This window comes from Mercenaria mercenaria, chromosome 6 (assembly GCF_021730395.1).
Source record: "Mercenaria mercenaria strain notata chromosome 6, MADL_Memer_1, whole genome shotgun sequence".
Lineage (NCBI taxonomy): Eukaryota > Metazoa > Mollusca > Bivalvia > Venerida > Veneridae > Mercenaria > Mercenaria mercenaria.
In genome coordinates, this window is record NC_069366.1 from 32256275 (window position 1) to 32328363 (window position 72089).

General features: G+C 35.6%; 3 protein-coding genes across 4 annotated transcripts; 1 reads left to right on the forward strand and 2 right to left on the reverse strand.

The window, feature by feature from the left end:
* Nucleotides 1-857: 857 nt before the first annotated feature.
* Nucleotides 858-13016, reverse strand: LOC128557666 (uncharacterized). 2 transcript variants are annotated; one of them, XM_053545559.1, is made up of 4 exons: nt 11643-13016; nt 4690-6054; nt 4327-4534; nt 858-2370 (listed from the first exon to the last, which is right to left on the reverse strand). In XM_053545559.1, exons 2-4 carry the CDS (start codon nt 5674-5676, stop codon nt 2087-2089), a joined length of 1479 nt encoding a protein of 492 aa, XP_053401534.1. In that variant the 5' UTR covers nt 5677-6054; nt 11643-13016; the 3' UTR covers nt 858-2086. The 2 variants fall into 2 exon arrangements, with proteins under 2 accessions (XP_053401534.1, XP_053401533.1); XM_053545558.1 differs by having other exon boundaries at nt 858-2376.
* A 796-nt stretch (nt 13017-13812) lies between these two features.
* LOC128557667 (amidase-like) lies at nt 13813-26240 on the reverse strand. Its single transcript, XM_053545560.1, has 11 exons — nt 26217-26240; nt 22795-22905; nt 21076-21205; nt 20423-20595; nt 19097-19236; nt 18030-18230; nt 16885-16959; nt 16372-16528; nt 15916-15978; nt 15044-15177; nt 13813-13961 (listed from the first exon to the last, which is right to left on the reverse strand). The coding sequence occupies exons 1-11, from the start codon at nt 26236-26238 to the stop codon at nt 13896-13898; spliced, it is 1272 nt and encodes a 423-aa protein (XP_053401535.1). The 5' UTR covers nt 26239-26240; the 3' UTR covers nt 13813-13895.
* Nucleotides 26241-47166: 20926 nt separating this feature from the next.
* Nucleotides 47167-52618, forward strand: LOC123549232 (cyclic GMP-AMP synthase-like). The gene is made up of 4 exons (XM_045337149.2): nt 47167-48089; nt 49021-49228; nt 50045-50433; nt 51776-52618. Exons 1-4 carry the CDS (start codon nt 47319-47321, stop codon nt 52007-52009), a joined length of 1602 nt encoding a protein of 533 aa, XP_045193084.2. The 5' UTR covers nt 47167-47318; the 3' UTR covers nt 52010-52618.
* Nucleotides 52619-72089: the final 19471 nt, after the last annotated feature.

The following is a 72089-nucleotide window of genomic DNA, read 5'->3' on the forward strand; positions in this document are numbered from 1 at the left end:
AAAGCTTAGTTTCAGGATTTCTGCTTATTAAGTTATTCGATTATCCATATGTATAACTGGACTAAATTTGATGCGATACACTATCAATAAGTAAAAGGATATTGAAATTTTGTTTGGCTAATGATTTTAACTAAATACATTGAATTGAACCTGAAAGTATGAAGTTATCAACTGATTTTCAGAAATTTTGAGATTTTGTTCAAACTTTAACTTCTACGGCATATTTGTGTCCTCAGGCGGTATTGATTATACCAGATGGGCCTTTTTGTCGTAAGAAGTGAAGTTTTGAACGTCCGAAGATGTGATATCACGAAAGTCAAAACTTCAGTCTTTGTACATCTATTCTGTCCCCATACACGGCATCAAAGACTGAAATCTGGATGGAGGCACATGGCATGACAGTAATTTAACTTGAAAAATGAATTATAACGCGCGATCATTATTTGGTGGAACATTTTATTTTAACTTCCAAATAGAATCAATCCGTTTCTGCCGGACACTTAATAAGACAATTGCGTTTTAATTATAAACATAAAATGGTCCTAGTAAGACGGCATTTGTTTTGAAGTATTAGACAATTTTAGATCTATGATATCATGATGCGAGAGGTTTCCTGTTAGTCGTATGGGATAGCTCCATTCTTTACAAGCACGGATCCAGAACATGGCAGAGGGGCATTTGGGTCAATCCACCTTTAATTCTAAAATTAAAAAGAAAATCGGTCTTGAAACTCGGTGTGACCCCCCCCCCCCCCCCCCCCCAGTACCCCTGAATGGGTGAACCCCCTCTTAAAGTTGGTGTCCCTCTAGCCACAATTCTTTGATCTGCACATGCTTTACTTATGAAATAGTCTATTTAAACAAATACGTGTATATGCCCACATGTTATTTTGTGCCACAATTTTCGTCTCCACCTAACACTTCTTGACTGTTTCGCTAGACACATGGTGACTTGGCACGATTATACCGTGCTGTCTGAGAGTTTGGCATTATACAGAGTCAAACTGAGTGTCATGATGCCAAACGTATCGTATCACGAGAATATTTTACATTTTTTTCAAATCGCTTGTTAAATGTATTTATAAATTGTGTATATAGGCTCATGTTATCAACATATCTGTTAAAAGGTTAGATTTTCCACATGAACAGTCTACAAGTAAAACGCGTCTTTTAAGGAATTCGATGTACAAAGTACCAATTCAAAGAAAAAAAAACAAATTTAAGAAAATTATGAAATACTAGTCACCAGCCTTTTGTGTTTGCTTTATATCATATATTTAACTTCAAAGTATATCGAGAAATGCATTTGTTGTAGTTGATGTCTCATGTTTTTGTTTAAAACATATTTACTGAAATGTCTTTCAAGAACACCATCAGGAATAGAATACGTTGATATGATTATCATTTTTATTTCCACTCATGTATGATTTACAATCATGCATTGTATACTGACATCGTTTTATATAAAATGTTGTTTTTTTTTTGTAATCGCACTAATATCCATGCAATGATTATGTTAATTGAAATATTTTTATTTAATTTTTATTTCTAAAATATCTGGTAAAAGTCCTGCACTTTCGGACAATTGATATCGAAATGCACGAGAAACACGATCATAATTACAGATAAATTGAATGGGCGGTTTAAAAGAAGTAAGGTTCATTTTAAAGTTTGAAATCTCAAGGAATTTTAATCGAACTTCAACTTCATACGTTAACTTCGCAAGAGACGTTGAAGGGGAAGGCGAAGGTTGAAATCTCAAACTCTCTATTATCAAAATATGCAGGGCATACAAATAATATTAACCGCTAAGAGAACTGCAATGTCGCGAGTATATAAAATGAGGGAAAATATTAACTAGCATTAAAGATATAGTAATTTTATACATTATAAAGATAAATAATACAACCCGTGAACAAATACCATTTCCACTTTTAAAATATTTTTAAAACAAATAGATAAAATAACATATTACTGACTTTTAAAACATGTGAAGACAATCCTGGCAAGCCGTTTTTAGAACCAGATTTACAACTTTGCATGTACTTCTTTAACATTTTAAAGACAAATTTTCTGCAGCCGTTACCCTAATCAAGTCTGGAGAAAAGTTCTCGTTCAGCTTTGGAGTATGAAATTGCCCAGAATTCATTTTTCTTTGGTACTAGGTGTGTCCCAGTTTCCTTTACATCAATTATAAGCTTTTCACAGAAAGCTTTTTTGGTTTTCTTGCGCGGCCACTCCATTTTAGGTATATCACATGGAAGTGATATTGTTATGTCAATACTGATATTGTACTGAACACCGGAGTGCTTGTTTGGGATAATGGTCATGGTTAAAGCTGGTCCATGCGTCATCTTGCTGAGATGGACATCTGAAGCTTATAATGCAACAACATGAAAATGTTAATTATTATGCACATGAAGTAAAGCAGCCTGATCGGATATGAATTTTTTTCGGCGACGCCGTCTAAATTCGTTTTCGTTACATATGCCACGTGACTTCAGTTTGCAAATCAAACTACTTGATAACGCATTATAGATAATTTATCAAAATGGAAGATTTATGCAACACTCTGCCTGATTGGACGAGAGTGTCAATTTCTTTCACTTTGTTGATTGTGCTACGCTGAGTGAAATGTAGACAAAACTTTTATCCTAAACGACGCTGTTCACAGTTTTAAAGCTAACTTTGGCTCAGTATATTTAGCAAGAATATTGATATATCTCAAAATGATAAGTAAGTTTAATAAATATGATAAAAACCTGTTAAAATACCAACATATATCAAATTAAAGAAAGAGCTGAATACGGTCTGCGTATCACACGAATAAGGGTGTGATAAGAGTCTTTTATGTAGAGAAGTGCTTTTTAAAAGATTTTCCTTGTTACAGTTGTCGTCTGTATATGAAAAGGTTTCTTGCTTTTGTGACTTATTCAGATTGCATATTAAAATGAGTACTTGTTTGCTTTGATATATTTGTTATAAATTATTTAACTGATTTATTATATATGAATATTTTTCTTTAGTATGGTATGCAAATATTGAACTCAGTTGAAATCTGTTTTATTATATATATGCTATATAATGACTGAATCTCATTACACTGAAATGAAGGTACGCTGCATACAGTTTATCTAGGTGATATGACTACGGTCAAACTTTGCTTATTAAACAGAAATATTGAAATAATTACAATTGTATGTTTTGCTTGACCTTCACTTTTTTATAGGTGTGACGTCATTGTCCAAAGATTCATGAATAGCGAATATGCTATTTTTTAAAGCGGGATCAGTTGGCCTATTTTAGAAATAAATAAAAATAATAAATAAAAAAATCCTTTAATTGATCTTTTCTCATGTATTCTAATCAAACTTGATTTGCAGCATCTTTATTAGGCCCGCAGCCAACTTTGTTCAGCTGGGACATTTGACCCCTTTTAGGGGCTGCTAGAGCTAAAACTAGAAGTGCCTTTATACAGCGTCTCATGAACAGCTTGGTGGATCTTTGTCATACTTGGTCTGGAGCATCATTATAAGGTCCTCTTCCAAATTTATTTATATAGAAACTTGGGCCCTATTAGGGACCACTATAGCTAAAAGTAGATATGCCTTTCTTCGCATTAACCACTAAATGTAATGGATTTTTATCAAACTCGATGTGTAACAATATCGTAAGGTCTCCTGCTATTTTGTTACAAATGGGGATAGGGACCAATTTAGCTAAAATATAAACACGTTTAATGACCTCTTCTCATGAACCGCTTCATGAATCTTCATCAAACTACTGCTGTCATTATTCGTCTAAGGATAAACGAAACTAAATTGCAACCCTACGAAACCTTTGCGAAAAATTAAAAGAGAACCATTTAAATTGTTAAAGTGCGGTGTTTAGTTTTGCAATTTGAAAAAATGTTAGATGAAAGATGAATGTTAGATGAAAAATTCATAAACTTCTTTCCTTATTACAATTCGCCGACCATCATTTTTAAAGATATTTCTTGTTTAAAAGTACATTGCTGTATAAAATAATCTGAACTGTTTTAGTATTTTTTGCACATCCTGTTTCTTTTATCAACATGCATTTTATTGGTTTGAGCAACTAATGCATTATCATCAATGTCCTCTTTCCATTAATTTCGTTTTTCTATCAAAATAAATACAAAATGTTATGTTCTCATATCTATTTTCTCTTTCTGTCGAAAGTATGTCTGCGCATGTCGCTAATTAAAACATATTATACGTCATTGCTTGTAATCTGTATCCTTTAATCTATATCACCAATCATTCTATGTAATTACAAATTTAAACCACTCGATACAAATACGTACGATTCAAATCTACTTTGGTTATTGCAGTGCTTATTTTCTGGTGTAGGTCATATTTCATCTTCCGTGGAACTAGATCTTCCCCGTATCTAAGGCCTTCAGGAATAATACCTGCGTCAACAGACACTACAACATAACCATCTGGGGGCTTGACCCTTGTCTTTGTAATAGCCGGCTCACAATTTATGTTCATGTTTGTTGCATGTTTATTCTGCAATAAGTATATAATTTGGAGTTGTGTGTTTAAATTAATATTGAAATAATACATTATTCGGGAAACAAGTTTTCTTTTTCACGTCAAAAACATATTATATGAAGACAGAACACTGCGTTTTGAAATCATGACGTTACAGCAAGGTAGCTTACCTGGGAATAGGAGTAATTTATCTTTCTAACACTGCTGACCTTTACATCCTTTTGTCCTAATTTTAAACAAACGTTGATATCAAATTCGTCTGCCTCTCCAATTTTTGTGTTAACCGGAAAACTGCCAGCCTTCACATAGTTGGGACAATATATATCACCTCCCTGTTGCCGGTGCACATGAGCCATTATCTCGGTAAGTATGTAATTTACATGTTTGACAGATTTCGTCTTTTCAGTTTTGTCTATATTTACTTCTTTGACGTATACCTCTTCGACAGTCCTCCTCCTTTTCTTATGCAAAGGACCAGCCGTGTGTTGTTTCGTAAGCCCATCTTCTTTCTTAATATCGATTGATAAGTCATGTCTACGTTTCCTTGATTGGGGGTTATTTGGTACTGGCCGATGTGTGTCTCTTTGATGCTGGAACAGTGCATCATTTGTCGAAAAACATTTTGCGCACTTAGGACATTTGTATTTTCTGCTTGTAGCTTCCTCTTTCACATTTGTGCAGCGCAAAAGACAATTATTCTGCTTTCTTTGGTGCCTATCCTTCATGTGCTGACACAACGCACTTGTCATTGAGAAACGGCTTAAGCATATTTTACATTTGACATTTTTGCAGGATGGTTTGTGCAACCTTTCTGTAAAGTGCGCACTATGGCTGCTGGTGGATTTGGTTGTATCATGTGTGTCTTGTTTGTGTTGTAAAAGTGCAGTAACAGTGGTAAAGGATCTGGCACATGAGGAACAATACTTTTTCTCCGAACTGTTTGTTCTGGCATATATTGTGGTAGAATGACTGGGCCCTGTGTGTTTATCTTTTTGGTGTTGCAATACCGCATGTTGTTTCGAAAAGTGGCTGTCACAGAAGGTACACTGTACAATTTTATGCTTGTCTCTCTTGTGCTGAGACAGTTCCAATTTTGTCGAATATTTCCTTTCGCAAAAGGAACAACTAACTTTCCCTGCTTTCGTTTTCTTTTTCATCGTGTGAACTGCTTCAAACGGACAAACTATAGGTTGTTTCACCTGGTATTTATCTTTTGTCTTTTTGGTGATGATTTGTTGACAAAAAGTTTGGCGTAGAAAGAACTGAATTCGCCTATATATTGGTCAACAAAGTTGTAATTTTATTACAGCTTGGTGCTTAAATACCGCTGTTTTTATCTTTGTAAGTGTGAAAGTTCAGTTCATCTTGTTTTGAAAATGATTTGGCAAGAGATACAGAAATGTGTTCTTGTCTCATGTAATGTTTCAACACTTCTCGAAGTCTTACTATTTCCGTATGGTTTTAAGTCTTGTCCGTCTGTCTTTGGTTTCTTACTATTATTACTATGGATAAATTCTGAAGTATAACATCAAAACCTGAAAATGAAGAATTTAAAGGTTTATTACAGAAACTGGAATTATCTGATTTGAAATAATATGGGAAGTTAACATTTTCCGATGTTAACTTTTTGGAGAATTATTATAAAATATTTACAATTCTAACATGAAAATTCTATGTACGTTTCTGTTAAAACACGGAAGATTTGACGTACCATTTAGCGCCATACAGGTGCCGAGAATATATGATCTAAATGATATAGCGGAATGGTGTCACATTTAATTCACAAACACTGTATTGGAAATTAAGCGCAAAAAATAAATCATTAGACGTCTAGGTACTCCTAAGTTATTCCTTAAGATATATGCAATTCAAACTTTTAAGCACTTAATGTGTATTTTTGACTTAGTACTCTAATCTGGCTGAGTGAAATCACAAACATAACACCAGCTTTACAATTTCACATTCTATACAACAATCCTGTAGTGTTTAATGACTTGAATCCCCCTTTATGCATAAATTTGACTAAATCAAGGGACATAACTCTGGTCTGGCTGAGTAAAATCCTAGATCAAAAACTTTGAGATATTTGCGACAAAAACTTTTAAGCCGTTATAATGCATAGTTTTGACTATGTCAAGGGCCATAACTCTGTGTGACTGTGTGAAACTCTAATTAAAGCACCAGGTGCACCATATCACATGCTGACAAAGATTGAGTGAGGGTGCACGAAAACAATCGGCTGTGTCACACATACACGTTTCCAAAAAAATATGAGTCTTCAACCCGAAGTTAGTTGGCAAAGATTAATTATAGGGTAAAAGGATTCTACAAGAAAACCATTTGCTGTAAATCAGAAATAAACAATACGTACATGTACATAAACGTTGATGGTTTATTTTCGGTCTGAAGTAGTCAAATGACATTTTGCTGTGGTTACCTTTCATTCACATGTTGTCATTTCACAGTATTTATTTGATACCTATTCATTCTTATGTGGTTTGATGTTTTTTCTATGTGTTATACATGCACTTTACAATATATTGCTGTCTGACATTAGGCAGCGGTATCTTGTCATTTGACACTGGTTTACTGGCATTTGACAGTGATTACCTGTCATTCGGCAGTGGTATCTTGTCATTTGACACTGGTTAACTGGCATTCGACAGTGGTATCTTTTAATTCGGCAGTGATAATTTGTCATTCGACAGTGGTTACTTGTCATTTGGCACTGGTGCTTGTGAGTAGGGTACATATATGTAGATTGCGAGTAGGGTACACATGTGTACATGACGGAAATGGTGAACACATGTATACATGAAGAGTTAATTTCATGTATGCATAGGGTGCCTACGGTACACATGTTTATCTTGCCTCCTACAAGTTTCTTCAAAACCAGTTATGAATTCACAAAGGAATCAAATGAGCACCGCTGCCCACCATTGCAGTTGTCGTGTGATCGAAGTACGCTTCTTTTTGAAAATAAATATATGGTATAGAATCATTATTTTTGGAAATTTGTGTGAATTTAAACTTTCTTAGTTATGTTTTCATGAACTTTGTTTAAAATACTTACATTTAATTTATTAGCCAATTAAAATAATTTGATATAAAACAATGTTTATCTTAATATTGAAAATTAACTATGTGCTAAGAACTTCGCATGACGTCACCAGTTTCTTGCAGATGTTGCGACTCGACCTTGTTAGGTAAACAAATGGGGTCACGCCATAACTTAACGGACGCGACCATCAGAATATTAAAATATCGACAGAAAAGTCACATGTGCACGTCCAGTCTTGGTGCCCATATATGGGTCCCCCATAAAAAAGTTAAAAACTACTGTTTTTAATCCAAAAACGAAAAAAAAAGATATTTAATTTTTTTTGTTACTGTATACTGATACATTGAGTATATAGTAAAAAAAATATTTTATTTTTCGTTTTAGTTTTTAACTTTTTTTATGGGGGACCTGTATATGGGCATCAAGACTGGACGAGCACCGGTAGCCAGAACTTGTAGTTACATGGTGAGTAGAGTGCACATGATATGCATGAGGAATGCAGCGCTTTATATTCACGGTGCGTTACTTACAATATTGTACGCATGTATACATATGAGAAGTAGGGTACATGTATGTACATGGTGAGATAGGCGAACATTTATTATGTTTTGCACATATGTACATGGTGAATAGGGAAGCGTATATACATGATGAGCAGGGTATATAGATTTTATGTATCGCGAACGAGAAGAAGAAGAAGATTTTATGTATATGGTTAATAGAACGTACATGTATATATGGCAAGTGCGATACACATATGCACAGGGTAGGTAACATGTATGGTATGCACATGGTGAATGGAGTACATGTGTGTACATGGTGAGTATATTCATGTATATTCACGCACCCTACTCACCCTATAGATACGTTTATCCCCATCACCATATCCCTACTCACCTTATTCATACCTATACCCTACTCTTCATGTATATTTTATTGAATCTTGTCCAAACATTCATTTTGTGTAAGATGGTGACGTTATAGCCCCGAAAATGGCTGTCATATCGTTATATCGATGACAGACACATATATTTTTAAATGCCTATAAATCCGACTATCTTCCAAGAAAATGAAACATTCTAACATGGCTCGATTTGATTGCCAGTTAAACAAAGAAAAAGGTCAAACTATGTATGTTTCACTGGATCTGTCCATGTATTATCGGAGAAAAATTGTGTATCAATAAGGCAGTACACGTGTTGTTAACACACGATTCCTTTTTTTTTAAATGCTTTGTCAGGGCCGAGTATTTATTAATACATCGCTGTTTACATTCTTATGAATCGGGCGTTAGGAAAAAATTAGCCTCATTCATACCAGAATACGGATATGAAGGAAACTAGATCAATGTCCAGCCGGATTCGAAGAATTCGAGTTACTCATCGACAGATCCCGAAAAAGGAGATGACTCAACTGAGCCACCATTTCCCAAGAAACAACCATGTGAGTACAGCCTGTCCTTTAATTTTAATACGTAACTGTTTACATTCTTACGAATTGGGCGTTAAGGAAAAGTTCGTCAATAACAGTGAATGTATTGAATCGCAAGTAACTTATGCCATTGTTTATTTCAGAATTAATCATGCCAACGATTTTTTGAAGTATCAATCGGTATGTTTTCATTTAATATCTCGCGGATTCTTTTGTATTAATCTTGGAAGCATATCAACATTTAGTAAACGGTTTGTACTCGAAATAACTCGAATTTAAAATTATTATTCTTGAAATCCTGTTCCTTTAGGTAATATGCAAAATTATGGCGGCTAATGGCATGCTTGTCACAAAAAATCCTTGAAAAATCTTGAATAGATGCTTTTGGCTGTGTTGATGACTTGTGCTCCCTGGTACTCGGGCTAGCTAACGCCCTCGTGGTTCAATCCCTACGCATCTGAACTCTAAACCGTGATTAATCAGGTGACACACCACTCGAAGGCCTTAAGGGGACGCATATTGCTACATTCACAGTTCATACAGCAATGCGGAAGGGGTGCATATTCAAGAAATCGATGGTGGGAAAATAAAAAACATATTCCTAAACTGATATAATACTGATGGACACCTGTAATATTCAGTGTTTTGTGGATAAGGATGTGGTACTATGAATGTAACAGGAAAACAGAGGTCTTTGTGAAAGTACATTCAACACAAAATATTAAGCTTTTGTATAAGGAAAATACAGGTTTTTTACAATAACAGTATTCCAAATAATGTTGAAGGGATGAGATTTTCTTTCTAACACACCAGGTTTGCTTAAACATGTAAAAATTTAACGCCACGTCTGTTCATCTCGGGATGGACGCCATATTTCTCATTGATAAAAAATGTAAACAAAAAAATCAGAGTGGGATTAGCATTGCAAGGGCATAACATGACATTCTACACAATGAATACCTTAGAACAGATATCTAAGATGCTACACAGGTCAGGCGGGTTAAATGCATAATGTCGATCACTTGAAATTCATCTTGAAAAGGTGGTTAATTTTAGTTTGTTTACATGGTTTTTAATTTTCCCACGACTTCTCGGCGATTCACTGCAAATGTATTACTGCGCCGGACGAAAGGTAACTCTAATAAACAACGGGAGACAACTTAGGTGTCAGCACGTGTTCGATTTTTAAAAAAACATGTCGATGATTATAATTTCTTATCAAATAATGAATCCTATTCAGATATTCGTCTTTTATATTAGAAAATTATTAATTTCTGTGGACATTTGTCAAATAATATTACTTACAGTGGACTACTTTGCGCATCAAACTGGTTTCCGCTTCAGTTGTGAGGCACTTCCGTTATACTTTTTGACAACAATAACAAAACACAAAATGAATCAATAAAGTCACTTATAAACCGACTGCTACTTAAATCAGTGTAAGTAAAGTTGTTGTTACAACATTATACATGTTCGTTACGGTATGAGATAAAGTTTATCTTGAACTGCATAATCCATTAATTACGTTTAGATGATACTGCATTTACAACTTATTTGACCTCGTATTTTTTACGTGAATGACAGCATTCTCGTGCAACTCGTGCAAACAGAGTTATGAAAAGTATGGTGGAGAATTCAAGGACAAATTATAAATGACATTAAAGTGAGGATAACTGTATATTCGTCCAGTTTTGATCATTGACATTCCTGCTGTTTATTAGTAACTTTTGTGAACAAGATTAGAATGTTGCTTTTGCACATATACACATTGATTGGACCTCTCAACCAAATTTCATACCTTATTTTAGGGATTTTTAAGACAATACATTTTCAAAAGTTTGTTGAATGTGTTTTGATATTTAAGTGCATTGTAGCTCATGAATACCAAGTTAAAAATTAATAATGGCAACATTTCTAGGCCTTTATTGTAAGCCACTAGACTTCTGTAACGATAAATGTTTAATGTGTTAAGGGGAATATACTCTTTTAGTTTTGTAATGTGGCATTCCTTGACCACCGTATCTTTTCTTATGCACTACTTTGTAAACAAACTAAATAATGTGTTTTAGCTCACATATGCGAAATGAAAAGCAAGACAGTGAACTTATTTCACATTCTTTCTTTAAATTAGAATCTGTAGGACATTGATAAATGTTTAGACAAAGTGAAGCACTATTATTTTCGCACCAAAAAGTCTTAATTGTTGACTTTGAATGTACACAAGAAGTCTTACGTAATTCAACAATAACTTTCTTGTTTCAGTTTTTCTCATTTTTATTTTAGTGAGCAATCCTTTGTGTACTTATAACAGTTGAAACAGTATTCATTTCATTTACCAAAACCTTGTACTTTTTTGCAGGTAAATTTTATAATACCCCACCCACTTTTTTCTAATTTCAAAGTATGCGTCCCCTTAATTATTTGATAAATTACATTCTATTTTACATGTTATATTTTCCTTGTGGTGGAATAATTAATCCGAATAATATGGGCAACTAGGAAGGTCAAGAATTAGTACACGTCATAAACGACTTTTAGCATTATTCAAACTACTGCACGATCCTTCACGAGCCAAATTTAAACAAAGTTTAAACAAAGCAAAACAATTTACATGAAAATTAATTTACTTACGTAAGTGTAGTATATTAAATGGTCCATGCATAAAGAGAATAAATATATCCAGTACAATCGTAACGATATGATCGGACATATGTTTTGTTATTTTATCTCCTAAATCACTGTCTTATTTATAAATATGACTGCGCGCTTCGTTATGTATAAATCAGTTTTGTAATATGATATGTTTTCTGTTGTTATGGTAAGTGTAACAGTCTATGTGTACGTTAAACTTAGTTAAGTTACTTAAACCGAAAAAAAAGTACAAAAATCAAATTTTCATTTTGAAAAGCTCGAATAATCTGTGTGGGGAATCACGTGATTTAAAAAGACGGCGTGCACGGAAAAATGGCCGATACTTTCTCTCGTTTCAGCAGGAAAATCAATGTATATTTTATATTGATAAACATTTATGATACCCTATCATATGCTCCTTACCTTCTGATTTCTCTAGATACCCGTAATGTGCACGTCGTCATTCGAAATCACGTGCTTCCCTACACTGGTTACATCGTTTTGAAATTAAATGTTAACTGAGTTTGCCTCAATGACTCCAACATGTCAGTCAATTAAATATAAAAGCTTAAAACAAGTAAAAAAAGTTACAGAACCAGCAATATGAGACATGACCTTTAACCCCTTGGTGTGGCATTGGCCATGGAGATAAGAACAAGTGTCTTGTGGCAATATTTTGTGTCACTGAGGATATTTATAAGTTAAATGAATAATTAACTGCTAAATGCGTTCCAAAGTTACGGCCTGGACAAGATCTTTTATGACCACTGATTCCCAGAATAACCTTGACCTTTAGATGGGACCTGTAGTGTTTGTTGCACAACCCTCCATCTCATTCAGGTAAACATATACGCCAAATTAAAATAAGATTGCTCCATGCATGTTACAGTCACGGCTTAGACACACTCTAAAATAACATTTGATCTTTACGTGTGACCTTGACCTTTGGAATATGTATTAAAAAATAATACTTTCTTTCGTCTTTAATATATAGCCTTTCAACATCGATCGGTTTGCACCATTCTATCTGCAGCTCCCACAAATATTCATGTGTATATACCACCATATACCGATAAATGTAAAAATATCAGAACTTCGGAGTTTCAGAATCATTAAACGCAATATCAAATTCATTTACAACATATTTGATGTCCGAATAAATATCTATTGATGACGTCTCTGACTTCAATTCTGAAGTTGTAGCTTATCCAGCGCATATGCCGCTTGTAAAACTTTAAAATCCTCGAAACGTTTTCCAACAATCATCATTCCAACCGGAAGTCCGTTAGATTTTCCCGCGTTTACTGTAATGGCGGGGTGTCCTGTGCTGTCAAATGGTGCTGTATTCTTAAACATACCAAAAGCATTCTCTAAGCGTTCTGAAATCAAATAAAAAGAAATAAAATAGACTTATAGAGTTAACTTATTACCTAATGATACCACGGACATAAGAGGACTGCCTCCTTTTCTGCACTTCAATTAAGTTATATACCAGTTTCAAAACTTCACGAAAGGCATTTTTTATTTATTTTCTTTTTTTTTTTTTTCTTTTTTTTTTTTTTTTGTTTTTTTTTTTTTTTTCTTCCTCTACTCGTTACTTTTTTTGTGGGATGAGTGAGGGGGCAGTTATCGTCACATCGGCAAAATTATAGGTCATACATATGGCGACAATCCACCTTATCATGGTGAAGGACACCAGATACCCCTCCGAGATTTTTTTTCAGACTCAGGCATGCAACCGGGTAGGAAGACCATGTTTCAACAAGTCATCTGGATGGTTTCATCACATGAAAGAAGTATGTTGATCAAAATTTATAACAATCATTTATAGTCATCATTACTTTTTTAATCACAGTAGTTCGTACAACGAATTCTTAAAAAAATAAATTTAGGATCCTGCAAAATCCATATACATGTACTTTGTAAATGTTTCAAGATTAAACTAAACAACGCCAAGGTTTTTACTACATGTAGTTTGTATCACTTGGTGTGTAACTTTGTTCTATAAAATACCGAGAAATACTCAGACTAGAACCTAGTTAAAACACATTTAATAAAGTACACATTTAACCCATAGCTGTGGTAAATCAAGATATTCGGGAAGAAATAAATGTATTCTAGCAGTACTTTTAATGTGACACGTCAAAAATATTTAAGGCCAGACCTGTTATAGAAGATTTGCTTGAAGGCAGTAAAGGTGACGTAAAAGGCAGCGTCGGCATCACTATGACGTCATAAGTTGACAGAGCGTCGTCATAAGCTTGCGTTAGTTTCATATTCAAGTTTTTGTGCTCGTCCATAAAACCTGTTGCCATAGTTCTTTGAAAATATGAAAGTAACAAACAAACAAAACTCAACCACATAGCACCACACAATGTGTAGGCCTATCTCAGATTTACTACACAAGCAGATCTAGTCTACACTCTTTCCACAGAAACTTTAGAATAGGCCATATATTCTATTATCTCAAAGAAATCAATATAATAGATATCTAGTAGCTCATTTTATAGACATCGAACAATAAAGTTTTAATTATATGAAAACTAAATGAAAGAATTCCGATTGGTCAGGATATCCTCCCACTGTACAAAATATAGTATGGTATTGCACAGGTTTTACTTTACTTTGGTAGATTCTCTAATAAGATTATGGCAGAATAGTCAGCTACTTAAATTCGTTTGACTTTGACCTTTACTTCAAACATGTGCGTATAATAACAATATTGCATGTTTACAAACATAGCCGGTCAAACCGACTACTGAAAATTCATTATTTATTCTAACATTGCTCGAATTGATTTCCAGTTAAACAAAGAAGGCAATCAAGCTCTGTATATTCTGCGATAAACAACGGTTGACGCGCGGACCGGTAAGAGAGCATTATGAGGTCAATTATGACGTCAAAATGCCGCATTACGCCCGATACATTATTCCTCGGGTAAATGAAGTCCAGCATATTTTTTAGTAAATTTGTCAATGAGCATGTCAGAATGAAAACTATCAATGCCTTTTTGTGATTTATCGTCTAATTCGCCACGGTTCATTGTTCAGATGCTTCAGTATTTAACTACTCGGGCTAACGCCCTCGTGGTTAATTCTTACGCATCTGAACTCTGAACCGTGGTAAATTAGACGATAAACCACTCGAAGGCCTTTTAAAATTATTTGTTAATTCTTCATATGACAAAATCGTTAAGGCCTTTCCAAATATTGTACAATATGAAGTCATCCTATATTGAAAGTCTGTTCTGGGCTACTACCTCATTAGATATCTATTTTCCGGTGCCTATCTGTATTGTATGCCTAAAACATGTACATGCCCGAAGAGAATATAAGAAACAAACAAAAACATGTAGACTGAAATTTTAAAAAAGGAACTAAAGTAGAATATACTAAGCCTACCTTTTCGATGTATTCTGCAAAAAGAACAGCCGACTTCACAGGTTCTGACAAATGTCTCGCGTCCATTTTATATCCTTGTGACAATTTTGTCATCATAGATTCCGCATAGTACCCTTTGTAATGATGACCGACGCCTGTCAATACATTGTACAGTTTCATATTTACATGTTTTGTGACAAAATCAGAAATATGTTAATCTACATGTTTAGAAAGTTCCATTAAAATCTGCATACTGGAATGTATTCTATACGCGAAATATCATGTAGTTGTTTGTTTCCTTTGCCTTCCTGTAATGAAAACTTACTAAAGGTCCACATTCATTTTTAAATTGGTTAAGCAGTTAAAATCAAGTCAAAGTACTATCAGCTGTACAGCGTTCTTGTTTCATGATATCTATAGATCTATAAAATAAAGCCACGCTTACTGTTACTTATCATATGTACCGTTTTTCAGTTGCAGTTAAATTAATTTCTACAATGTGCAAAAAAAATCAAATAATGTAAACATTTCAATTAATAAAATTTTGAGTAAGCAAACACCGGTTCGAACTGTGTTGATAATTTCCCAAAATCTGCACACCTATTTGAATATATACGTTGTCGAGGAAAGAGAGAGTATATCGTACCCAGTCTTCAACACAACCTGTAACGATTATTATTTGGTATCTTGCTGACTTCCCGTATTTACTTTATTTGGATGCCGTTTTTTGTTGGTGTTGTTGTTTTTGTTATTTTTTTGACACAATGCGACGATCACTAAACCGATATGGAATTTATCAAGTCAGCATGTGACGTATCTTGACCAATAAAAATGCTGGATACTTGGTAAAGACGGGAAAATGTTTCGGATACAAAATTAGCAGGCAGATGTACCGTTTCCTGTAAACATACACCTATAAGCTCCATTCGTCATTATCGGTTGCCAAATTGCTATACCTTAAAATGCAAATTTGAACATTCATATTATAGCGTTTTGGTCTTTTATGCAAAGTTCTGGCTAAGTCAAGAGCCATAACTCTATAACTCTAACCTAACTTAGAGAAATCCCAAACAATTCACGTGGTGTCCACATTTACATGCTGAATTACAATCCTGTAATGTTTGATGACTGTAGGTCAAATTTTTGAGACTGCAAGATTCAAATGCCGGGAGGACGGACTGGCATCGGAACATACTGACGAAGGTAAATGTGTCTCCAAGTTGGTTTTGGGAGCACAAGAAACAGAACTCTACAAAAGATAAGAAAATTCTTACGAAATGAATTAATTTTCAACGGTTATAAAATAAACTGCAAGATAACCCTGATTTGACAAAACACACATATCTTACCATGAGTATGCAAGGGTATGGAGACATCCTCGACAACTGCGCCCGCCTTCCCGAGGGTTTCTGCTGCGCCTCGGACAACAGCCTGTACGTCATCGTCACATCCGGTGAATCCCTCGGATAATAAGCCTATTTTCCAACCTTCTATGTTTCCATCCAGCTGGAAGTGTGATGAAAAAATGTAAAGTTTTCTGAAGTTCCTATATATAGTACGCAAAAATACTCAGTTATCCATATCTCTTAAAGCTATCGTTTATGGGTTTTCTAGAAATTTGGCGTCTGATAATAACATGTATATTAAATGGAAATTAAATAGAACTGAAATATACTTATTTGATTAATTTTTGTGTAATGCTGAAACTTTAACTGTAATACCAAAATCAACATTTTAAACACAAAATACACATTATAACACAGTTCAGAGAGACAGAGTTTTACCAAAAATGCCTGACCGAGTCTTTAGTCTGCTAGATGAGATTCTTTTCGCGGGTTTATGATGTTTTCTAATATACGTACATAGTCTGTGTATTCGGGCACCTGTAAGTCACGCGGCTGTCGCGGGTCTAGCCCATCGTCGTAACCGGCCATTACCTGAAAAGAGACACTATTTTAGACAATATTGCAAAAAAGATCAGTTAAAATGGACACACTGATTTTTGCCATGGACGTCAGAGACCCTGTAGGCATTAAGTATTTGAGTTATCCATACGCACGTATGTCTTGTTTATTCAATTTCCCTACAGTTTTAATCTGAATCATAAACGGAATTGGTAATCATCATCATCATCATCATCATCATCAGTCTCAAGAGGATATGCGCATATAGTTGTGAGTTTCATGTTTGATTTCATTTCTGAAATATGTCCTTTCTAGGACTTACAATATCACAACCAAATCTGCTCAGCTCATCCTACGGTTTATATACCATCAGTATCAAGCGGACATGCGCATAGTATTGGGAGATATATGTCCGATTATTAGTTTTTATACTTAATAATGTTATTTTGTTAAGCATTTCCGGGGACATATGGCTGTACAATATTGACATAACTCTTGTTTATATATAAAATTACTGTTTATCTATGAAATTGAATATCTTAACCTTCACACTACGGAATTTGCACTGTCGGTATATATACGGACATGACTAGGGCGAAAATTTGATCTTGCTGATTAATTTTGAATCATAATATAAACGCAGTTTAAAACTTCTAAAGAAGTTTCCAAAAGACAGAAATCATGCGACGTAGAAATAATACATGACTGAATTTTCTATACAACAGAAACCTGTCCCCATTAAAAGTGCGCAGTCATACATATATAACACTTACCTCCAGTAAAAGTACATAGTTGTATACACTTGGTGTCTATGTGACGAACACTTACTTCCAGTAAAAGTGCATAGTCGTATACGCTTGGTGTCTATGTGACGAACACTTACCCCCAGTAAAAGTGCACAGTCGCATACGCTTGGTATCTATGTAACGAACACTTACATCCAGTAAAAGTGCATAGTCGTGTACGCTTGGTGTCTATGTGACGAACACTTACTTCCAGTAAAAGTCCACAGTCGTATACGCTTGGTGTCTTTGTGACGAACACTTACCCCCAGTAAAAGTGCACAGTCGCATACGCTTGGTGTCTATGTGACGAACACTTACCTCCAGTAAAAGTGCACAGTCATACGCATTTCTCGCCATCGGACCGAAATGGTCAATTGTTATTTCCATAGCAACAGCTCCAGTGTAAGGTACAAGCCCCCAAGTGGGTTTAAGTCCAACTACACCACACCATGATGCCGGACTTCGAATGGATCCTCCTTGGTCCGCACCGATGGCTACGTGCACTTCGCCGTTGCAGACCTTATTATGGAGAGACAGCAAAAAAGATATGTTAATATCTTTGACATCAGTTTTAGCCCCCCCCCCCCCGCACACACACACACTACACCCACCCTAACCCCGTCCAAGAGTACCCCGATTTCTACAAACTCCTGAAAAGACATGTTTTCACTTATGCTACTTAATACTGCTTCATTGTCATGCAATTACTCCGAAATTAGTTAACCCTTCCCCACACTCCTCCTTTGTATCTCCCCACCATCTTGTGAATATTTTTCAACTTCTTATTTTACGTTAAACTGTTGTGCTGTTTTTTGTTGTTTTTTTTTTTTTTTTGTTGTTTTTTTTGTATTTTATTTGTTGTTGGTTTTTTTTTAAGTAGTGCTTCCCGTGCACACCCTTTCTATCCATAACTCGTTCCATAACATCCTGACTTCATCCCCTTTCCCGAAAAAAAAATTGTTTCGTTTCCGTATGTGACTTCATATAATTTATTAATGTCATAACCCTTATCCGAAAGACTTCTACCAATTTTAACCCCTCTCCCCCCCCCACCCCCCCCCCCCCCCCCCCCCCCAAAAAAAAAAAAATAGACCCCGGCAATTACATCACTAAATCACTAAAATACACAGTTTACACCACTCTATTTGTTTCTCAACATTATGTTACTTTTTATTGTATATTAGTATCACCGTAACCCTGTTTCAATGCCTAAGAATGTCTTCTTATCATCATTATACCTCAACCTCCGCCCCTCCCCTATTAAACCACACCTAATTACACCATTCCTTTTCAACAAAACTAGATTAAACAATTGACCTCTGACTGTGAGATTGGAGCAACACTGATGGATAGTACAATGATCATAAGATGTGAATGGGACCTACCGCCACTGCACATCCTGAACTCGAGCCTCCAGAAACTCTGAATTTATCATGGGGATTTAAAGCTGGGCCAGTATCATTAGTCCAGCTAGTACCGCCATAACATAAATGTTCACAGTTAGTTTTTCCAATAATACGTCCTCCTAAAAGATGAACAATTAGCAATGACTTATAAAGGAACCGTTCCTTAATGACCTGATCTATTTTAGGCTTGTTTCATGTTTGTCTATACGTTTGTACGAAAAATCTTTTGTAAGCTATTTTTCGACGGAAGTAACAATCATAAAATAAGTTATGTTTATTGTAGTCTCGCTCTAAGAACCATGTTATAAAAAAGAGAGACATGATACCCCAATTCGTTGACCTGACATAGTGCTTTTCCCAGAAAATTGGCAGAAGATCACAGTTATTTCCCTTGGTTGGCCACAATAAGGAAGTGGTTACGCGGAAAAAAGTTCCTCTGTTTGATGGTGAATATTGGTGAATTTTTAATTTTTAAATGGCATAATTTAATAGAGGAGATATGTACAATTTGACAGAATGAGAATGTCTGAATATGCATAACATGACTTTTTGATAAGCCCTGTTTTGCCTGTTTGTGGCCTTCTAGAGAGTATTCTTCATACGCATGTGATTTGGTTCAAAATGGTGGAAAAGAGAGCCGGTCAACCCCATGTTTATTGTGGCTGGTGATCTAGTGTTTTTTCTCCAATGTCTTAGAATTCATAGGCAAGTATTGTTACAATATTTTATGAAGAGCGAGAACATATTGTGGCCTCTGAAGTGCTTAAGATGATATTTTATGATATTACCTAATGATCTGACTTTTGAACCCAGATATCAATGTTTTTCTTTTTAATCTGTGGGTGACTAAATGTGATAGTCAAATATTCAAACCATGTTTTATTTCAAGTGGGCAGAAACTGTGTCAGAATTGGGAGGCTAGTGCAAGATACAGAAGACGCTCCAATACCAGAAGCTTCCCTCGTTTCTTTGTGCGTACACACTGTCAAGCATCCATAGACAGGACTCTTCTCACAATGTTAGTTATTAGATAGAGGAGCGAGGACTTAAAATCACGACCCTTGTTTCGAAGTCAGACAGTTTTACCACTGGACCACTGTGTCCGCTTTCATTATAGAAGCATGCGTCTGATACTTTTAAACATTTCTCTTGTTTTGCCTCATCGGCTGAATAACAATACAATTACTGAATAACAGTAGGGTAGGGTTTTTTTCACAATGTCGCCGGTAAGTATCAGTGATACCGAAAACAAATATTCCATTTAATGCTTTTTGCACAAATGATCTTAAGGTACATTCATTTTACCTGCATCCAAGACTTTTGTTATCACAGTAGCATCTATATCGGGAACAAAACCTTCCATGACCCTTGATCCATTCATCATAGGCACTCCAGCAACACATTTGTTGTCCTTAACTCCTACAGTTTTACCTTTCAGAATACCTTCAGCGGCACCTTTTATGTCACATTTCCAATACCTGCACGGAGAAATATATGTAAAATGTCGCGTTAAAGCATGATGTTATTTTGTGCGAGAAACTGTTCTTAAAGGTAGTTTTGAATGTATCTCTTTTTACAGACTTTTTAAAAATCCGTCGTTTTAAAGATCGTTTGAAAATATTGAATGCAGCCATGCCAGATGATATCTTACTTACATTGAATGTTTAGTCTTTTCACGAGAGGGAATGATATGTGTAATGTCTCTCATGCCCCAATTATGGACTAATGGTTTTTTTTTTTTTTTTTTTTTTTTTTTTTTTTTTTTCAATGTTTTAGAAAATACTATGGTTAAACCATTGTTAACTAGTTCTTTCAGTTTCTTCCACAAAAGTCAAATTGACAGCATTACGTCACGGAGCTTTTAGGCAGACTTACATATAGGCCTACAAAGAGATACGCATAGCAAACAAAGTTCCCCCATACGTTTTATCGGCTAATGTGCAGGTTATTTATCGTACCAAGCGTTGCAGAGGTTGTCTTCCGGTTCCGGTCTGTACCCAGGAGTTCTGGGATATCTGACGGGAAGTGTAGGTGCAATAAGGTCGTTCACTGTTTGGTATCGTCTAACCAGTGTCTGTGATATATATCCTGCGGCAAAAACAACTAATGATTATATTTAACAAGATTTAGTAATTCATATATTTTTTCTTGGGCTTTCTAAATTGAATTGAAGTATAATTTTCTTACATTTGTGGAACATATTTGGTTTAAGCTAGCTCTTTTCAGCGAAACGGTATTTCGGTAGAATTTAGTGAAATCTTCAAACTTGCCATAAAAAAGTTATGAAGCCGGCAACAAAACACAATGAAATATTTAACACGTTCGGCTTCTGCAAGGTGACCAACAGAAACGGAGCTTTCGGAGCAGTTATTTTCCTCCATAGCCTGCCACCATCACTATTGAACAAAAGTGTTAATGGCAAATAAATAAGCAACATGACTTTCAATTCTGCCGAGAAACAAGCCAGTCGTATTCTAGCTTTTTGTAGATAGCCAACATTATCCGTATTATGACAGACTGATATTACAAGTATCGAAGGAAGAGTACTGACTTTGATCAATCAGAAGGCATGTTTCTTACAATTGAAATTCTCTTACACTACATGTGTTGCTAAAACATTGTATGATGACAAGTACTACTACCATTTATTTAGTAGTTATTCATGTTCATATAGACGTTTATTGTTAAAATAAATTACATACACGTATTACTATTACATAAAGTTCTAAAACATACTGATACCAGTTCCTTATAGGACACTTAACTTTTGATCAGTTTCAGAATGAAATTTATCTGCTCTTGACAGGTATATTAAAGCAAAAGATAAGTTAGGGGCGTGGGAATTCTATTGAAACTAGCTTTTTAAACCGCAGAATTGAGTAACGTTGGCCTAAACCTTGATTGTTATTTTCCTATTATGCCATTGCCACCGGAAGTGGAATTGTTGCACCTAAAAATGTGAAAGTCAAAAAGATGCTACCGACCAATGCTTAGACTACGCAGCCACCATGAAATTTTGAAGAAGAAAAAACGAGAAAGTATATCCAAAAATTAAAACAACGACATTGACTTTGATCAAATGATTCAAAAGATAGAAAAGAAAGAAAACGCTATCAATGGAGTTTTAATCGCTGCACCTCAATATTTGAACATTAAAATATGACAAAGACAGACGCCCTTGAACACTGAGCCAGTATGCAGTATTTTTAAAGTATACCGCAAAATTTTGTTATGCTAATCTTGACCACTGGTTCCATATGCATACCCAACTGTGTTTTTGTACGCTACCAAAAGGTCAAGTTTCATTCTGATTTATTTCGTTTCCAAACTTAACTTAATGAGCAGATACTGTTCCCTGCATGCAATCCAGGTTTAGGCCGAGTCTAATAGAATAGGATATACGGTAAAATATGGAAAAGGATTTGCCATTTTGTACGAATTGTGGAAAGAATTACAGCAATGCTGTACAATCATTCGCTTAAGAGAAAAAAATACGACACAGTATGTATAATTTCAGACGTGTCGTTTTATTTCAACAAAAATTCGCCAAATAACTTCAAGAGAACTGGTATCCAAGTGCATCTACAGGTTTAAGTATATTTTGGCTAGTTACTGTTACAAAGTATACAATATAAACAATACTGATTTAGCATATTTAACATACTGAACATCTGTACCTTGTAGCTCCTCTAGTTCTCCGTCTCTAAAATGTAGACCATTATTTTGCGCTATGCTTGCTAGGTCTTTAACACTTGGTTCATGTATCGTCGGAACCTTGTACACATCAACTGAAATATGATATAGACCATTTTACCCAAGCCACGGTAACTATGCAAATTCCACGGATGTTTTGATTTTAACGCGCATGCGCTCTTTACGTGTGGCAAAAAAAAACTTTCAACGATAAGAAAACCTACATAAAATCATTATTTTATTACGAATTGTTTTGCCACTATAAGGTTGATTTCAGTCAAGTAATTTATTATACAGTATGCTTTGATTAAAGACATGTATGTTTTTTAATCATATCTTACCTGAAAAGGCTGCTTTATTCATATTTTCGTCAGAAAAGAACAAGCATATCCAGTCCATTTCCACACTTCATACAAATAAAACTTGTTCCTCATATTTAAAAAAATGTCATAGTTTTCATTATATCTATTTTTCCCACAGCTTCAAATAGTTGTTGTATATATGTTTCTCCGACCTGGATGATATCTAGTTCTACATACTTAGGGGTCGCGGCTCCATATGTCACTGAGAATGCTGTTTTAAAGGCCTAGATTTTGGTAGTGGGCCAAGGGATTTCTGTCTTCACCAGCACAGTTGGGGGCTAATGACCATCACAGTATGGTTCCAATTAACAAGGGTCAATGTTTATTGGAGATTCAGTCTACCTTACAAGTGTATCAATTAGTGAGAAGTTGAAACAATGTAATTTATCTTAAATTGATGATAACTTTTAAAGTTATACTAGTTGTTTGTTTTTTTGTTTTTTTTGGCATTTTCACTCATCTAAAGCTTGCAGAATACTGTAAATAACATTTGTCTAAAAATTGAAAACAGTATGTGCATTTCAAAGTTACAAAGCAAAGCATGAAAAAAGTCACTTTTGGCAACATACTGAAAATGAAAATTCAGTGTAGATGGAACACAATAATTTTAAGTTCAAATAATATTCATTACATGAATACAAGAAACCCAGTTTCCAATTAGAAAAATATTGTTTGTCAGCACAAAGAACTCCTGAAGTTTTCATTACACTTGTGTTTAATTATCATTATTATTTTCAATATTTTTACTGTATCTTTAATCATCCTTTATGTAATATAATAGTAATAATAACAATAATAATTATTATTATGATTATTTTTATTATTATCATTATTATAACATTAAAGTAATACTTATTATCATCTATATAATATCAAAATAATAATTAATATTATTATCATTCCACATTCACTGAAGAAAAATTAATTTCTTTCAACTCCACTGGGGGGGGGGGGGGGGACACTGATATAGTAGTGAATCTAGGCCTTTAAGTGATCTACCGGAAATCGTTACGTAACTATTATGCAAATGACATGATAAAACATAGGACACCGGATCCTTTCAGAGGTGTCCCCTAATTAGAGCGGATCATAAAATTTACTGAAGCATATAAGGTGGCTTTGATGTGATGTACTTTACAAAAGCATTCGGTCATCAATTAATGCCATAAGAACGCACTCGGATTAATATATCACGTGGTGGAGCCATTTTGTGAATCAAAAATAAACATTTTACGAGGTACCTAGTATTTTAAGTTCAATAATAATAACTTTAATGGACATTTTCATTTAAAACTATAAAAGTGTAATATACAAAAAATCTAAGTTCGTAAGATATGAATCAAATCACGGACTAAAACTACACACTGAAGGAAAACACTTAATATAAATCTCTAATTATTTTATTTACATGCTAGATCATTTTCATATCGGAGATGTATCGTGAGCAGAAGTAATTTAATAGAATAATTATGATAAACTTGAATTCTGCATAAAATAGAACAGATGAAGAATGTAAATGCAGAACGCATCCGAACCAATTCGATGTTGTCATATAAAAGCTTTCAAATTCGAAGAATCAATAGAAATAATGATAAAAAAAAAACAGTTTTAAGATGATTTTTATCCTATTTATGGTTTTTGTTTACTCATTTTATTTTTTTTCTTTGCATTCGGAATGAATTGATCAGTATAATTGGATAAAAAAATCAAAGGCTGAACATTATTAATTGAACATTTTATTTTCAACTGCGACATTTAATTATATTTCAATTATGCGACAGGTTGTAAGTTATGTGAGATCATGTAAGGACATAGAACAAAAACTTTATTAATTCATGGAAAAAAGCTTTTCTTTTCATTTTTCTTAACCTGAAATTGTCGTGAACAACATTGCTGAAAAAATGTTTATTAATCCAATATATCATCAAAGACAATGCGCATTAGTTAAAATATATCAGATGTAGGTTTGCAAAGATCTACATCTATTTACCTTTGACTTTCAGTGGATATTTACTATAAAACAAACTGATTATTTATCGAATAGATTGAAATACAGTATAACTCTAACGTAATTGATATTGTGCAGTCATGTCTTTTCGCCCTACGTTGAGTGCGCATGCGCAAAAGTTGTTTCTCGATGCTTAGTAATTAGCTCGGTGTAAAAAGGTCTATACGAAAATAATTATCTAATTTGCTTATCAGTCTGAACCTGCCGCTGTCCATTAACCCACATGATTCTTTTGTTGCCATAAGGATATCGCTTTCAATGAGTATTGAAAACGGAATATCTATCTGTCTATTATTGTTTACTTTTTGGGTTTGTTTCAGTGTGATACGTAAAAAATGAAAATGCAATAAAACAATTCGGCAGTTACATTGATATCTTTGCCTTGATTTGGTCATAATTACTTTCACGTCACTAAATTCTAACCAAAACTAAGGCTTGCCCTACATTTGATTTCTGTGTAATGGTTACCTTTGCTGCCAACAGGGTATACGTGTGTAAATCAAGTAGTCTCTTGTCAAAACCACCAGCTCGATTCAGAAAATAAATATCAGCTATCTACTTTGGAGACTTCATGGTTGCTAGGCCAAATTGAATTAACAACAACAGTGCTTCCACAAAAAATCTCAGATCCACAAAACATGTCTGCCCCGCAGACACCTCCGGAAACAATAATAAGAAATAAAATGGCATCCAGCTTTACAGCCATTTCCGTATGTACCATTTTGGGGTATGGTAGGAATTCAGGTTTTACTGTTGATATAATTTTATTCTATGAATGATATACATATTGTAAAATTTGCAAAGTAACATGCAAATATATCATAAAGCGATTTTCAACTTTTTCACGTATAGTAGTATAAATAGACATTATTCTGGTAACAAAATCCCAAGCCGCATGTAATACAATGGTATTGGCCGCTTGAATAACTAAGAAATTGAAGAACAGAATCAAGTTATAAATTTTACCAACAAAATGTTATAAAACCTTCTGAAAAGTTCATATTAAATAAACAAATAATGATAATAATTAGATTACCCTTTTCCTGGTTTTCCGCCATGATATCAGTGTACATATGAACCAGTTAGAATCAAGAGTGTAGCTCCATATTAATTAATACTAGTTGTAAGGACACTACAAATTGATCAGCAGTTTTTACAAAAATTTTCTAAGTTCTTTCTTTCTTCTCATTTTGACTTTTTGAATGGCAGGTATATATTTGATTATTTTTCATTTTTTATACTTATTTTTACTATTTAAATATTTAAATAGCTTGCGTCAAAATTATACCACTCCCTAGAATACAATTCGTTGTGTCTTCAAAAGTAGTACATTTAAAGGTAGACTTAAAATCTACCTTAATTTACATGTTTTTAATGAATTTACTGATTCGAGTGAATGGAATCTGCTAAAGTTATATTTGTCCGTTAAAATTAATTATCCTGCTATAAGCTATTTATTTGTGAGATTCAGCTATTTTCATCTACTCCAGCGTTTATTTATTTATTTTTTTTTTTTTTTTTTTTTTTTTTTTTTTTGCATTTACAAATAAAACATAAAAAAACAACTTAGAAATGACTGACACTCACAAAAAACCCATTTTTAGAGTACTTCGTTACTGTTACAATATAGAAGCTATTTTGTCAAAATATTGAATGTAATGTCAAATCTCCACATGCCCAATCATATCTTGTAAAACTTCACGTGTACAGAGTTTCCACAGTCCATGACCTATATAGGTAGTAGTTATGCTACTATATAATTATAATATATGGAATTTTACGATGCATATTCAGGTGTAATTATTTTTTCCTAACAAATATTTTTATTATCTTTTTCCTACTTTAGGATATATTTTTTCAGGAAACGTCTAAATAGAGTTTCAGTCTTTAGGTGAAAAAAAAAACATCCATACAATGATTATTTTTGCATTATTACGATAGCATATAGCTACGTGTTCTACTGAAAAACATGTTTCAAATACTGTGAATGGGAAATACTATCCTGGTTTTTTTTTTCAACTATTGAGATAATAGACTTAGCTCCAGACCCAAGCAAAGGGCAATGTTTTTAACAGGTTGTGTTTAAATTCAATTCAGTACAAGTATCTTTTTATTCTCAAAGATGAGTTTTTATGATGTAGTTCCTAAGAACTACAAATAAGTTTTGCATGACCTAAATCCAAAAAGTATTAGAGCAATGATACGAATATGAATTAACTGTTGTTTTTTTTAACTTAAAAAAATCATAGTAATTTTTATCAATTTTGAAGTATTGTAGATGTTAATTTATTACTGTACACGAGTTTTAAGTTTCACATATAATTTTTGGGTAAACATGTTGAGATCTGAAAGTTACAGTGAATTTTTATTATTTAGATTGCTAACTGGATACAGGGAGTTAAAATCATTTGATCCAGTTAAAATGTGGAATATTATCCCTGCAGTGTGTCATGCGTGCGTGGCTGTCTCACTTGGGTATCACGCCGTAGGTCACACATGACATGATACCCCGTCCAGTCACATTATACTGTCATTATACTGACATTGGAATGCCCAGTCCTATTACTTTTCTCCTAATTCTGGAAGCTACTTTTACATTTTTCACGTCTTTGGTATGACGCGTACAGTGCTCCCGCATCCGAAACGGACGCTCGACTACTACGCTAGCGGAGCGGTCTTATCCCTGTAGTGTATTGTATTGATTAAATGTGCAAATAGCAAAACCTTTCAAGTTTAGTTTAGTTCTATTTCATTCTAAGAATTCTTAAAAACTGCGCCTGAAAACTAAACAAATACAAATAACTAAAGTTTGTGAATGACTTCAGACTGAACCACACAAACTAGACTTATTGCTTAATATGTGATTCAAAAGCAGTGTTATTCTTCTTCAGCTTAGACTATAAACTTTGCGTGTCCTTGACAATTTGTTTTAACAAAGCTTAAAGACATTTTCATATTCAAGTTTTAATGTTATGCCTGCTTTCAAATGGCATTTTGCATATCAAGTTAAAAGAAATCTGAATTGAAATAAACACTACTAGTAGTGGAATATGCCTGTCTGAAAGTATGTACATTAGTGTTATATTTCTATTGTTCTTTATCAATAACCACTCATTACATAGTTCTTCCTACAATCTACTCATAAAATCTACATAACCGGGCAAGTATGTATGTCATGAGGCCTAAATAAAAACTTTATTACATTCATCTTACCATCCCGCTTACTGAGAAAATTCTGACTCTAAGCAGACATATCACTTGGGTCAGATTCAATCACCTTTATGAAATATTAGCAATGCAAAGTGTGAGTACCCCTACTCCTTATACTGTATGATGATGCCCACTTCCATGTCTAAATTTCCGCAATTTGGACAACCCTGAAGGCCTTGATTCTGCTAAACCTCCACTAGAAGCATTCAATTGCAAAGAAATTCTATATCAGTTTTTTTCCACAGTTAATTCAGTAATGACATCAAGCTCTCTTTAGGACATGTCTTGCTATTGATTAATTTCTATAGGCTTCAATGAAAAGGAATGACTCTGTCACTGTGACACATATATCGCAACACTGAAAAATTATGGCCGTGTTCTGTGAGACTGTTTTGAATTTTGCCCTCTACATCCACAAGTTACCATGGGACAGAAGTAAAACCTACGTCTTAACCTAACTACACACAAAAACAAACCCAAGTTTGCAGTGGGCAAGACTTGCTATATTTATTGGACGAAAGGCAGGCGCACAAAATATGTACATGTACGGTAACAAATTGTGATAACATAATAGATATAAGTAGTTTAAAAGAATTCTGAAAAACGTTACTGTTATAATGTATATTATCAACTTAAGTTCAAACGTGCACAAAATAAGCTTAAATCAAGCTCTGGACCAAGTGAAAACTTTCGACATGAGAAAGTATATTCTATATGAAAACTTCAAGTAGTATACACAGAATAATAAAATCTTGTACAACTTAAAGCAGCATGCCTCCAGATTTGGCTAAAAAATAATTTTTCTTTCAAATTGAAGTTTGATCATATTATGAACATTAGAATATGAATTTTTGTTTCTAAAATACTTTAAAAGTTCCAAATCAAGAAAAAAATATGACCGCGCCGGGAATCGAACCCCGGACCGCCGCGGCAATAAAGACATTTTCCTGTCGTCGTAACCAATAGCGCTATAGCTGAAGTAGTGAATAATGACTTCGAACTATAGATATTTATACTCGAGACAGAGTTTACCTGGAGTAAAAGCGTGACAAACGCTTTTCGATTTTCATCGCAAAAAGTAGTAAACACAGAAAATTCTCATGTGTTTCCGTAACATAGTTTGTCAGTAATTAAGTTTTAAAGCCTTGTTAAGCAATACAGCATTTGTTTCAAGATATCTAAAAAAAATTGTTGTCGAACGATCTGGAGGCATGCTGCTTTAATATGAATATTTCTTTTTTCATTCTGTGTCAACAAATCTGCCACTACACATCTTTGATCATTTGCTCCTCGAAAAATACAAAATAAAGTTATAACTGATGATGCTTGTTGTAAAAAAAGACGTACATGGCTATGAAAACGCTTACAGACGTGGTCTACAGGCCGAGGAAACCTTTCTATTTTGAAGGGAAAAAACTCAGGAACCTCCATCCGTTTGTCATCGGCGAGTTACGCCGACTGTCATACCACTAAATGTTGGGTCTCATCCCTGTACGCCTTTCCAAAACAATAGCGCCGTACATTAAAATAATGTTATTATTATCGTGATGTACAAACTTAAATAAGAAACATATCCGAATTTGTATAGCGAAAATACGTGTGTCTGTAACAAGTCAAGCCTAGAACTGATTCACACGGCGCTGACCGTGCAATAGCCCGCCTAGCAGTTTATAAATCCTACCAGGACTGAACTGTTTTGATATTTGTCTTCTGGCCTGTTTCGTCGGGCCCTTAAGGGTGTTTCTCTTGTTGCTCTGTCTTCTGAAAAGGCATTGAGTACATACGTTTTTGGTTCTTAAGGTTTGCTTTTTATATATTTATACACGAGCATTTTTGTGTTTTACATGCCATGCCTTTTTGTTTCCATTACGTGTGTAAGAGATTCACCTGGACGGGATTACTTTTATTTACACTGTCCCGTGTCTTTGGAACATGGTGGGGGTAAGAGTGAGGTTGGGTGCGCACCATAAACCGGTTTAAGCTCCCCAGTGGTGTTTTTGCCACTGACCGTTCCAAGGCGGTGCCCCACTGTGTTCCTTTGTTTGTTCGTTTTGTCCTGATGTGTTGGCTTTGTGTGTGTGTGTGTGTGTGTGTGTGTGTGTGTTCCTTTGTTTGTTCGTTTTGTCCTAATGTGTTGGCTGTGTGTGTGTGTGTGTGGTGCACGCGTCTGCGTGCTGAGGGGTTTCGTTTTGAGGGGGCTGCGTTTTTGGTGCGTGGCATTCCCTGTTTGATATTTGTCTTTGTTTTTTACATCACGTGACGTTCAGCGTCACTGAATCGCACACAATATACCCGCGATTTTGTGCTTTGCCCAAGTTAAGATGTACGTTCTGAGCTATACTGCGTAATGCTCAGAACTAGCAAGTCTTAATTTAACTACACACAAAAACAAACTCCAGTTTGCAGTCGGCAAGACTTGCTATAGAACGGTTACAAATGTTAGAGAGAGACGCTATTCAAATTCGATCCAATATTTTGAAGGAACTGTTACAGTAATGAAATTGTACAATCATAGTAATTTTAAAAATCGAGAAAAATAATAATCTCGCGTTATGGAAATATTTCGTACTGTGCCGATCTTTGAATGATAAGAGATACTTTGTGTTTACCAATTCAGTTTCTTTGTGATTAACAATTTCTTCTCTAATGAATCTTTTATGTACCCATCTTTTGCTATATCAGTTTTCCATCTCCCGTGATGTTTCAAGCACCTTTCTGTAATACCTTCCACGTTGGCGGCGGCGGTAGCACTGCTTCCCCGTAAAGAATGTGTACCAAAATGAAAATCGGGTGCAACGGACTTAAGCTTTTTGACAATACACTCTCTAGCTCTACTGCAACTTAATTTCTTATCTTCATCCAATAAAAAACATTTTGATTTTTTTTTTCCAATGTTTTCATATACTGTTTCTATCTTTTGAAATATTTATTGTTAGACTAAAAAATCTGCAACCATCATGCCAATGCGGCAAGGCATTTATTCAATGTTTTCAAGTTATTTGTTCAATCCTACAAAATATTAGTTGCAAAATTATCAGCAACATTGTTTACATGAATAGCATTTTCTTTTTTCAGAGATTCTAGTGTAGATGAGCGTCAGGAGTTAAAGAAGAAAGTTCAGAAAATGGCAAGAAAGAGGAAGATAGAAGAAGCGCATCGTGAACGTATAAACAGACGAGCTAATATGCGTGAGAAATTTTTAGACATGGGCAGTGACGCAGATCTTGAAGATATTGGTAGTAACTTGAATCTCAATAGTAGTGGTGCGTTAGACATTCGGTCACGTCTGAGGGAAAGGCGATACAAGATGCATCCAAGAGAAGGCATCTGCAGGCAAAATAGAAACAACCACGCTGTTAGTTATCCCATACTTGGTAGATCACTAAAGCTCACAGAACCTTCGAATCGGGATGGCAACGAAAGTTGTTATAGAGGTTGCAATGTAAGGAACTGGAACTTTTCTGAAAACCAGGCAAACGATAAAAACCATAACCTACATTTTAAAACGATAGATTCTGGATCTTCCAAGAAATGGGAAGGTTTGTTTTACACGAACGATTTAACCGATGGAGAGATTTCGTCCGGATCATCTATTGACACGGAAGATCTAGAGTTTGACTATCAATACCTAGAACTGGATAATGAAACTGATTTTACAGAGTATGAAAGTAGTTGCAAAAGGCGAAGACAGCAGGAGATAGACCTCGTCTCGAGTGATATATTTTCAGATACATCAAGTGAAAGTGATAATGGAAGCAATGACTCCTCATCTTCAGAGACATTTATGTTAGAACCAATGTCTGTGTCAATTAGGAGAGAATAATACAATATCGTTTGAGAAGATTTGTCAATTTGATTTGATGATTTTAAATGTTCAAAGTACGATAACCAATTTTGAGGTCATATATACATGTAAAACGTCGGACCACCATAGTGTGTTGTATTGATCAGTCTGTAGCTCAACATAGATTTGCTGGGCTCAAGTAAAAAAAAAGAGAAAAATTGATAATGACTGATGTTTAGTGTTAAAATTAGTGAACTTATTGACTGGCAATCCATCAATAAGTGTTACAGTACAGTATTTCCCACAGAGAAAAAAATCTGTAAAAGAAGAGATTTCAGCTTTCAGCTACTGCTCTCATAAAACGCTTTTACACCAACACATCCCCGGCTTTTATTATATTTGACTGGCATATCCTAGTAGGTTGTACCCCTTGATAATTATCCAGTAATCAATATTGGTTTACCTAGTGATGTCACTTTAAGCAATAGATTATATAGGAAATTTATTTTCAATGATTAATTTCAAATATAAATTTAAGTTTGTGAATATTTTAACACATATGGCTGTATACATCAATTTTTCCTCTTCAATTTCATGTGAAAATATTTATTCTAACTGAACATCTTCTTGCTTCCAATTTTGTTTTAAAAGTATCACCATCGCTTATATTGAACATATAGTGAAAATCACTAAACTTTTCAATTTCTTTTACTTTAGAGGCAAATAAACTATATTTTCCAAAACATGACAACTTATTAACACATATGTAGGTGTTCTTGACTTTATAAACAATACAATGGTATATTTATAATTCTAATAGGGTAAAAGCTTCTTGCTTCCATTTAACGTCAAAGTGTCTCAAGAAATTAACAAGAGCTGTCAGTGGACAGCGTGCTCGACTATTCTCAGTGCTTGATAGTATAATATAAGCAATGAGTAAAACTTTAACATTACAATAAGCATATTCTAAGTCGAAAAGGGGCCATAATTCAGTCAAAATGCTTGATAGAGTTGCCTCTTCCTTTTTACAGACGGGGGTCATGATGCTAAGCAAGTATGCGAAATATGAAAGCAATATCTCAATGGACTTTGAAAATATTTGGGGTGGTACGCAAACTTTAACATTTATTCTAAGTCGAAAAGGGGCCATAATTCAGTCAAAATGCTTGATAGAGTTGCCTCCTCCTTTTTACAGACTGGGGTCATGATGGTTAACTAGTATGCAAAATATGAAAGCAATATCTCAATTGACTTTGAAAATATTTGGGGTGGTACGCAAACTTCAACATTTATTCTAAGTCGAAAAGGGGCCATAATTCAGTCAAAATGCTTGATAGAGTTACCTCCTCCTTTTTACAGACTGGGGTCATGATGGTAAACAAGTATGCAAAATATCAAAGCAATATCTCAATGGTCTTTGAAAATATTTGGGGTGGTACGCAAACTTTAACATTTATTCTAAGTCCTAAAGGGGCCATAATTCAGTCAAAATGCTTGATAGAGTTGCCTCCTCCTTTTTACAGACTGGGGTCATGATGGTAAACAAGTATGCAAAATATCAAAGCAATATCTCAATGGACTTTGAAAATATTTGGGGTGGTATGCAAGCTTTAACATTTGTGTGACGCTCACGCCGACACCGGGGCGAGTAGGATAGCTCCCCTATTCCTCGAATAGTCGAGCTAAAAACTGTTGGATTTCTTAAGTTCTGATGTTACTTAAACGGTGATAATTTACGGAACTCATATACCAGCAAATGACCTACGATTCAATATAGATTTTGGAAATAATAACGTTCATATTTGTCTCATTAGACAAAAATAGAAAAAAATGAACAGAACAGAATAGAACAGAGATTTGATTTTTCACCCAACTGTTTAAGTGATTGCAACTGTGTGGTATGAGAACAATACGAATCAACATAAATTACATTATTTTTGACTGAAAGCTAAACATCTTTTGAATATTGAAACATTCGACGACAGGTGAAAAACTACGTCAAAAAAATAATTTTCTTATGAAATAGTGTTTTGCAAGTTAGGCGCTCATTGAAAGCTGGTGAGAGGGGGAGAGAATGTGTACATTTATCTAAAGAAAAGACACAGCATGGTTTCGACGCTATGCAAAGAAAGGGTGAAATAAACAGACGCGCAATATCGTGTCTATTTTAGAAATGAAATCCAAGCTTGAAAACAAAACAAAACAAAACACAACAACAAAAAAACAAACATTTATGATAGCATGCTTTTCATGAGTTTGCACGGTAGGATTATCTCTTTGGTACGACCTACATTTTTGTCACGGTTTTGTTCGTGGAAAGCATGCAAAATAGCTACCTTTACAACTAAAGACTAGTTTACACGATAAATTTGATTTCATGATTGAATTGTATAGTATGGACACAAACACATATCTTAATGGCATATTTGATTTATGTATATCATTGATTTTACAAGTAACTTAGACACTAATATGAATTAAGGCACCGCCTAGCATTGGGGATTTATCTTTTATATATCCGCTTAGAAAGAAATATTCAACGCTCAAGAAAGTGAAACTTTGCTCTAAACTGTAGTTTACATTTAGTGTCATCATACCTCTTACAGCGAATATCATACTTTGCAAAATTTACGGAAGCCATGCCGGTGACGTCATTCAGCGTTCTCGCACTAGCTTTTAGAATTTTGTTTTGTTTGTTTGCACTCCACGCAGAAACTTGACGGTCTTTACACTTCCTTACTGTTTTAAAAGTGTTTTTCAGTTGCATGTACAGTTTTCATTACGAAAAAGAAGTAAAATAATCATGTTAGCGCGGTTTACGAGTTTCTATGACTGATTCGGGGTGCTCGGATGTTCATAAAGACAACCAGTCAGCGGATTTTACATAAACCGGAACCGGAAAACATCGAAAAAATTGCCTCAGTATATGCAAACAGCAAAGACGAATATCTATATACGGACGTTACCGTCTCGGGGATTTTCATCCCCTAATATGAATTAAGTCACTGCCTAGCATGGGGATTTATCTTATATATATATCTACTTACGAAGAAATGTTCAACACTCAAAAGAAATAAAACTTTGCGCTAATCAGTTTACATTTAGTGCCATCATACCTCTTATAGCAAATATCATACTTTGCAAAATTTACGGAAAGCCGCGACGGTGACGTCATGCACCGCGTTCTGGCACTGACTTTAGGATTTTATTGTTTGTTTGCACTCCACGCAGAAACATGACAGCCTTTACACTTCCTTACTGTTTTAAAAGTGTTTTTCAATTACATGTACAGATTTCATTACATAAAAGAAGTAAAAAGAATCATGTTGGCGCGGTTTACGAATTTCTGTGACTAATTCGGAGTGCTCGGATGTTCTTGCAGACAACCAGTCTGCGTTTTGTACATAAACCGGAACCGGAAAACATCGAAAAAAATGCCTCAGTATATGCAGACAACAAAAACGAATAACTATATACGGACGTTACCGTCTCGGGGATTTTCATCCCCGGCGCTTCGCGCCGTGGATAAATCCCCTATTAATAAGTAGACAGGGGGAATCAGAGCTTTTTAAAAAAAAAAATTGAGTTCGGATCTCAATGATACATATACACCAATGCTGATAAGAAAATTCAGAAACTTGATTCATAATGAAATAGATTCTTTCTTTCCTTGATTTCTATGGAAAACCTAGGATCAAGGCCAGTTAATAAAACATGTGTGTGCGTGTTTTAGTAACATGTATGTTTTTTAGGTTTGTTAAATTGCTCGGGGTTTTTGTTTGCCATTGCCTGTCAAATACAGTGATTGCATAGTTTATTACATTATTTTATCACGTTTTAACGAGTAAACTTCTAGGCATGAAAGTTAAACAAAAGTACCGTTATATGGACAAGAACAATCAGTCAAAATGGGAATACATGTATCTTCACACAAGTTTCGTTCTTTTTTTCGAGGAAAACTATTATACATGCTTTTGTGGGAAAGCTCGTTTATGAAATAATTCTCGGATTTCAATGTTTAGCGGGATTCAAAGTTTCAAAAGAAAAGAAAAAAATATCTAAATGTTTTCATTTTCTGTTACATGACAATACGAATTTCGCTATATCATAAGCTAACATTATGTTGATTTTTTACAGAAATGTTTTATATCTTTACAAGAATTATATTTCTATATGAATCTATAAACATGATTTATATATAAAAAAAAAAACTGGCAACATGTTTTGTTGCTTTCTATGGAGTAACATGCGAGCTTAATTGCCGTGTATTACCTAAAGCAAAATTTTAGATCAATGCAAATCCATGACAAAGAATTATTGATTTACGTTCTTGATAGAAAAACGAGGATTATCGAATATTCTAATATGCTTGTATCTGTTAAAGGCTGTGACTAAATACAGAGTTGGTGCACCTATGATATATTACAGACTCTGGTATATGCATTTTATACACTAAATGCGTGCGGACATGCAAAAAAATGAGTAATTTTGCCGTGCGCTCCAATGGATAATAATTCCGCGCATGCCCAAAACGGCTGCACCAACTCTGCAATGAGAAACATTCTCTGTTAAAACACTTATGCTAGAATGACGTCACGTTAACTTGAGGTGACGTCAAAGTTTTTGTTGCGACCAAGAAAGAGCTCTTCTATATTTTATCTAGTGTTTGAGTTTAAGAGCATATTAGAACCGAAATAGTTTGTATCACAATCGTGCTTTAACACTATACATTCGGGTGGTAGTAGTCGTTCAAATAATTTCACTCGGGCTGCGCCCTCGTGAAATTATCACGCCCAACGTATAACCACCCATCGTGCATAAATATGGTAAACCTTAGTTTACGCTCTTGAACCCATGTTTACGTTCGATAAACTAGGTTTTTCGATTGAGCAAGAACCTATGTTTACGGGCGTGAACCTGGGTTTACGAGCGAGAACCACAGTACGAACGTAAACCTATGATTACGACCGAAAATCATAGTTTTGTTTGAAAAACCTAGTTTATAGAAAATAAACCTAGGTTCACGCTCGTATACCCAAGTTCACGGTCGTAAATGTAGGTTCACGTTCGTAAACATAGGTTCACGTCCGTAAACATAGGTTCACAGCCGTAAACCCATGTTCACGTCCGAAATTCATAGTTGATTTTATAATCCTATTACATCGATAGTAAAACATGGTATACGTTTGATAAACTAGGTTTCTCGATTGAAATACGAATTTCGGTCATTGTCCTATGTTTACGGTCGATAACCTATGTTTACACTCGTGAACCCCGACTCATGCTCTTAAACCATATTTTACGAATGTGAACCTATGTTTACGACCGTGAACTTGGGTTAACAAGCGTACACCTACGTTTACGATCGTGAACTATGGTTTACGGCATTATCCTATGTTTTCGCTCGAAAATTTAGGTAAGTATTCGGAAACCTGGTTTTACGTTCGAAAAATTTGGTTTATCGATCGTTAATCTTAGTTTTTCGACCGTGAACCTGTGTTCACGTAATTATTGGACAAGTGGCGTGCCATATACAATTGCTTCAAGAAAACGAAAAGGAAAATGGGTGTTGAATAGTATACGGTAAAATGCAAGTCAACTGAAGACAGGTACCCTCGTAATGCCGCATTTCAAAAAGCGGTTCGCAGAATAAACGCCCTACTTTCGTTTTCAAGTAAACAACTCGAAACATGTGAATATTAGCATAAAAGTGTCTTATTTTATGTGAAATTTATCCACGAGTGAAATAATGCCCATTTGCCCAACCCCTACCCCCGGTTACGCGCAGATGCGCAAAAATGGATTGAAAGCAATTAGGATCTATTTGTTACGCATTAAGCACATTTTTTACCAAATTACTGATATATAACCTGAACTAACGAGCGATAGGAACACACAAAATATTTCTGACCTGTTTTGGGGATATCAGTCTCTGTTACTGCATATGTAAGAACAGACATATGTTGAAATTCTGTTACTCAGTTCATTTCCGGCAAGCAGTTAATACGCTATATTAAATTAAGGTCAATTTTTTTGGTATAGCGGCAAAACTCCCTAGTTTCAAGTCATTAAAGAATAATAGGTAAAATATTTCTTTCCATTTAATGATCTGTATTCTCTTTAAGTCACAAAAAATATATGACCATGCAGCTTGTATTATCTGACAAAAGATTTTAAAGACCTTTCCAAAAGTAAATAGTAGAATTTAAAAATTTTACATAGAGGACCCTTGAATCCTACCTGCACTCCAATTCGTTTTTCAGCCCTCAGTATGGATAACCGCATTTATTTTCTCCGTCATTGATATAATAGAAGCCGGGGAGCATCCTCCTAGTCTTACAATGTTTTTCAAATGAAATGTTATTATGAAATTACATTGTAGTAAAATCCATATAATATCATTTGTAGTACAAATAATATTGGCACTGACCTCCACATTTTGGCTAAAATGGTCTTTCTTTAAAATTGAGGTATGGTCATATCATAAACATTAGAATATCATTTTTTTGTTTCTAAACTATCTTAAAAATGCCGAATCATGGGGAAAAAATATGCCTGCATTGGGAATAGAACCCGGGCCACCGCGGCAATAAAAGCGTTACTCCAATACTGCCAAAGAGAAATATGTATACAGAACGGCAGTAGTATACCTCGAGTATTTTTTCTTCGACATGTATTGTAAAAATTAGGAAACAACGTAAATAATTTTCATGTAGTTCCTTAACATATAGTCAGTAATCATTCTTAAGAAATATAGCATTAATTTCCTGATACCTATTGTTTGTCGTATGATCTGGAGGCCAGTGACTATAACAGTAGTTCACATAATTGTTACATACAATAGCCGTCACTGAAACGTCTTCCAAAAGATAACTCTATCTAATTTTGAATGAAAATCATTACGTTTTTTTCCCTTACCTTAAACTTTTTCTGTGAAATATTATATTAAATTAATTTCCGCTCAGCCAATTTTGTTTCAAATATCAAAGTATTTACAAATCTACTTATTAAAGTGGGCTGTTCATACAAGCCGAAAAGTAAGGCAAGTTTGAGTGAAATATGTTGCGAGTTAAATCTAAAAAAAAGAAAACGTCCCGAAACTTCAAGTTTCGAAAAAAACAACAATTGAAACCACATTCCCACATTAAAAGTACTTTGGTTTCTCGCCATTGTTTATATAATTCCCCATCTGATAATTTCATAAGAGTTCGCCTGTATTCCGCGAAAACTTCTTATGTATAAAGTGCCACTGAAACTGTTTCGCCTTTTTTAAGGGGTAAGAAAGTGAAATCAGAATTAAACTTCCGTTGATAATTGTTTTTGTTTCATATTTTTCCGCTTTTATGAACTTTCGTGAAATATCCTTTAAGTGCAATTCGTCTGGACAAATTGATAATTTATATGCACTGAAATACGTTCTTTTAAGAGTTGCAAAATATTTTTTCAGAATGTTCGATCTTTTTCTATGTTTATTTTGTTTAAATAATTTAACAAAGGAAATAAAAATATTTTGGGAAAATCCCAGACTTTTTTTTTTATGGGCATATATTTTATTCCACACATCTCATAAATATATAGAGGATATTACATGAGTGTCTTTTCATATTGAATTTATTAAACGAGTTGGATAAAATGATAAAATGCGAGGCTCTGCCGAGCATTTTATCAATTTTATTCAACGAGTTTAATAAATTCAATGTGGAAAGTCACAAATATAATATTCTATTTATCACATGTTAGCCTTTCCTGTCGAAACCTCAAAAATTCTACTTTCTTTTACTATATATACAAGTCAAATTGACCAACGTCTCCGATACTATTAACGACGTCGACGTCAAAGCTTTATTACACTAGTGTATTATCATTTTTATTTCATGGCTTTATTACACTCTCGCGACGTCAAACATGTGATAAAATAACATACAAGCTCTATGGCTTTTGCAAAGACTACATTAACAATGTTTGATATGGAACTACCTAAACTTGAGTAAAATATCATAACTCTACATACTACCTCTTATTAATTTTTTTTATAAAAACAGCTAAATTTCTATAATGAACCTGACCATTCTCCAGTCTTGGGCAGAGTACCATATTAACTGTTCTAAGGGGTGTTTACCAAAAAGGTACTGGCTGAATAGAGATCAATGCAAACAACCATCAGACTGCACCATGCTGGACACTGTTGGCTCCGCTCCCGCCACCAGTGCAGATCACAATCAGCCTGCACATCCATGCAGTCCGACAATAACGAAATAATGTTGCTTCTTAAAAAGGAATCAAAAATCAAAAGGTCGCAGCGATGTCTTATTTCATTATTGCAGAAAATATACATATATCTTATGTCTGCTGTTGTTTCTGGACTGAAGTAATTTCTAAATCAAGCCCAATGATTTAATGCTTCTTGATAGAAGTTACTAGTAGTTTTAAATGAAATAAAATTGTTTACTGTGGAACATTTGCAGAGAAAAGAGGAATATTCTTATCTCACGATTGTAAATAGTATTTGCAAATTGCATTCTTGTTTTGTGGGTCCAATTTCATTAGCATCAGTATTGTGGCCTTGGTACACACCTGAAGTTTCAATGTAATTTTGGTCCATTTAAATTCGTTGTATTTCTAAGTACTATTCTTTAATCTGCCAATAAAAAATCCAGTTGTTCTTTCATATACCTAAGATATTGAAATAGATGTGGAAAACAAGTTTCATTCACAAAAGAATTGCGTCTAGTCTACATATGCTAATTTTGTTTTCTAATTTCAACTGATAATGAGATGAAGGTTAATGCCCCTTTGGTATTTCTATCTGCTCTTAAAGAGCATGTCATGGGTTCTGTTAGACGCAATCAGTGACTTTAGTTACCTCGACTGACGGTCTAATTTCAGATTGAAATGAAACGAGAGATAATGACGTCAGGAGTTGGACTAACGTTCTGCCTGCAAGATATAAATAGAGAATATTAGGTTACTGTCTGATAAATTTAAATTTATTAGGCGAGTTGAAGAAAATATATTAGGCGAGGCTCTGCCGAGCCTTATATTTTTTCGTAGACGAGCCTAATAAATTTAATTTTTTTCAGACAGTAATCTAATATTCTATTTATCCTACCTGTTCAGAAAACTAGGGAAAAGTCGTTGAAAGAGCAACAGCGTGCAGACTTGACGTCATATAATATGACGTTTGCTAGTGTAATTCAGTTTGTGGAAAATTGAAAAAATGCAATAATTTTTTTCTTTCTGGATAAATACTTTTGATTTTACCACTTATTTTCTTAGTTAGAACATTTCCAATACAATGATAACAGTTTCAATGAAAAATTCGGAAAAAATTGTTTTCAAAATTTCCGACTGAAGTGCTGTAAAAGTGAAAAATAGCAATAACTTTTTTGTTTCAGAATAAAAACCTTTGATTTGACCACGCATTTTCTAAATTCAGACATTTCCAATACAATGGTGATGATTTAAATGCAAAATTTTGCCGATAAAATAAGTGAAGTGATATCTTGACACTGACTAGATAAAGCAAAGTTTATTAGGCAGGCCGATATTGTGCTATATCTGCTACCGGCCTTGTTTCATAGGCCGTGATACTGAGAAGTAATTGTATTCCGATATAAACCCTTCTGTTTGTATAGCTGATTTTGAACCTAAAGAAAGACTATATTTAATTGTGAAACAATATTTGTCTAGCAATATATCTACACGTCAAAGGCTTTTATTTTGTCAAGAAAAATCTATTATACCATCTTTATATTTCGAGGTCTGAAAATCTATGAAGCCTTGAATTAATGTGTTTGTTTCATTTTGATTTCCTCTTTGATCTACTTTCCCTTGCATGGTCGTAAGAGGCGACTAATAGGGTCTTCACACTTGGTTTTGCTGTAACTCTGTGATTCCAGCAGGTATGCAAATTTTGATTCCATACCTCATGTTTTTATTTCGATGTAAATGAGATGTGAAACCAAAATTTGTAGTCCTGTTTGGCGCCATATAACCTATACTGTGTTGGTGCGCCGTAAAACCTAAATAAATAAATAAATATTGATCTATTCACACTGGATAACCGGTTATCCTGACACCACTGGACAAAAAAAAAGGACAAAAAAAAACAAACAAAAAAAAACATGAAAAGTTAAAACCATTGGAAAAATAACCCCGCTGTAAATTGGTAGGTATAGGGTTATTAGTATTCATTTATTTCTATTGGTTCCAAAGTTTTACGCAAATGTCTTTGGTTTATGAACAATCTGTGAAAAGTTCAATGATATGGATTAATTGATGTATCTTTTCGGAGCATCTGTGTAAATTTCCGGGTTCTACGTTCTTGCTGAAAAAATAGAAAATATTAGCCGTTAAACATGTTTTGTTAAAAAAATATGTCTACCGACGGAGTCGTTGAAGTCGGATATTGGCCATCGAGAACAAAGGCGTATGCAAGCTTTTAAAAACGGTCATGTTGTTAATTTGTGACCTGTTGTGTCCATTCTTATAAATGTTTTGTATCTGTTTTTATGCCACCGAAAGTGGGCACATTAAAATCGCACTGTCCGTCCGTCCGTGCGTCCATGGGTGCGTGCGTCCTGTAAATTCTTGTCTGGACTATATCTCTTCCAACCATTAAGGGATTTTGAAATAACTTGGCTTAAATGTTCACTATAATGAGACGACGTGTCATGCGCAAGACACAGACCCCTAGGTCGTAGGTCAAGGTTACACTTAGAGGTCAAAGGTTTACATGGTCTGTTTCGTGTCAGGTCCATAACTCTGCCATCCATGAAGGGATTTGAAATAACTTGGCAAAAATGCTCACCATCATGAGACGACGTGTCATGTGCAAGACCCAGACCCCTAGTTTCAAGGTCAAGGCCACAATTAGAAGTCAAAGGTTAACAGGGTATGTTTCGTGTCCGCTCCATAACTCTGCCATTGATGAAGGGATTTGAAATTACTTGGCAAAATTGTTCCTCATAAAGTGACGAGGTGTCATGCGCAAGATCCAGAACCCTAGCTGTAAGGCCAAGGTCAGACTTAGAGGTTAAAAACATGGTCTGTTGCTTGCCCGGTCCATACCTCTGTCATTGATGAAGGGATTTTGAAATTACTTTGCATAAATGTTCCCTATAATAAGACGAGCTCTAAGGTCAAGGTCACATTTAAAAGCCAAAGGTATTTCTTGTCTGGTCCATAACCCTGCCATTTATCAAGGGATTTGAAAATAATTTCGCACAAATGTTAACCATGTTGAGAAGGTGTGTCATGCTTCAGCGCATACAACTGTAGCATTCGTGGGCACACTTCGGGGGCATTTGTCACCAATAATGACAACTCTTTTTTTGTTTTTTGTTTGTTTGTTGTTGTTGTTGTTTGTTTGTGTGTGTGTGTTTGTGTGGGTGGGGGGGGGGGGGGGGTATTTCGTCTTTTATCTTGTGTATAGCTATGTATACACATGCATTAAATATGCAAGTTTACAGATACTTATATATGATTCCTTGACGCCATGTCGAGTATAATTCTGGTTGGTTCCATTATCAAGTCCTCTAAGGTTTGCTTGGTTCTGTCCATCGCTATACTTGTCTGGGCTGTAAATTCTACATCCATGGACCAAATAGATTTAGACTTAAAATCTGTTACATACGGCCAGGGACATAACGTATATATATATTTTTTATTCCTGAAACTGCTATATTATATTAGTAAAAGTGTAAACTCGTAATTTCTAGATGCATAGATTAATTGTCAAATATTTCACGTTATTCTACAGGTTGAAAAAGCAATATTTCTTGTCCGGAGCATGACTTTGTATTACATGACAATTTAACTTGTTTTAATGTGGTCTTTCCCGTGGGACTCTTGTTCTTGTTTGTTTTGCAAGTACTGCTAAGCTTCAATATTAAGAGTCTAATCACTTGGTTCACGTCATAAATGAATTCTAGTTTCAAAATCTATTCTTAGGGTAGTGGACCCATAATGACAATCGTCGATTTCCGTTCGTGTATACGTATTCTCCGCATGCGATTTCGGCATACTCCGGTCCTTATGGAAAATCATTTTCTAATATGACCGAAGGATGCCGAAATCGCATTACAATGAAACGTAATAATCATATAATCGCGCGGAAATTGACGATTGTCATTATGGGTTCATTGTTCTTATGTCAATTACATCGGCTAGAATTTCATAAATCATTTAAGCATGTGAAAGAATTTTCAAAATCGGCTCAAAAGGGAGATTATTCTTATTTTACGTTTGTTTTCAGTTGTCTTGTGTTGCTGTACATATATTTTATCGTTTACACAAGTGTTTTCATCGATGTCTGTATTAAAATAACCTAAATTATCTTTATCAAGCTCACCGTAATGTACAACTTATTCCAGCGCTATGGCAATGCATTGAATAAACTTCAGATTTCACGTGATTGGTTATGCAAAGTGAGTAATGGTGTGTGGCAGTCGAGTCAACTCCAGAGAGTAAGTGAATACAGAGGGAGTCCTTGGGACACTTGAGTGTTTCTAAAATATCTCGATATATCGGGTTGTCTTATGAAACTGACATTCGAAAACCACTCACACTCCAGCAAGGTCCGCTCGATGCAAACTTGAGTGACAAGGAACGACTCTGCATATAGACCTATGTCCGATTTCAATCTCCATGCCTTTTATCTTATCATTTGATAATTTATTATGCTATATACTTTCAATACAAATGTAGTGGTTATTAACCTCTCCAAATACAAAATAACATTGTAACAACATTTAATCAGGCAGCTCATACACGGGGTATCGTTGATTAAATGTTCAACGTCTGTTATGCATGGTGTCCCCGCCCCCTTCTCCCTTTCTTCTTTAATCAGTCAGTTAATCCATCAATGACACGATGTCACAAGAGTGTTGTCATGACATATAGATAGTAGGAGTATAATGGCACAAATCAGCCGAAATAGGAAAAAATAAAAAAGATTTCTCTACGAAGTATCTCACCCAACCCCCTCAGCAAAGAGTAACATTGACCTTTCAAATAGGAATTTGGTGTTTACCCGCGACAATATATCTCACTGAGACAGGTGTAAAGTATTTTTTCAATGTATGACAAAGTTATAATATGGACAATAATAAGACGGACGGTCTGGCGGACGAGCGGACGGGCGCGCGCATATTGCACTCTATCACCTATATTTACTGAAATTTTTTTTAAAGTTACACATCGAGTTACAAATGAATGCACTGTTGAATTGAAAGTCGGGGGATGGGTTGGGGTGGGGTGGGGTGGGGGAGGGGGTGTAGGAGTGGATGTAATAGTGAGCAATTTCCTCTGGCAACACTTCTACCAGGCTAGTATGTATACGTAACAACCTGGTTTGCTTTTGAAATGACTTTAAAATGCACCATTTTCTTGTAGAATTTCAAAATGTCATGGAGATGGGCTGAAACCCTAATCCTACATTTACTAACATTATTTCGATTTGTAGAGTGATGGTATCAACATGATTTGCTTTGATTGTTTGCCTGAAATGGCTTTAAATTCTCCCTTTGTCTCGGAGATTTTCAAAATGTCCCGAGGAGAACCCCAACATACGCCACGTTTATAAAGATGATCAAAATTAAGGTCACTTTGTCAATCTAAGCCTGCACCTATGCCGATGAATCGCCCCGCCCCCGAAAAAAAATCTGCCTAACAGGTCTTTTTACGGCACTGGCAATATATCAATAATTACAAATATAACATGACTAAATTTTGTTTAGATTAAGCTCAGAGTTACGCGAGCAAGATGAAACATTTTTATTAATTGAACATAATATACAAAGATTACATTTCCCGGTAATCATTTAATGTATATGTTATAGGTCCCGTTTACATTCATTATAACCTTTTATATATGGTGTGTAACCGAAACATTGAAATATTTTTTTAAAAACTATCTTTTTTCACCATAAATAACTTTATACTTTATAATATATTTGCATGAATTTACGAGAAAATATATTGAATGATACTTTTTTCGGTGAGAATCAAATGAAATAAATATCAACAAAATATGTAATAGAAAAGAGCTATTCTAAACGCAATAAGTCGCCGAATGTTGACAATAAATTTGAAAGGTAAATTTGAATGCTGTTATTTCAGATCTCACGTGATCAGTATCAATATAATTAGCGAAAATGTCTGCTTTCGGTCTGAAAATAGTTAGCTACTTTCGATTTGAACTCATTGTTTAATTTCAAAAATCAAAAAGAAAAAAAACAAAACAAAAAAAAAAACGCAGACGTGAGTATACAAAATTATTGAAATCTTGTCAGTCTAAGTTCGTCATCCCTCCCCCGAAAAAGCCTGCCTCGTGATTTGCAGCTCTGGTTATTAAACAAAGCTAACATTTACACGAACATTATATACAAATATTATATTCCTCTGTTATTTCACTAAAACATTATGGCGTGTACGACCTTCCATAAACCGAACCCTACTTGATGAAAAAAAAAACAATCGAAAAGTGATACTTTATTTGACTATTTTTCGCGTGAATGATATACTAGTATCCCCTTCCACCCCATCCACAAACCTTCCCGTTAACCGTAAAATAGAACTAATAGAAACATTTTCTTAAATCAACAATCAGTATCACTGTCTACTTTCGGTTTGAAAAATAGCTACTTTCGATTTGAAATATAAGCTGTAGTCCCGCCCGCGCAGCTCATTTAATATTTTAAAAGTCAAAATGAAAGAAAAACTGCAGATGTGAACTTAATTACAAAATATAATCTTGTTCACGGTGTTTGTGAGACAGATATCTAGCAAGTGAAATGTATTTCATTACTTGACAACAGGCATTTACTCTGACAGAAACGTACTTTTTAGTTAACCTATTACATGTATTACCTTCGCTGGCTGCGACGTTGACTATTAATATTAGATTATTAACGTTATCTATGTCTTTGTTATGTAAATTACTCACATGACTGTGCGTAATGGAAATCACCTAAGTCAGGACTATTTATAGAATCTAATACGTGCCGATAATACCGTCATACAATGTTATATAACATTACAGGTATAAGCTGCAATTGTAATTATTTAAATAATAATGCATAATGGATACGTTATTAAATTGATGGACTTATTTTAAAACAATTGTGCAAATTGTGCTTAGAAATGGCTTGCAGCTCTTGCGGTGAAAGCCGCTTTGCTAATTCTGCACAGCTCGGTTGCCACGTCAGCAAGAATCATGCTGAGCTTTCTTGCGGTTGCAACAAAAAGTTCATGGACGAAGAAAGTTTGGAAAATCATAAAAGTCAAATGCAAGATAATCTGAAGAAATGTCCATGTTCTGGATGTTGCCGTTCTTTCGACACCGCCAATGGAATGCATCAGCACAAAAGAAGCACGGGTCACTGGGCACCGGGCGAAAGGGAAAACGCACAAAAAGAAACAGGCCGTGTGTACTGTGATGACCGATGTGGAAGAAGCTTTAAAACTGCGAGCGCCTGTGCAGATCACAGAAAAGATATTGCCGCAAAATACGGTATTGATGATAAATCATGCCGTGGATGTGAAAAGTCGTTTCCAAATAAGGACCGGCTGGATCAGCACCGAAAAGACACGGGACACAGCTCAAAGACGAGCTCAAGGGCAAAGGAATATCTTGACAATTTTCACAAGAGCAAAGTAGCCGTAAATAAGGATGACAAAAAATCATCAGTTCAGATTGTGGATGGAACACTTCGGCAGATAATGGACCATGTCAGGAAGTCTGAAGGAGGACATATCTATTGTCCAAACGCAGTAAAGGCAGGGAGCTATCCTGTTAAAACAAAGATAGGAAAGGCGGATGAATTTGATACAAATATACCTTGTAATATTACGCCTGAGAATGTAAACACTCGTGGTAAATTTTATTATGGATACCAGCCTCTAGATAAAAAGGTGAGCAAATATTTTACCGGTAAATTTGTGCAATTATTTAATTATCATAGACACTTGGAGATCAAGCACCCTCCCCCTCCCTTCTCCTCCCCTGCCAAATGTCAGTCCATATTTTAGTATTTTAAAACGCACATAGCATATGTCGCGATCATTAAATACGTTTTGTTACAAGTTCAACATGTTTTAAATAGATCTATTACCATTTATTGTCAATGCAGTTAAAAGTACTTTTTATTGCATTGATAATAAATGGTGAATTTTAAAACCTTGAAATATTTTTTATAGCATTGATAGTAAATAGTATGTTTTAAAAGCATGTTGAATTTACAACAAAACATTTTTAATGTTCGTGCGTTTCAAAAGACTAAAATATTGTCTTACATTTGTCAGGGGCGGACACTTGATCTCCAAGTGTATGAGGTTATAATAATTCCTCTACAATGTTGCATTGTGCCGTGGATTGTGCCTGGCTTGCATCCCACTAGGCGCTTGCGCTGAATGTGATAGCCATGAGAGCCAAATGCATCACTGCAGCTCAATGTACTACATAAATGACAATTTTATTATATACGTATACCTATTTCTAGTGTAACTGACTATAATTTAGACTAATAAAACTGAAAACTCGTTTAAAACAGTGAAAGTTATGACCCCTGGAACGTCCGGACGCCATCATTATGTCATTCGTGTCAGAATATTAGACGTCACAACTCAAGCAAGTAGTCCTACCATTGAATATTTTCCAGAATCTGATGGGAGTTGGATACAGAATATTGTATTCGTTAGTAAAATACATGCTGTATTTCAAGCGAAAAAATTGTCGGTATATAATTAAACAATTTAAACAATAAAAAAACAAATAATAATTAAACAGTTTATTGTTACCGTGCCATCTAAAAATTCCTACGTCTAAGACTTTTGCATTTTCCAGATGGGAAATTCTAATAACATGAATGTCGACATGAAACTGAAAGCTGTTCCGGGTGGCAAGGAAATTCCAATGGGATTTGCCACAGTGGCTGTAAAAGATGGATCCGTTCCTGACAAGCTAACTTACAATGGTAACCTTGTACCACGAGAAGTGAAAAAAGATCTACATGGAAAGATCAAAACGGCCGTAAAAGAATTAGGCTTGAAAAGTGAGTATGCTTTAAAAGTAAATACTTTTTTTTTTAAGTTTGGACACTTGGCACTGACATAAAATTACTGCCCCGGTCCTATTAACCTGGTGTTGGCTCCCGTGTGATAAATATAAAGTCACACATTCCAAGGCTCTTCGTGATCATTCCCCAGGCTTTATTAGAGACATGGCAGAATGTTATAAGTTGTGTCAAAGACTTGAACTTGGATACGTGGCAACTGGAGATCTGTAGCTATGCATACTCTGCTCCTAGACTAGAATACTTTAAAAATAAATTATCCGTGTATTCCTGTGTTTTAATACTTGTGGTATTATTTCTGTATTTGTTTCTAAACTTCATATACAAGCTGCGCTATGAGAAAACCAACATAGTGGCTTTGCGACCAGCATGGATCCAGACCAGCCTGCGCATCGGCGCAGTCTGGTCAGGATCCATGCTGTTCGCTTTCAAAGCCTATTGCAATTAGAGAGACCGTTAGCGAACAGCATGGATCCTGACCAGACTGCGCAGATGCGCAGGCTGGTCTGGATCCATGCTGGTCAAAAAGCCACTATGTTGGTTTTCTCATAGCGCGGCTCATATAATTAATTCATCAGGCTTAGGTTACATTTGCGGAATGTTCTGTGAAAAGTATGCATACATAACATATTGTAATGATGAAACTATTGCTATATAAATGTGGTATAATGATAATAGAATGATAGAAATACATGTAGTAATAATTATGATTATAATTTCGCTTTTTTGTGCACTTAATGGTAACATTTTACTGCAAAAAAATGTACACACACTCGGAATTATTCTTTTTGTCAGATGTAGACGTTAGCAGGAATGCACATGGGCCTGCCTTGACACTGAACATACATCAAGGACCTGGTCGCCATGACATAAACGTCGACATAACACCTTCAGTCGCATGTAATGTACCAATTACTGATAATGGTTGGCCTCGCCCAGATACACGCATAGCTTTCAAAGACGGTGTCATTGATGACATCAAAAAAGTCGGTACGCATTTGGTTCCAAAGAGTGACGATAAGTGGGCATTATCGTGTTCTAAAGCGGAAAAGGTCATGCTTTCAAAAATAGACGATGGAAATGGGTGCAGAAGAGAGGTCAACAAAATCATGAAGAAGCACGTGCAGAACTGTACGTCCCGTGCAGAGGATGGACTTCCAGGAGTTTCTTCTCATATAATAAAGGTAAAAGTCGATGCATCTATTGAAGTTGATGATATAAAACTTATGCCTAATTCACATTTGACCCGGGTGCCGTGCGATAAATTAGTCTACGATTTTCCTTGCGGTTTTTGGAGGGCATCGTAGGTGCTGCAGTTCTGCAATTTCAGTGCAGTTGCTGTGCAGTCTCCGCAAGCTTCCCACGGAAATCGTACGACACCCGTACGGCTTCCGTGTAGAGGCTGCGCGGAGAAGATACGGTGACATTTCACTGAAGAAACGAATGATAAAAACGTGCTGATTTGTTTGTTTGTTTGTTTGTTTTGGGTTTAACGCCGTTTTTCAACAGGATGGCCAGTAGATATAACCATCTGAAAAAATATTTTGCCCATATCAAGGCCACCGAACGGCAATGATGCGGCCGCTGTAGGGTTGCCGCGCGATGATTGCTCGATATCCGTGCGATTTCACGGGTATTGCACGGGCAGCGAGCGGCAGCTGTGCGAAGGTCCTACGAGTCTACAATCTCCGTATGATTTCTTGTGGGCACCATGTCCGCGACAAATCTGGCGTTGGCTGCAGCCCGCGCGGGGATTGTGCAGAGCCACCTGCGACATATCGACGAGCTACAGACTTATCCGTACGAAAATCGCACTGCCGCCTCCTGCCTCCGCACGGAAGTGAGGATAATGGCAGTCTACGGGCTCCGCAGACGCATCGCAGGCGAAATGTGAACTAGGCATTATCGATAATAACAAGGTGGTCGGCATTAATTCTCCCGCATTGAGTGTATGCACGCATCGAATGTACACTATTAAACTAATGTTAAACCTAACCCTAACCTTTAGGCAGTATATTGTACTCTCAATACGTGCGTACATCCAGAAGGGGCGATTTAATGACGGCGAACAATGAATGATACTGGCCTTATTCCTTTGACCAATCCGAACGTTCTGCACACACTCTAAGTCAATGGAATGATAATGAGTACTGTTCTGAAATGTTTAGAACGTGTACGGACTGTTTCTACATAAAATTTGGTGCAGACATAACAGTCACGTGATAAATATTTACGACATTGGAACCTAACAATTATCAATAATTTAAATAGTGCAGGGTCCCAAAGCAAAACAGTTAGAGATTACTGTAGAATTTTAATAGTCAAGAAATATAGCCATGAACTACAAACGGAACAGTCAAACTTAGCATACTAATAGCTGATAGCATGAAAGTTACTAATGACTAATATTCCCGAAGCTTACAAACACTTTTATCTTATGCATATACAGTTCTATATAATCTTGCAAACTCATTTTTTTTAATTTAAGGTATGCATTAAGTCGATCGTTTTTTATTAATATTTCAGCATCAGATTTTATGGTCAGCCGAGAAACACCCCGATCAAAGTTACTGGCATCATGGAAATATTGACAACTGTCTCATTGACACCATGGGAGACATGGCAACAGCTCTTGGCCAAGGAAAACTACCAAATTATTTCAACACATCCGACAATATTCTACGCGGGAAAGATCGCGGAGTCCTTCGAGAGCTAGGGAGTTACTTTAAGGATGAAAGGAAAAAACTGTTACATATGTGATTTACATTGCAGTTGTTGCTACGATAATATTATGAACATTTAGTATAAACTTTCAAAAACAATTATAACACATACCATGTCAATGTTATGTCTTAAGTTGTATACACATGGTGTAAAAACGTTTGATCCTTAATATTTATGTAGAGCTGTTTCAAAATAATAAGCATTTTGAGATAAAAGAAGACACACCTTGTGGTGTTTTTCTTTCACTGTTACATGCATGTGTGTTGACAAACCGGCGAGTGTTTAATAAAATTATGAGGAAGATACATTGAAGAAAAATGACTGAAATATGTAATAATATTCAACATTGAAGCCAAAAGACCGAAATATGTAATAACATCCATTGAAAGGACATAACTATTACATAATTATGTGATTAACATTGTCCACTTGTAGCAATAACATTATGAACCTTTAGTAAAAAGTTTCAAAAATTATTATACAGAGCAGGTCAATTTCAGGTCATAAGTCATATATACATGGTGTAAGAACTTTTTATGCTTAAAATATTTTTTCCGTTATTTCATATACATCTATGTGCCATATCTGTTTGTCGGTACTATTTCAAAATAATAAGCTTTTTGAAATAAAAGAAGACATACGTTGTGGTGGTTTTCTTTCGTTGTTTAATGTGTGTTGACAAACCGGCTAGTGCATAATAAAATCTCGAAGATGCATTGGAGCCAAATGACTGAAATATGTAATAACATGCAGTGAAAGGCTTCCAAATTATCGTACAGATAATTCAGATCATTTGCAATAGACATGAGGAACGGCACTTTATTCGAAAATGGCGATTTGAATGTCCTCCATATATCATGAAGCAATCCTGTCTCAATAGACATAGATGGGGGCCTCCGTGGCCGAGTGGTTAAGGTCGCTGACTTCAAATCACTTGCTCCTCATCGATGTGGCGTTGGATGTTTCATGTGAGAGTTCCATCCTGCTGGCTTACAGAATGCCGGTGTTTCTACCCACATGCCCGTTCGTGATGAAATAATGCATGGGGGTGGGGCACCTGAGCACTTCCCCCACCATCAAAGCTGGAAAGTCGCCAGATGACCTATAATTGTGTCGATGCGTCGTTAACCCCAACAAAAAACATAGATTGACATTTTACTAGAGCTTTTATAAACTACAAGGAATGTTTTTTTCCATAAAAAAAGATTTACTATTTAGATTCCTGATTTTATGTCGGGTGCGTTTTCTATGCTTTATTATTATCCCCCGCCAATGAAATCGGGAGGGGGGTATTGAAATGGCATTGTCCGCCCGTCAGTCCGTGCGTGCGTGCGTCCGTCCGTCCGCAGCCATTTCTCAGTAACTAGCCGGTAGAATTTCATGAAACTTTAAATAAACATGAACCAACATACTGCGATGATGCCCGTCAATTTTTTTTTGATTGGTCAATTTCCCTTAGAGTTATTGCCCTTGATTTAATGAAAAATGCCCAAAAATGTCCGTCCGCAGCCATTTCTAAGTAACTAGCCGGTAGAATTTCATAAAACTTGATATAAACAAGAACCAACATACTGCAATGATGTCCGTCAAGTTTTTATCTGGGTCCGCCCCTTATTTCTAGAGTTATGGCCCTGAAATAGTCAAAAATGCACATTTTCGTCCTTCCGCAGTCATTTCTCAGTCAGTAGCAGGTATAATTTCATAAAACTTGAAATAAACATGAACCAACATACTGCGATGATGCCCTTCAAGTTTTTTTGAGGAGGATTTTAAATTTTTCTTAGAGTTATTGCCCTTTAATTGTTTAAAAATCCACACATTTGTACATAACAAACCAACCAATTGGTAGAATTTCATTACACTTCTTTCATCCTTTTCCATGAACATGTATTATAAACATGTGAAGTTGTGTACCCACACCTGGTCACCACCTTGCCTTGGTCACACCCCTCCTCCCCCCCCCCCCCCCCCCCCCCCCCCCCCCCCCCCCACAAAAAAAAAAAAAAATTCATTCCTTTTATAAATATTTTTTCAAACCTTCCATGAATATTTATCAACATGCAAAGTTGTACCTTTCCCCCACCTCACTCCTCCACCCAGTCATGCCTACCTACCTGATCATGCATCCCCCCACCCCATTTTTTTTTTTTCATTTTTAATTTTCCATCAATATTTATAATCAACATGTGAAGTTTTATACCCTCACCCTGGTCACCCCCGCCCCCCCCCCCCCCCCCCCCCCCACCCATCCCCACACACCTCCAAAATAAAAAGCTTTCATTATCTGTTAAATTGATTTTGACTAATGAAATTATTTGCTTCTAAGTAACATCCTTAACTTTTTGCCGGATATAATTTTTGCCATTCCTCACGACAAACCCTTTCGGCGGGGGATACCAATTCATTGAATTTGCTTGTTGATTCTATTTCAGGTAATGATCAGTAATTATATTACTACAGGGCAAAATTCTCCACCGCTGACAGCTTGTTTCAATAGTAATTTTTATCAAATTTCCTTAAAGTTTGTGTTGAAAAAGAACATCAACAAAATTAAACCGACAATTGAAATTTTATTTTCAAAATGTAACATTTACAGAAAATAAATATCTTTTACATTTAACGAATGCTTGTGCTTCATGGTGTATTTTCAGTCCGCTGTATCATATTCGTTTTTTTTTTCAAATTAAATCTAAACTTAGAAATCTAGATATTAAATTGACCTAAGAGGACTGTCTCCCTTTAAAAAGACGATGTGAACTTTATAAATAAATATTTGATAATATTAGGTGCCTTCTTTTCAACATTTTGATACTTTTGCTTTACTCGTACATCTGTTAATAGAAATACGGAAAAAAACTTTAAAATTGAAGCACTGGATAAAAATGAGCCACGCCATGAGAAAACGAACATAGTGCGTTTGCGACCAGCGCAGTCTGGTCAGGATCCATGCTGTTCGCTTTCAAAGCCTATTGCAATTAAAGAAACCATTAGCGAACACCATGGATCCAGACCAGACTGCGCGGATGCGCAGGCTGGTCTGGATCCATGCTGGTCGCAAACGCACTATGTTGGTTTCTCATGTTGTGGCTCAAATCTTTTTTCCCTAAGTTAATTACAAAACACATAGAAATTGTAGCAAGAGGAGTAGACGTCCTGCAGAACAACTTTCTTTCGAAGGATACTTTTGAGCCCTGTCTAGCATTTATTTACAATTTAATTGTTACACTATTAGTATTAAAGTAATGCTTTGTGACCGCTCAATGTCCGTCGTCCGTCGTGCGTCGTCCGTCCGTCAACATTTTCTAAACTTTGAAAATCTCAGTCTTGAAAACCACTGGGCAGAATTACATCACACTTCGCAGGAATGATCCTTGGTAGCCCCCTTTTAAAATTGTTCAAAGAATTGAATTCCATGCTGAACTATGGTTGCCATGGCAACCGAAAGGAAAAAAAATAGAAATCCGCAAGGTGTAGAGCCTTGATATTTGGCATGTGACATCATCTAATAGTCCTCAATGAAGATTGTCATAGGAAAAAAAAATTAAAAATCTTCTTACCTGAAATTGCAAGGCCTAGGCTTTTGATATTTGGTATGTTGCATTGCCTTGTGGTCCTCTACCATAATTGTTCAAATTATGGCCCTGTGGTAAAAAGAGGCCCTTACCTGGGGGTCCCAAATTTAACATAGACTTATATACGGAAAACAAATAAAAATCTTCTTGTCTGAAAGTTCAAGGCCTAGCCTTTGATATTTGGGATGTAGCATTGCATAGTGGATCTCTAACAAGATTGTTCAAATTATGCCCCTAGGGGCAAAAGAGGCCCCGCTCAAGGGTCACTTGTTATATGAGTTATATAGGAATAAATACTTAAAAAAATATCAGATCATATTTCCTAGTCTGTTTAATTATAATTACATGATGACCCCAAGCGATTACGGGTCACTTGACTGTGACTTTGACTTACTGACCTTCTTTCTTGTTTTTAGCTCACCTGAGCACAAAATGCTCATGGTGAGGTATTGTGTTCACGCTGTGTCCGTCGTCATTCGTCCGTGCGTGCGTGCGTGCGTCAAGTCGTCCGTCGTCAACATTTGTGTTTAAATGACATCTCCTTCAAAAGCACTAAATGGATTTTCATGAAACTTGGCCAGAATGTTCCTTGGGTAGTCCTCTACCAAAGTTGTTCAAACAGTTCCGCTTGGTTGCACACAGGGGCTGCCAGAGCTGAAAATAGAATGAACTTCAAACGACATCTCCTTCTAAACTGATGGTCCGATTTTGAAATAATTTCACACAAATGGTCCTTATGTCACCCTCTACCAAGATTGTTCAAATTATGTAGATTTGTCAAAAAACATGGCCGCCAGAGGGCGTGGTCACTTTTCCCTATATGTATATAGTGGAAACTTTAAAAATCTTCGTGTTTGAAACTGCTGGTCCGATTTTAAAATAATATTGCACAAATGGTCATTGTGTGACTTTCAACCAAGATTGTTCAAATTATTTTGATTCGTCAAAACACATGGCCACCAGAGGGCGTGGTCAATTTTCCCTATATGTATATAGTGGAAACTTTAAAAATCTTCTTTGTGTGAAACTGCTGGCCTGATTTTAAAATAATTCTGCACAAATAGTTCTTGTGTGACCCTCTACCAAGATTGTTCGAATTAGTCCGATTCGTCAAAAAAATGGCTGCCAGGGGGCGTGGTCACTTCTCTGAAACAACAATAGCTAGAGTCTTGATATTTGGCATGTGATATTAGATTTGTAATGTCTACCATTTTAAATTATTGCCCTAGGTTCAAAAGTATGTGTGACATGTATATAATATAGGCTAACACAGAAGAAACCTAACTCTGTACTTATACAATCACACTTGAAGCCTTGTACACAGGTGAACGCTTTAGGGTCAATGACCCTCTTGTTTAAGATATAGCCTTGAAATTTGGATGACATGTACAGTTTTGCACACCGAACTTAAACAGACTTTCAGTGACCATGAATGTGTCCTACTGACCTACTTTCTAATATTTTAGCATCAGTTTGCCTTTTAAACATGTGGCTCATATTACTCATGTGAGCGACTCTGTGTCATCATGACCCTCTTGTTATAAGGTAGTGATTTCTTTTTCTACTGTCTGCAGATCTCAACAACCCTTTCTTCACCAGATAAAAATATGGCTTAATATCCATGTGTGCAAATACCATTATCGACATTAGTTCTCTTAACTTTGCAACTTAGACGTTTCAAATTTTCAGAAAAGCCAAGGACTATTGTCAGTTCCGGAGCAATATCGCTAGCTTAGCTGCCTTGAAATTGACTAGATCATGTGAAACTGAAGCTACAGGACTTGCTGCATAAGCGTGCAGTGCCCACATCTATAAAGTCAGACCAAATTTTGAAGTCGTGTTTGATGCTAGTCTTTTTCTTTTATTTTGCAAAATCTACTAATGAAAACAATAAATTTGAATTGTCATTGTGTGCCTCATTGAAGTATGTGGTGATGGTAAAAGGCTTGTTTCTAGGCCAATTGTACAGTAACCGTTGTTTGATCTATCTTCTTTCTCAAATGTTCAGGTAAAAATCCCTAATGTACCTTTAAAAAAAATGACATTTAATACTGAAAAAAATCATGGCTTCTAAAATGATGATTTTTAAGCTATGCAGGCATATCAAATTTAAACAAATCGTTAACACAATGATCTTTTAAGGCAAGGGCTTGAATCTTCCGAAAGAATTCAGTTTTAGTTAGTGTAAAAACGACAGTATAGGCCAACAGCATGAACCCATAATGCTATTTATAAACAGCAACCAAATACAAATTTGTGTTGAATGGGAATACTTCGCTACATCTTTGCTAGACCCTACAAGGTAGATATGAAGGGATATCATACTCGTCCTTGCAATGGCGTCCGCGTCCAGATTCCTGGATAAATGTAATGTTGCTGTGACGGGTGTATATTGTGACAATTTGCCACTCTTGTGGGTGTCTGTCCTTTGATAGGTTAACTACGTTTTGCGATAGTGACCAATATATTCTGTACCACTTGGTGATAATTCAAAATGAAATAACACAACATTTAGGATACACACTATTTATTTAAATATATTGAAAACCTTTTTATTATAAACTATATTTACAACAAGGTTAACACAAATTACAAACAATATTAGCAAATTTTTGAAGTTCTGTAACAAGTTTAGAATGATAATCGCAAGCTGTTAGTAATTCAAAACATCAAGTATGTTATGATTTAAGTAAAGCTTCTGAAATTCACCAATCTACACATGATTTAACAAGGGTTGATACAGATTTTCACTTTTATTTTTCAATGTCCGACAAACATTTTGTAAGGAGACTATGGAACTTCTCGCCCTAACAAAACAGCCGTTTGTCAGTAACAAATCAATTTTTGGATCATAAATATCAATAAATTATGAGCTCCTTTAAAGTAGTCTCTTTGCTTTTACTTGAAAGATATTATATTTCCTTGTTTACTGTTATTATTCCTTATTTCAATAGCCTTCATAATTATATGAGCCGCGCCATGAGAAAACCAACATAGTGGGTTTGCGACCAGCATGGATCCAGACCAGCCTGCGCATCCGCGCAGTCTGGTCAGGATCCATACTGTTCGCTAACGGTTTCTCTAATTACAATAGGCTTTGAAAGCGAACAGCATGGATCCTGACCAGACTGCGCGGATGCGCAGGCTGGTCTGGATCCCTGCTGGTCGCAAACGCAATATGTTGGCTTTCTCATGACGTGGCTCATATGTATAAATGTTGCATTATTCTATTAACATTTACTCTCAGCCCACTATTAGTATCTAAGAGTTCTTAGATTTAATTGTACCATACTTGTAAACTTAACGCTGATTCCGGCTACTAAATATTAGAATCGAACATCAAAGTGGCATATGTGTAGGTACCTAACAGTATGTAGATCGTACATGTACCAACACACAACATCTTTTCCAGTTCAGTAACTCTCCCTTTCTATTCATCACAGTTTTCTGAATCTTATTTCTACACGACGTGTCCGTTAGCAAATGCATAAAGTAACTTGGGTATAAGAAAATTTGCGGCGTTATTTCTTGCACGGACGTTCAGAGAAAGCACATAGCAGCGCAGAGCATCATTATGTCTGTTCTCCTGTTCCATACATTGACCCAGTAAATTTAGCGCCGTTTCCCTATGGTAAAGGTTAGACTCCGTTTCAATGGTAGAGACTAGGTTTGTGAGTGCCTGCTGCTGGTCGGCTGCTCTCTGAAGGTGACCATACGTTTTGTACTGTAGGAAGTAGAGGTAAGGGAGAGAATCTACTACTGCCCAGTCCATCCAACGGTCGACTTCATCCCTTTCAATAATATCGTCTTGTGTAGATCTAAACGTTTCATATTTTAGTTCTTGTGGTACACAGTTTATTTCATACTTTGTGAATCTAACACAAAATGCTGAGATTTCTCTAATGAGTTCTTCATTGCCAGTTGTTGATTTATCTCTGAACCCCTGTCTGGTGAGAGATCTTCCCGTCTCATAACAAACACAATTAGGTTCCACGATGTTCGGATCATACAAGTCTTCAGTATTTCTCAGGACAAACTCGGTTCTGATCATATCTCCTAGACAATACATTGCTGAGGCAAGCTTCAGTCTGCCAGATGATACATCGGAATCCAAACCAATAGAAAAGCATGTCAGTGCTTTACGAGATATCACGTTGTGATCATAAATTTCACTAGATGCCATCACAGACCCTAGTAAAGAACAAACCGGAGGTATTGAAAGCTTTAATGCAGATTTTTTCAAACTGTTACAACCTATTTCTCTGTACGTGTTCACTAGTTCAAATGTCAAGCCTGAAAATCTCTCTTGTACATCATCATTTCCTATTCCATCAACTAAGAACAGGTACTCCCAACTTACAGAACCGCTTATATACTTAAGAAGATATTCTGAAATTACGCCATGGATTTTGGCTGAAGTACAGTAGTACTGAAAAGCTCCATACATGTTCATCCTCACCTGCAGTCTTGTGCCAAGGTTGTCAATGGGAATCTCCAGCAGTGTACGACCTTCACTTCGTATAATATTTTGTAAGATTTCTAGTATTTTATGTTTGTTACAAGGAGAAATTCTCCCGACCATCAGATTGTTTTCAGGTATTATAAAATGTGGACAATTTATTTGTCTAACAAAGTTCTCCAATACTATAAGGCAGCAAGTTAAACATGCAAGTAAATTGGACGGCCGCCAATTGTTTGAATGTGTGTTCTGTATGCAATGCAATAAAACAGTCTTACACATAAAACTTGACAGAACACCATTACACTGAGGATTTATGAATGTTTTAAGAATCATCTTCATAAGGATGTAACATCTGATTTGTGTTATGTTTAAACTGAACATTAGACATCTTTCAGCAATGGATGTAGATACCCTCCATTCAAGTTCCTGGTACTGACCACTCTTACTGCTCACTGGAACAACAAAACATCCATTATTCCGACAATATGTCTTCATTTCTTCTGTTGGCCACATTCCTATACCTTGTCTTACTAGCCATGGTTGGGCTTCTGCAGGCCATGACTTACAAAGGAAAGCACGAACAAAATCTAGATCTAAATCAAAAATTTTTGTTGTGGTTGCTGGGCCATTTGTAACGTCACCTGCTAGAATAGGACGTTTGAACGCTGTGTTCTTTATGAATACTCTATCTCCTCTAACTGTTATACACTCTTTATCTGATACATGGTCAGGTAAAAACAGTGACACAATTTCAGCAGGTATAGGAAGAGGCTGATCATGCCACAGCACCTGTAGGAGACAGTAGCCAGGTGATGTGGTCTCATCCTGGATCATTAGGAGATTAATCATACCATGTTGCCACTGACCCCAGTCCTTTATCACGTTATAATGTTTGTTCCATACGAGTGTATCCATGTCTGAATTGAGTCCTACTGTTGTTGATCCTTCAGATTGGCTACCGAATTTATGGATAGATAGACGATTGTCGAATAACCTGTATAAAGTGTTCCTCATAGTTTCTTGTAACAAGAATATTCTCCTCCTCTTCAGTACCGTTCTCTTATTTACTCCAATATCATCGAGGACCTCAGACAGTTTCAATGATACTGTCCGGAAATAATCAGGATCTCCAGACATTCTGAAACTATAAGAAACAAATGTTCATGAGAACTACAAAGTAACTCGGATATTAATAAAATGTGTCTATGTATACAATGTATTATTTTTATGTATTTCCCGTTGATTTTATTTAACACTTAAATACAATACAGTAGAAGGGATTGAAGGTAAATGAATGTCCATTACAAGTTCAAGTTATACATTTAATCATTACAGATATACATAAATAAATCAACTCACCTTGTAAATCTTCAATAAAATACGAATGTACTGATTTCTATTAAGTTTTCAAAAAAAAAAATCTAACTTAAAATGAAAAGAAAAACTAAATACTTCATTGAAACCTATTTTTTTCTAGTGTTATATGGAAATTTATTTCATTTATTTCCTCTTTTGAATTTGCTTAACCAATAGGGATAATAATTTCATATGGTAAGAAAAGAACATACGACTATTTCATTTCCCTTGCTGTAGCTAGTTAAGTAGTAGAACGGTATTACATTTGAAATCGCTGAAAGCAGCAGGTCAAACCATTTTATAAGATATTATGTCCCATAGAAATTGTTCAGCCTTCAATCCGGGCTTCAAAACGTTAATGAAAATTAGCTAGGAAACAAAATGAGCAGCCAGTCTTGGGTTTGAACACAGGGCCTCTGGATACGTTTCCTATAAATGTAAACAAATATTAAACAAATCCATCAGACGGACCACCTTAAAAACTCTGACTTGACTTTATATTGGATATTTAACTAAATTGAATGTTCACTTGTCTCATATTAATGGTAGTATTATATAAATCACTAGTAAGTTCTTCTTGCCTCGTATTAGCTTTATGAATTATTATTTTTCCTAATTTCTCTTATAAATATTTCATCCCTGTATCAATAAATACTTCCGGTTGCTTACAGAAGGTTCTTAGTTACACTTTCTTGGTACGAAAATTATGAAATAGGAGGTCCTATGCAAGTATTCATTGAAAGTTTGCATTTTCTTCGAATATGTTCAAATGATTAATTTCTTATAAAAAAATTAATTTAATCTAAACAAATTTGTTTTCGAAAAAGTGTAATACCAAACAAGACCCTAGTCACCTGACCAAGTTCTAACCTTAAGATAAGATATGGCCTACGTTGCAGTACAACAAACATTCTGGCGATTCTTTATTCAAATCGGGCAAAACATTAACTATTTGACCTTGTGATCTAAATTTTGATTCTGGTTGATCAAATTTTGAACTTCACCCAGATTTTATAAAGACGTACATACTGAAAACATTTCAGGAAGATCAAATGTAAAATGTGAGATCCAGTATGTATTGTCCCAGTGGTCTAAATTTTGACTTCACTTAGTTCAGGTATCCAAGATTGAAATCTGACAACTACATTCATAGGCACATTGTTTAAAATCAGGAACAAGTGAAAGATTTCTATACCTAGTATTTACCTCTGGTAAAGCCAGTTTCAAACTTCATCTAGTTTTCTTTAAGACAAATAGCCTAACAGTTTAAGACCTTGATACACCAAATTTCGATCCTGACCTAGATTCCATACAGTCTGACAACCCTTAATAACAAGAATTTGTAACAGAGTTACCAACGTCCCCGTCTAATGACATTTTTCAAAAAACATACTGCATGCCAATACAGCATTTTGGCATGAGCCAAAAATAACAAGAGTGCCAGGATGTCACAATATATACCCGTCATGTAGATGTTACAGTAAAACATATTCTGTATAAGTTTGGTAGACAGTAAACATCCAATTCTAACCAGGTTAAAAAGTTTCAAGAATAAGCTATTTATAGCAGCAACAAAGGAAAGTAAGTTTTGTTTTTCTAAGTCCACAAAAATCTCCTTACCAGGAAGAGATACCTTACAATACACCTAATATTTGAAAGTAACATCTATGTTGTAACACAGAAAAGTGGTATTGATTTTTCCCTATGGTCAATTATAAACAAGAGGGCCATGAAGGCCCTGTATCGCTCACCTGACCTATTTGACCTAAAGATAATCAAGATTAACATTAAAGTTTCATTAAGATATGGTCATAAATGTGGCCGCTAAAGTGTTAAATAGCTATTCCTTTGATTTGACCCTGTGACCTAGTTTTTGACCTCACATGACCCAAATTCAAACTTGACCTAAAGATCACCAAGATTAACATTCTGACTAAGATTCATGAAGATACAATTATAAATGTGGCCTCTAGAGTGTTAACAAGCTTTTCCTTTAATTTGACCTAGTGACCTAGTTTTTGACCCCACCTGACCCAGATCTGAATTTGACCTATAGATAATCAAGCTTAACATTCTGACCAAGTTTCATTAAATATGGCCATAAATATGGCCTCTACAGTGTAAAGTAGCTTTTCCTTTGATTTGACCCTGTGACCTAGTTTTTGACCCCACATGACCCAGATTTGAACTTGATCTAAAGGTCATCAAGATTAACATTCTGACTAAGTTTCATGAAGATACAGTCACAAATGTGGCCTCTAGAGTGTTAACTAGCTTTTCCTTTGAAATGACCTAGTGACCTAGTTTTTGACCCCACCTGACCCATATTTAAACTTGACCTATAGGTCATGAACATTAACATTCTGACTAAGTTTCATGAAGATACAGTCATAAATGTGGCATCTACAGTGTTAACAAGTTTTTCCTTTGATTTGACCTGGTGACCTAGTTTTTTACCCCAGATGACCCAATATCGAATTCGTCCAAGTCTTTACTGAGGGTAACATTCTGACCAAGTTTTATAAAGATAGGGCCCAAATTGCGACCTCTAGAGTGTTAACAAGCCTTTCCTTTGATTTGACCTGGTGACCTAGTTTTTGACCCCAGATGATCCAATATCGAACTCATAAAAGATTTTATTGAGGGTAGGGTAACATTCTGACCAAGTTTCATTAAGATTGGGCCAAATTTGTGACCTCTAGGATGTTAACAAGCTTTTCCTTTGATCTGACCTGGTGACCTAGTTTTTGATCCCAGATGACCCAATATCGAATTCGTCCAAGATATTATTAAGGGTAACATTCTGACCAAGTTTCATTAAGATTAGGCCAAAATTGTGACCTCTAGAATGTTAACAAGCTTTTCCTTTGATTTGACCTGGTGACCTAGTTTTTGTCCCCAGATGACCCAATATCGAACTCGTCCAAGATTTTATTGAGGGTAACATTCTGACCAAGTTTCATTAAGATTTGGTCAAAATTGTGACCTCTAGAGTGTTAACAGTCAAATTGTTGATGACGCCGACGCCGCCGCCGACGGACGATGGACACAGGGCTATCTTAAAAGCTCACCTTGAGCACTTTGTGCTCAGGTGAGCTAAAAAGTTATATTATTTATAGCAACAAAGGGAAGTTAATCTTTAACAAGGCAGTCTGAAAGACAGCTAAATCCCCCGCCACTGCTATGGATAGTGAAAGGGTAAAACCTTTGATTTTAGCTGTGACCTTGACCTTAAACTGACATGGCTGACTCATGAATTCTGCACAACGTCTTGATGAGGTGATCATTTGACCAAAGTTTCATGAAAATCCTTCAAGGGGTTTAGGAGATACAGAGCTGAAACCTTTGACCTTCAGTTGTGACCTTGACCTTGAGTTGACATGGCTGACTCATGAGTTCTTGATGAGGTGATCATTTGACCCAAGTTTGATGAAAATCCTTCAAGAGGTTAAGGAGATACAGAGCAGACACCAAATGGAAGGCTCAAACCTTCGACCCTTAGTTGTAACCTTGACCTTGAGCTGGCATGGTTGACTCATAATTTCTGCACATCGTTCTGATGAGGTAATCATTTGACCCAAGTTTTATAAAATTCCTTCAAGGGGTTTAGGAGATATAGAGCCGACACGAAATGGAAGGCTCAAACCTTTGACCTTCAGTTGTGACCTTGACCTTGAGCCGACATGGCTGACTCATGGGTTCTGCACATTGTCTTGATGAGGTGATTGTTTGACCCAAGTTTGATGAAAATCCTTAAAGGGGTTTAGGAGATATAGAGCGGACACAAAATGGAAGGTTCAAACCTTTGACCCTAAGTTGTGACCTTGACCTTGAGCCAGCATGACTGACTCATGGGTTCTGCACATCGTCTTGATGAGGTGATCATTTGACCCAAGTTTTATAAAATTCCTTCAAGGGGTTTAAGAGATATAGAGCGGACACAAAATGGAAGGCTCAAACCTTTGACCTTGAGTTGTGACCTTGACCTTGAGCCGGCATGGCTGACTCATAGGTTCTGCACATCGTTTTGATGAGGTGATCATTTGACCCAAGTTTTATAAAATTCCTTCAAGGGGTTTAGGAGATATAGAGCGGACACAAAATGGCAGGCTCAAACCTTTGACCTTGAGTTGTGACCTTGACCTTGAACCGACTAGGCTGACTCATGGGTTCTGTACATCGTCTTGATGAGGTGATCATTTGACCCAAGTTTCATGAAAATCCTTCAAGGGGTTTAGGAGATATGGACCGGACACAATTTTGTTACGGACGGAAGCACGGAAGGACGGACGGACGGAAAGACGGACGGAAGGACGGAAGAACGGACACAGACCATTCCTATAATCCCTCCGCCACGGCGGGGGATTAAAAAAAATCTAAGTTCACTCAAAAAAAACAAAAAAGTAGATCACTAGATCAAAATAAGTGACCTTGACCCTAAACAAGCGAGATGACACAATGAATTATATGCAATTTTTTTTATTATTACAGAAACAGAATGCACATATAATTACTTATATTATAACTAATAATTAAACCCATACCCTAAACAAGAGAGATGACATCATTAATGAGTTATGTGCAATTTTTATTTTTTCTTATTATGGAAACAAAGAATGCACATATAATTGCTTATATATTATAACTAATAATTAAACCCAGAAATATGAGTACTAAAATTAATAATCAATCTACTAGGGTAGTCCATTCAATGCTGAGGTGTAATAGGAAAATAATGAACAGCTTGAATTATTATCTCATTAGTGTCTGCAGACTTTATGACCCTTCTACAGGTAAGGCCATAAAAAACCATTTAACTACTTGGAGGGCCACTGGATATAAAATTATATTAGAAATCAAAATAAACGAATGGCCATAACTCACTCAAAAATTGTTGAACCCGTCTGATTTTCAGGGGGACACAACTAGGGTACCAATACATCATTCTGACAAAGTTTGGTCAAAATCCCCCCAGTAGTTTCTGAGAAGATGCGATAACGAGAAATTGTTAATGGACGGAAAGACGACGGACACAGAGTGATTTCAATAGCCTACCATCTGATGATGGTGGGCTAATAAAATCTGTAAGAAGAGCCTTTGATTATGACAGTATCACTTCATGTCTATTAAACACCAAATGCCCTTAAAATTACATCCTAAATTTCAATACAGATGACAAATGAGCCGGGCCATGAGAAAACCAACATAGTGGCTTTGCGACCAGCACAGATCCAGACCAACCTGCACAGTCTGGTCAGGATCCATGCTGTTCGCTTCCAAAGCCTATTGCAAGTAGAGAAACCATTAGCGAACAGCATGGATCCTGACCAAACTGCGCAGATGCGCAGGCTGGTCTGGATCCATGCTGGTCGCAAGCCACTATGTTGGTTTTCTCATGGTGCGGCTCAAATGTAATGACATACCATTAAAACTTGAAACCCATTTACATTTAACCCTGTAAAACCAAAGTCGGAGACCAGTCTCATAACTTGAGCATCTCATTGGTTGTTGTTACTGGGCACTATCTTGAAATTAGCCAATGACAAACTTGTATTAAAGAACTGGTCTAAGAATCTCAGGTCCTCTGAAAAGATATTCTATGACTAACTGCACCCAAATTCTTATGGTAGGTACATTTCAAAAGCATAAATAAATACTGTTCTATAAAGTGTATCTCCCCCAAAAAAGTTGTATATTCTGTAAATAGTGTTAAATAATTTACAAATACTAATAACCACGAGTAGTTATAGCTTTTATTCTGTACAAAAATACAGACATTTATCCTTAACAAAGACATAAATGAAATACAACATACATATATACATGTATAGTCATTTGACCAATGAATGAACAAATGAATGTCATAATACTTATTCCGAGTGAGTCTTAATGTACATGTAAATGGCGGGGGCATAATAAACATACTTATTTATTTTGGATTTGTCTGAAAAAGTATAGCTACTTGGGCATCTTATTGTATTTATACATGTTTTAGTGTTGAAAGTATCCAATACTGTGTTGGTACAGGCACCAATATCCCTCCCCAGCCTCCACACAGACGTATGCATGAGTATAAACCATCCTCGGTAACCCAGGCCATTCATTCCGTATACACTTCATTGAATGGAGAGTAACGGAATGGATTGGCCAAGTGGGAAAAATGAAATCAAGAAAATTTAATCATGAAATTTTGAAGTTAAATGGTAAAATCGTGAATTCGTAAAATAATTTCTTTTATCGAAACTTTTATGCTGCAGTTGATATTGGTTAGTTATATATGTTGACATATTATGTTAAGAAATTATTAGCACTTTATTTTGTACTTACATTAAAGCAACTGGTTCTATTTTCATTGCATACTAAAATCTTAAAAAATAGATCAGTTGAATAAAAACATATTTCAAACACAATGTGTAATATTTCAAAGTTATACCACAAATAGTACGGGTATGTTATACATGAGCTTTTTTGTACGACTGTGAAAGATAATACATGCCAGACAGGAATTTGCCATGTTTTGCCGAGTTGTTGAAAAATTCGTCTTACACCCCGGGGTGTAAGATGAATCAAGTGCTGCAATTTATGAATAAATGCGTAAATTTATACGCTACCATAATAAAATAGTGCTAATAATACATTAGTTTTACTTCATTTCTTCTAAAAATTAAAGAATACGACAGGCAAGAAGTAGCTGAAGTTGCGAATGGAAATATATCCGATACGTTACCGCCTAACTTGTTGCGAGAGCCAAATATTTCCACCAGCACCTTCAACCAGTAAAAGCTTCTTATATTGTTTTTGTTTTATTTGGAAAAAATAAATACTAGAGAAAGGTATAGTATGGTCCTTCATTCGTTTTCCTAGGAGGGTTGCGCATATCAGAACTAAGTAAAAACTTGCCATCGAACCATAATTATGGGAAAATTAGATCAATCAATTCAGTTTCGCTCGAGTGAAAATATTCAGCGCAAAGGAGCCCTGTACTTGCTATAAAGTTATGGAAGAGGTATTACAAACATGTACATGTATTTTAGCTTGTAAACAATTAGATAATATTCAATATATTATAACCATTGTCTTTGTTTTGAATAATGAATTTAATTTTTGAAATGAATTAAAAGAAAACGATCATTTTAGCATATAGTATATGTATGTTTCTCTACAATTAGATGTACATCAAAACACGAAAATTTCGTTGAAATTAGTTCTGTTTGACAAATAATAAATACAATGTAGTTTATTATTTGTGCTTTAAGACCATTGCAAATGGTTTTATAATATATTCATTTAGCTATAATTTCATATTACGAGGGTCCTGCAAAAAGTTCTGTCATTGGGTTCGCATTTCTTAATTGCTGCGTTTTATCAAAATTATTTTTATTACAAACCTTCAAAGTATTCCTCCTTTACAAAAACACATTTTTGGAACCTTTTACCCAATCGCAAAAAGCAGATAAAAAGTCTTCTATTTGGTATCTGTTTGAGACATTGATAAATGGCGCTGCCAAGAGACTTATATTTTTCAAGAAAACATTTTCTTAAGCCTTGGAAATAAATAAAGTCACATGGACTCAGGTCAGTTGAAATAGGCTGATGGTTTACAACTTCCGCCTTTTCAGAAGCCAAACAAACTAGCCGCTTTTCATGGAATAACACGCAACAATACGTGTATCATTGAAGATTCCATGTGCATCGCTGTTTGAAAACATCTGCTGATGTCTCTAAATTGCTTTTTGTACTTCTAGCACGTGTCAATGTTGAGTTCTGCTTAATCCGGGGCTTGAGGGCGTGGAAGGTAGCATGCATTTCCACTACCGTCCATAAACAGGCTCAATCAAACCGAGCCTGCAACATTTTCGTTTTTGTCGCGTTGAGCGACCTGTGAAGTTTCCACTTCTTCTATTTTAATAACTTCGCACTTGTGAGAGGAGGCGTTGTCGTGCATTAGATGGGCCCCTGGCCACCCTTTGCTTGGACGTTTCTTATTATAAAACCTTTTCACTTTCTTCAGTACAGAGTCCAGTGACTGTACTGAGCGACTGGTCCACTAGAATTAAGAAATTTGCGTATAACATCTTTTTCGAACTTATGGTTCTCTTGGCAAAACAGGGGCGTTTTGTTTTCGCTTCCATTGCTTTTTTCGCTGTGGATCAAACATGTGCACCCAGGTTTCCTCACCTGTTAGCAAGTTATAAATAACCCGACTTTCACAGCCTTTGTATGTTTTCAAAATTTCTCGGGCATATTCAAGGCGTTGTTTTATTTTTGCTCCTCAGTGTGCAAATGAGGTACCCACCTAACGCAAACCTTTCTCAGGTCCAAACACTTTCTTTTCAGAATTGTTTGCATACTGCCTTCTGATATGCCAGTACACCTGGCTATATCTTTCACCAACAATCGAGCATCCTGTCCGACCACAGCGATGTTTGCCTTGGTAACAGAGATTTTAGGTTTACTAGAACGGGTATAATCTTCGACAGATAATTTCCCGGCTTTTAAAGCTTTAACCCACCTAAAAACTATGTGCATTGAAATGGCCTGTGGTCCATATCACCACACAATTTACCAAATATCTGTTTTGAATCTACACCAAGGCTAATGCAGCATTTACGATAGCTACGAAGTTCAGTTTTTTCGTCACAAGTAAATTGGTTAGTCTATATGACTGCATGTATTTGATTTTTAAAGAAGTCGGTCATTTGAAATAGAATTTGCATGAAATAAACGGATATCATTAGCTTTTTGACACACCATTCAAGCGCGATGAAGTGTTTTAAAAATACCTGGGATAAAACTACGGAAGCCAATTAGGGACAGTACTTTTTGCATGACCCTCGTACTGAAGCAATTATTGCAGTACGGTTTAACCTACGGCATGTTAATTGTCAAAGTATGATTTGCTGTAGTCAACACATTGATATATGATGTCATTATACAGTATGTTAAATATCAAGGTCAATGTACTTTTACATTAAAAATATTTTTTGAACACTGGATCTCAAATATAAGATGTTTGTCGTCAGTAAGACACAGCGAACATGAAACTGGAAATTTATATACCCAGTAACCTCTCATAAGTTCATCATAACGGCATATGCACACTAATTTATGTTATCCTTCTGCAGTGTAAAGTGTAAGAAATTGTTTGTTTATTATAGTGTCACCCCTACTGAAAGGGCCAGTCAAGCTGGCTTATGAGACAGTTACATTCCTATTCCTATTCTTTTAATGCTAGACACCAGGCAGGCAGGCAATCGATAACCATTATTTAACTAGCTGGCGGCTCACCAACCGGTCTCTCTTCACTCACAAGACCCGCCTCTGACAGGGCTCGAACCTTCGACCTCCCGATTGCGGGCCAGGTGCCTTACCCATTAGGCCACCGCAGCCCGGTTATATTTAGTTATGTTTTGTTGCAGGTCGTTCATAATTATAGACACGGGGCTTTAGGGTCACTTTAGCCTGGTGAACATCTATAGATGCTGCTAATCTCGCTGTTAAAGATTAACATCTCCAAAAATACTGCTGCCATCTCTATATTTTATGTTGACACATTGCTATAACTAAACTGACATCATCCATTAGCTTACAATTAACCACCGCGTCCTATGTCCAGAACTGAGACAGAGCACGAAAAGAATTGTCCCTCATTAGGCCAGATTAGAAAAAAGGATTGTTTCCCTTTGTACAAATTGACTATCTGTTACGCCTCGTCAACATGAAACGTTACTTAATTGCCGGGTATCGATCTTTTTTAATCTTTCTTTTCTTATCTTGTTAAATCTTGATGGTATGAGAAAAAATAGTTTCACAGGTTTGAGTCTTTGATAGTACCCTCTTATCTATATATTTTCTCTCATCTCTGACACTGAGATGAACCTGGAAATATAAAGTTCAATGTCTGTAAATATTAAAAACATTTGATCTTAGGAACACTTCGAATGAGTATGCCTTATATAGCTTGTAATATGTTGAAATTAAATATACTATGGAATCAAATCAATATTAGATACTCAAAGGGGTTGTGGTGATTGTGATTCTGATAAGAGTGTCTTTGATCTTTAATTAAACGACATAACCGCTGAAATGTCTAATTATTTTGAACCAGTTACTTTTAAATCTCGCTCTCTGAAAAAAAAAAAAAGGTTGGTCAGTGAAAGAACGGTCACACATAATAAAGGTTGTAATGTATTTACTACGAGTTTTATAAGAATTAGTTTTCCTATACTGTCTGTAAAGTGAAAGAATTTCTAAACCATTGTTGCCAAGGCAACACAGTGTTTTTAAAGTGTTAGGAAAACGAATATTGTGTAATAATAATATCACGTTTCTAGTTTTCTCTGATTCTTCTCTTAATATTTGTTATTTGTTGTCGTTTCAGGTGGATGCGATATGAGTTGTATTCGAGACTCAGTTTCTCGTATGTCATGAATTAGAACTGTTTTCAGATATTTTAATGGCTGGCTTCTTAAAGCAAAGATGTTTATAGAGTGTTAGAGGTATGAGAAGTTAAGACAACATTACTTGATCGAAACTTGCTATCACGGATACTGGTCAGATTAGCACAAACATACAGCCTTATTATGGTAATGGGCTTAAAATGGCAAATTACGTTTTTAAGGGCATTCCATGTGCTCGTTGAGTTATCTTTACATCCGATTGCTTATCGAGAATATGTAATCACTCCGAAATTGCCGAAACTTGTTGCAGGTCCGCTACCTTAAGT

Bases quoted from the DNA above. Each gene is read 5' to 3' on its own strand.
- LOC128557666 (XM_053545558.1), bottom strand. From the start codon at position 5,676: ATGAAAAAGAAAACGAAAGCAGGGAAAGTTAGTTGTTCCTTTTGCGAA. The intron at 4,535-4,689 runs GTAAGCTACCTT...TACTTATTGCAG, and splicing joins TAAATTACTCCTATTCCCAG to AATAAACATGCAACAAACAT. The intron at 2,377-4,326 runs GTACGTATTTGT...TTGCATTATAAG, and splicing joins AACCAAAGTAGATTTGAATC to CTTCAGATGTCCATCTCAGC.
- LOC128557667 (XM_053545560.1), bottom strand. From the start codon at position 26,238: ATGGCGGAAAACCAGGAAAAGG. The intron at 18,231-19,096 runs GTAGGTCCCATT...CTCCATAATAAG, and splicing joins GTTCAGGATGTGCAGTGGCG to GTCTGCAACGGCGAAGTGCA. The intron at 13,962-15,043 runs GTAGGCTTAGTA...ATATTTTCAAAG, and splicing joins TTGCAGAATACATCGAAAAG to AACTATGGCAACAGGTTTTA.
- LOC123549232 (XM_045337149.2), top strand. From the start codon at position 47,319: ATGGCTTGCAGCTCTTGCGGTGAAAGCCGCTTTGCTAATTCTGCACAG. The intron at 48,090-49,020 runs GTGAGCAAATAT...TGCATTTTCCAG, and splicing joins ACCAGCCTCTAGATAAAAAG to ATGGGAAATTCTAATAACAT. The intron at 50,434-51,775 runs GTAAAAGTCGAT...TTAATATTTCAG, and splicing joins TTTCTTCTCATATAATAAAG to CATCAGATTTTATGGTCAGC.